The 68,799-nt window shown below is 50.5% G+C and overlaps 3 protein-coding genes and 1 non-coding gene across 6 annotated transcripts; all 4 read right to left on the bottom strand.

The window, feature by feature from the left end:
- Nucleotides 1-6,911: 6,911 nt before the first annotated feature.
- On the bottom strand, nucleotides 6,912-7,017 carry LOC143641466 (U6 spliceosomal RNA). Its single transcript, XR_013155350.1, has one exon. It is a non-coding gene; the product is annotated as a U6 spliceosomal RNA (small nuclear RNA).
- An 18,731-nt stretch (nucleotides 7,018-25,748) lies between these two features.
- On the bottom strand, nucleotides 25,749-33,716 carry Ssh3 (slingshot protein phosphatase 3). Its single transcript, XM_076844816.2, has 14 exons — nucleotides 33,546-33,716; nucleotides 33,044-33,081; nucleotides 32,235-32,457; nucleotides 30,962-31,080; nucleotides 30,811-30,882; nucleotides 30,528-30,593; nucleotides 30,243-30,431; nucleotides 30,038-30,131; nucleotides 29,696-29,824; nucleotides 29,551-29,597; nucleotides 28,679-28,825; nucleotides 28,268-28,468; nucleotides 27,906-28,179; nucleotides 25,749-26,846 (listed from the first exon to the last, which is right to left on the bottom strand). The coding sequence occupies exons 1-14, from the start codon at nucleotides 33,609-33,611 to the stop codon at nucleotides 26,565-26,567; spliced, it is 1,947 nt and encodes a 648-aa protein (XP_076700931.1). The 5' UTR covers nucleotides 33,612-33,716; the 3' UTR covers nucleotides 25,749-26,564.
- Nucleotides 33,717-34,725: 1,009 nt separating this feature from the next.
- Nucleotides 34,726-45,896, bottom strand: Ankrd13d (ankyrin repeat domain 13D). Of its 2 annotated transcripts, none has more exons than XM_076844814.2 (15): nucleotides 45,649-45,896; nucleotides 44,961-45,096; nucleotides 44,720-44,844; nucleotides 43,946-43,991; nucleotides 43,722-43,865; nucleotides 43,295-43,484; nucleotides 37,903-37,969; nucleotides 37,436-37,517; nucleotides 37,183-37,244; nucleotides 36,954-37,084; nucleotides 35,952-36,109; nucleotides 35,756-35,872; nucleotides 35,506-35,669; nucleotides 35,334-35,425; nucleotides 34,726-35,093 (listed from the first exon to the last, which is right to left on the bottom strand). In XM_076844814.2, the coding sequence occupies exons 1-15, from the start codon at nucleotides 45,736-45,738 to the stop codon at nucleotides 34,880-34,882; spliced, it is 1,818 nt and encodes a 605-aa protein (XP_076700929.2). In that variant the 5' UTR covers nucleotides 45,739-45,896; the 3' UTR covers nucleotides 34,726-34,879. The 2 variants fall into 2 exon arrangements, with proteins under 2 accessions (XP_076700929.2, XP_076964841.1); XM_077108726.1 differs by having other exon boundaries at nucleotides 36,954-37,069.
- Nucleotides 45,897-49,457: 3,561 nt separating this feature from the next.
- Grk2 (G protein-coupled receptor kinase 2) lies at nucleotides 49,458-66,701 on the bottom strand. 2 transcript variants are annotated; one of them, XM_076847671.2, is made up of 21 exons: nucleotides 66,491-66,701; nucleotides 57,263-57,339; nucleotides 55,378-55,451; nucleotides 55,186-55,287; nucleotides 54,994-55,068; nucleotides 54,781-54,842; nucleotides 54,077-54,128; nucleotides 53,793-53,884; nucleotides 53,380-53,479; nucleotides 53,219-53,297; nucleotides 53,008-53,138; nucleotides 52,714-52,808; nucleotides 52,538-52,645; nucleotides 52,274-52,340; nucleotides 51,890-51,990; nucleotides 50,793-50,859; nucleotides 50,620-50,715; nucleotides 50,205-50,367; nucleotides 49,934-50,070; nucleotides 49,740-49,853; nucleotides 49,458-49,672 (listed from the first exon to the last, which is right to left on the bottom strand). In XM_076847671.2, the coding sequence occupies exons 1-21, from the start codon at nucleotides 66,601-66,603 to the stop codon at nucleotides 49,508-49,510; spliced, it is 2,070 nt and encodes a 689-aa protein (XP_076703786.1). In that variant the 5' UTR covers nucleotides 66,604-66,701; the 3' UTR covers nucleotides 49,458-49,507. The 2 variants fall into 2 exon arrangements, with proteins under 2 accessions (XP_076703786.1, XP_076703787.1); XM_076847672.2 differs by having other exon boundaries at nucleotides 49,740-49,850.
- Nucleotides 66,702-68,799: the final 2,098 nt, after the last annotated feature.

Raw genomic sequence — 68,799 nt, 5'->3', positions numbered from 1 at the left:
AGGGAGGGGGAAGACAGGAGGGGGAGACAGGACAACTTTATACACAGTTAGCTTGAGATGATGGCAGGACACCCAAATGGAAACATCTGGTATGAGGTGTCAATGCAGAGCCCAGGTCCAACAGATGGTGGCATTCAGGGGCAGAGAAGAATCACCTGTACAGAGGTGACCTATGAACCCAGCAGTATGAGAATAAAGAGAGGCAGGAAGAGGTAGATGAGAAGACCAGGATGAAATATCAAAAACAATGGAAACAATTCCACTGGGGTAAAAGGCCATTGGCCACGTAACACGTAGTTTTATGGCTATCTTGGGTTCACAACACTGAACTCTTTGTACCCCCTTCATTGGGAGAGAAGGGTCTTCTACCTGCCTAGGGTGGGGTCCTGGAAGAGGAAGTTCCAGGACATACTCCTTTTAGAAGGCCTGTCTCCTCTTTTACCAGGCAGTGCCCCACCTTGGGACAAGGGACACCTTGTCAAGAGGATAAGTTTCACAACGGTCCAAACATGGTGAATCCAGTATAAATATAACCAGGGCACTCATTTGTGCATTTAACAAGTGCATACAGGCACCTGTTAGTGTGCACTCTGTGTGGAATAAAGGTTTTCAGTCCACCCTTCAATACATGAAAAGATGCTCAGCTTTTTTCTAATTTGACCAGCAAAATCTCATCTGTTATATCTGTTGGCAAGGCTTAGGGGAAACAGATGGGAGCCCAAAATAATACAACCTTTGGGGAGGAATTTGGTAGCACAAATACAATGACACCTAGCCTAGGCAATTAGTGAGACCCTGTCTCAAAATTAAAAAAAAAAAAAAAAAAAGGCTGGGGATGTCACTCAGAGGTAAAGTACCCTTTGCTTAAATCTCTAGTATAAATAGATAGATAGATAGATAAGTTGGAGGGGAATAGCAGGGGAAGGAGAGAAAAGAGACAGGGAGGAAAGAAAGGGACCAACGAGCACTTCTGCATCAACAGCCCAATAGAGTGAGACCAAAGTACATATAAGAGGGCCTGGGATATAGCTCAGTGGTAGAGTACTGCCTGCCAAACATAAAAGGCTCTGGGTTTGATTCCCACAAAAAAATATTTTTTGAAGTAGAAGAGTCAGGCATGGCAGTGCATGCCTGTAATACCAGGAACTTGGGAGGTTGAGGCAGGAGGATTACAAGTTTGAGGCCAATCTGGGCAACTAAGGAAGACCCTATCTCAAAATAAATATTAAGGACTGGGGTTGTGGCTCAGAGGAAGACCACTTGCCTAGCAGCGTGAGGCACTGGGTTCGATCCTCAGCACCACATAAAAACAAAATAAATGTCTCTTTTTTTTAATATTTATGGATGAACTCTTTTTTCTTTTAAATATTTATTTATTTTTTTAGTTGTAGTTGGACACCATATCTTTATTTTGTTTATTTATGTGGTGCTGAGGATTGAACCCAGGGCCTCGCATGTGCTAGGTGAGTGCTCTCCCGCTGAGCCACAATTCCAAATAAATATTAAAAGAGCTGAGGATGGAGCTTGGTGGTGTCCCTGGGTTCAATCCTCAGTACCAAAAAAAAAAAAGTTGATAGAAGGGGTTTGTGTCTCAGGCCCCAGTCTCAGATGAAGGAATATCTGACCTCCCTGCCACTACACCCATGGTCCAAAGGACTTGGGGAGAGGCGGGTCACAAATGAATCAAGTTGAATTCACTCATTTTTGTTGCTGAGTAATATTCCATGTGTAAGCAACCATTTATCAGTTGAAGGACATTTGGGTTGTTTCTAGTTTGGGACTCTGATGAATGAAGTCTTGGCAGGATTTCATTTTTCCTGGGTAAATGCCAAGGAATTGGACTGCTGTATTGTACAGCACACATACATTTAATTTTAAAAATATATGCCAATCTGTTTTCCAAAGTGATTCTACCATTTTACATTCTCATCTGCATAGGGTGAAAGTGTTAGTAGCCTTATATCCTCACCAACACTTGCTGTTTATTATCAGTCTTTTTTTTTTTAAAGAGAGAGAGAGAGAAAGAGAGAGAGAATTTTAACATTTATTTTTCAGTTCTCGGGGGACACAACATCTTTGTTTGTATGTGGTGCTGAGGATCAAACCCGGGCCGCACGCATGCCAGGCGATCGCGCTACCACTTGAGCCACATCCACAGCCCCTGCTTGTTATCAGTCTTATGTTTCAGTCATTCTTTGTGTGAAAAGTATCTCATTATGGCTTTAATTTGCATTTTCCCTACAATGATCATCTTTTTCATGGACTTATCTGCCATTCATGTATTTCCTCTGATGAAGAGCCTTACAAGTCTTTTTTTTTTTTTTTTTTTTTTTGCAGGGGATACCAGTAATTGTACACAGGGGCACTCTTTCTAATACAGAGAAACATTCAAAGTCATTTTTATTTTTTATTTTGAGACAAGGTCTCACTAGATTGTGCAGGGATCTTGCTGCCTCAGCCTTCCCGATTGCTGGGATTACACGTGTGTGCCATGGAGCCCTGCAACAAGTTATTTGGACATTCTTCTTTTTTCCTTTCCTTTCCCTTTTTCTTTTGGAGATAAGGTCTAAGTATGTTGCGCAGGCTAGTTTAGAAACCCTGGCATCAAGAGATTCTTCTTCCTCAGCCTCCCGAGTAACTAGAACACAGACTGTGCCACTATACCCAGCTTCTTTCTGGCCATTAAAAAATATATATATATTTATATACATTTTTTTTGGTTGTTGATGGGCCTTTTATTCATTTATTTACATGTGGTGCTGAGACTTGATCCCAGTGCCTCACACATGCTAGGCAAGCGCTCTACCACTGAGCCACACAACCCCAGTGCCTTTTGGGCCATATTTATGTCAAGTTATTTGGTTACTTATTGAGTGACAAGAGTTCTTTATACATTCTAGATATACAATTTTTGTTAAATATTTCTATTGTGAATATTTTCTTCTAATTTGTAGTTTGCATTTTATTTTCTTAACACTGTAACATCTTTTGAAGATCCAAAGTTTCAAATTTTTATGAAATCCGATTTATCAATTTTTTTCAAAAACCCAACTTTTGGCTTTGCTAACTTTCTTTATTCTTTGTATATTTTCTATTTCATGAACAGATACTGCTCAAGATTTGAGAATTTTTTTCATTTTTATTATGGATATGTGGTTCCAGTACCATCTGTTCAAAGACCTTTTTTACCCACTTAATTATCTGGGCACTTTCATAAAAAATCAACTGGACAGTTGAGCCTGGTGACACTCACCTGTAACCCCAGCAACTCAAGGGGCTGAGGCAGGAGGATTGCACATCTGAGGCCAGTCTCAGCAACTTGGTGAGACCCTTAGCAATCCAGCTGAACCCCGAGTCAAAATAAAATGGGGTAAAGCACACTTGAGTTCACCCAATATCCTGCCCCCAAAATCATTTGGCCATCCAAATGTGAAACTATTGCTAAACTCTGTCTGTATCATTGATAAGCTTGTCATCCTTATTTCAAAGTCACACTATTCTAATTAGGGGGGCTTCATAATAAAGCTTTAAATAAATCTTACAATTTTATATTTCAAAAATTGGTTTCTTGGGGCTGGGGCTGTAGCTCAGTGGTAAAGTGCTTGCCTCACATGTGTGAGGCACTGGGTTCAATCCTTAGCATCACATAAAAATAAATAAGGACACTGTATGTTCAATAACTAAATAAATATTTTAAAAATTTGGTTTCTTGCTCTTCTAGATCCTCTGTATTTTCCCATAAAATTTTGGAATCTGCTTGTAACTTCAATAGTTGCTTGGGTTTTTCTGCCTTGCGGTGCTGGGGATCAAACTCAAGGCACTGGGAATGCTAGGCAAGCACTCTACCAATGAGTTATATCATCAGTCCTAACTGCTTGGATTTTTATTGGAATTACATTTATTAATCAATAGATCAATTTAGACATAACTGACATTGATTCTTCCAACATTAATGACATTGATTCTTCCAACCCATAAACATGGTATAATCTGCATGCATTTGGTCTTCTTTATCTTCTTTAATTTTCTCAGGCAGTATTTTCAATTTTAAATATCGAGGTCTTGCCAGTTTGGGTTAAATCTGTTCCTAAGAGTCAGGCATGGTGGTCTGCGCCTGTAGTCCCAGCTGAGGCCAAGGGGGAAAAATCACTGGAGTCCAGGAGGTCAAGATCAGCCTAGGCAACAGTGAAACTCACATCTCAAATATATATTTTTTTTTCCTAAGTATTTTTTATGTTAAAAAATGGACTTTTAGAAATTTTATTTTTCCATTTTTCACCAGAAAATAAAAATACAAATGATTGTTATATGTTGACCTTGTATTCTGTTACTGTCCTAAATCCATTTATTTTAGTAGTTTTAAGATTCCTTGAATTTTCTATGTAAACAATCATGTTGTTAGTGAATAAAGAATTTTACTTCTTCCTTTCCAATCTGCATGTCTTTTATTTCTTTGTTATGCCTCAAATCTCTCTAGGACAATGTTAAATGGAAGCACTAAGAGCACATATCTTTTCTTTTTCCCATCTTAGGGGAAAACATTCAGCATATCATGATTTAGTATAATATTAGTTGCTTTTCCTGAATGTCCCTTATTAAATTACAAACATTCCTTTTATATCTAGTGTTCTTGAGAGTTTTTGTTAAAAATGGGTAACAATCATAATTCCAAAAGACACACTCTTAAATGACATATTCCTGAATGTTGAAATCTCCAAAGATTAAAATTCCTTAATCTAAATCCCCAAACCACAATCTTAAAAGATTAAAACCCCAAATGTAGAAATCCCGAAAGGTGGAATCCAGAAGATTGAAATTCTCATGAAAACAAAACAAAAGGCTCTAGAAAAGATGTGGAAAGCCCAGTTCTGGGGAATGGATTGGTCTTGTGATATGGCTATGATAAAAACTTAAGTTTAAAAATGTGTCATCTGCCAGGTGCAATGCCGCATGCCTATAATCCCAGTGGCTTGGGAGGCTGAGGCAGGAGGATCACAAATTCAAAACCAGCTTCAGCAAAAAGTGAGCCACTAAGTAACTCAGTGAGATCCTGTCTCTAAATAAAATACAAAACAGGGCTGGAGATGTAGCTCAGTGTTCCAGTGTCCCCGAGTTCAATACCCAGTACCAAAAAATAAACAAACAAACAAAAGAGACTCAGCAAATTGGCAAGGTCCTCAGCAACTTAGTGAGACCCTGTCACTGAATAAAATATAAAAAAGGCTAGGGATGTGGCTCAGTGGTTAAGCACTTCTAAGTTCAATACCCAGTACAAAAAAAAAAAAAAAAAAAAAAAATGTCATTTGCTAGGAGCAGTGGAGCATGCCTGTATCCCAGCTACTTGGAAAGCTGAGGCAGGAGGATCTTGAGTTTAAGACCAGGTTTGAAAAGACAGTGAGACTGTCTCATTAAAAAAAAGAAAAGAAAGAAAGAAAAAAGAATTACAGGAATTTTTTTAATGAGTTAAAGCTGGATTTACTTGAACAAGGCAATGAAGTTGGGGCTGGGATTGTGACTCAGAGGTAGAGTGCTCACCTGGCATGCATGAGGCACTGGGTTCGATCCTCAGCACTACATAAAAATAAATAAAAATAAAGGTATTATATTCAACTACAACTAAAAAATAAATATTTAAAAAAATATTGTGTCCACCTATAACTAAAAAATGAATATTTTTAAAAAGGCAGTGACGTTACTAACTTAAAAGTAATTATGTTATGGTAAGATAAGACACTTAGACAACAATGTTGCTGTTGCTGTTTGATCATCAGAACTGCTTCCAACAATATGTGGTCTGTATATAAATACATGTCAATGGGATGTCCACCTACATAGAAGCAGGGCACAGAAGGTGGCAAAATTTAATAGGGGATGCAGATCAAAATCACATAAAAATTTTTTTTCAGGAAGAGCAGGACCACGTAGAAAATGAATGTGAATATATTCTCCAAGGAAAGCTATGTCAAAAACCAAAACCAACTGGGCACGGTAGCACGTGCCTGTAATCCCAGCAGCTCAGGAGGCTGAGGCAGGAGGATCACTCAAAGCCAGCCTCAGCAAAAGTGAGGCACTAAGTGACTCAGTGAGATACAAAATAGGGCTGGAGATGTGGCTCAGTAGTTGAGTGCCCCTGAGTTCAATCCTGGGTACCAGAAAAAAAAGAAAAAAGAAAAACATCACCATGCAAAACTTCTAAAGAGTTAATTATGCAAGCTGGCCAACTCATATGGACTACCTCTGTGTAACTGCCCATAATCTATCCTGTAATATTTTTTTATGTGTCAAATTTTCTTTTCTATTTTTTTCTTTTAAAGTTTTGTCCCACTATTTAAAATTGTCAGCATTTTTTTACAGTTCTCTACTATGCATTTCATCTTTTAAATTTTTTTTATTTATTCTAATTTGTTATACATGACAGAAGAATGCATTTCAATTCACAGTACACATATAGAGCACAATTTTTCATGTCTCTAGTATGCAATTCATCTTTACATTATTTCTAATACTAAAGATGTGTAAAACATTTTATAAGAGTTCTAATTTGTTTAATGCATTTTTTGCAAATTTGACTCCTTAAAAGTGCACTATTTAGACAATGATTTTATGTGAAAGCAATGTGTATTTATATAAAAATGTTGAAACTTCCTCAATAAATGAAGAGATACCCTTTTTATACATCTGAATTGTGAAAGATGAAATTTCTTGAGACCTCCGTTCTTTGGGCTACTGTATATATATGTAGTGGTGACCCACTGCAGTTTTTGATTCCTCTTCAACAAAAGACTAAGGCTGTCTACATAATTTTTTGGTATTTCAGATGGTTGCAGTTATACAGCTGGGCACATTCGTTTACCAACCACAGTGGTATGTGTTCACACATTTCACTTTTGACATCTTTCTTTCATTTTTTAAAAAATATGGAACGCTTCAGAATATGCATGTCATCTTTGCATAAGGGCCGTGCTGATCTTCTCTGTATCATTCCAATTTTAGTATATGTGCTGCTGAAGTGAGCACGACATGTTTCTTTATGAATACAGTTTGTCCATATTGGTTATAACCATGTGACTGCTCAGTGTACCTGATGTTTATGCTTGCAAAAATGTATACTATCATTGCCTATTTTTATTGTGTAAAGCAGCCTATGAAGTGCTCTACTGGTTTCTATGTTTCTGAAATCCTATTTTTTAAAAAATATAGATAAATGTATTTTAAAGATTTAAAATTTTTTTTCCAGAATTATATTTTTGAGATTTTTATCTTTTGGGATTTCAGACTTAAGTGTTTGATCTTCTAGGATTCCAACATTTGGGATCATGGAGTTTGGGGTTGTAGCCCAAACTTTCCTTCACATATGAGACAGGTAATTTTCCCCTTTTATTCTGTTAATGTCCTATATTACATCCAATGATTTTAAACAGATATCCAACTTTATGTTACTGGGTTGATCATTATCTTTTGGATTGTTGGATTTTTTTTTTGCTGGGTCTGGAGTTTTCCATGTAGGAAGAGTTTTAAATTACAAATTCAGCTTCTTTAGCACTACAGGGATATTCAGAGTTTATATCTACTTGTGACATTGTTGACAAGTTGTTTTTGAATAATTTGTTCATTTTACCCAAGTTCTCTACTTTGTTGTCATAAAGTTGTTCATACTCCATTAATACTTTAGTATCTAAAAATCTATGGTGACATCACTCACTTCTGATAATTGGTAATTCATATTTTCTTTCTGTTTTTACTCAATCTTGCTAGAGATTTATCAATTTTAATTTTTTTTCCAAGAATGAACTTTTGTCTTTAACTTGCTCTTTTCCTAATTTATTCTTTTTTTTTTTTTTTGCAAGTGGTTTTAATTATTTTACTACAATTTCCCCTTGTTTTTTACTATAATTTATTCTTGAGATATCCACATAACATAAAATTCACCTTTTTAATTACATTATTATTACTTGGACTTCTTAGCCTCCAGAACTATGAAATAAACTTCTTTCCTTTATAGGTTACTCAGTTTCCTGTGTTCTATTATTATCATTATTATTACTTTATTTTGAAACAAATTCTCACTAAGTTGCTTAGGGCGTCACTAAATTGCTGAGGCTGGCCTTGAACTTGTGATCTTCCTGACTCAGACTCCCAAATCACTGTTATTACAGGTGTACACTACCACACCTGGCCCTCAGGTGTTCTATTATAGCAACAGAAAACAAACTAAAACATTTAGCTAATGTTCCATCTGTGCTTGAAACAAATATTCATCCTGCAATTATTAGGTGGAGATGTTTACTGTCAATTATATCACGATAGTTGAAAATACTGTTCAGATTTTCTATATCGTACTGCTTTTTGGTCTAGTTGTTGTCTCAGTTACTGATTAGAGAGGTTTTGAAATATCTGGCTACAATTGTGCATCTGTTTTTCCCTTTAGTTTGTCATTTTTTGTAGCTTTGTTATTAGGATTGTATCTTGGGCTGGGGATGTGGCTCAAGCGGTAGCACGCCCGCCTGGCGTGCGTGCAGCCCGGGTTCGATCCTCAGCACCACATACAGACAAAGATGTTGTGTCCGCCAAATACTAAAAAATAAATATTAAAAATTCTCTCTCTCCCTCTTTCTCACTCTCTCTCACTCTTTCTTAAAAAAAAAAAAAAAAGAAAAGAATTGTATCTTTCTGTTTAATTGACCCTTTTCTAAATGTCTCTTTATCTCTGCTAATTTTCTTTATCTTAAATTTTACTTGGTCTGATGTTCATATAGCCAACAAGAATTCTTATATATTCTATTTGCATAATACATTATTTTACTTCCTGTGTACATTAAAGTGTTTCTTTTAGATATATATGAGTTTTGATTTCTGTATGTGTGGGAGGGGTACTAGGGATTGAATCCAGGGTGTCATATGTTGTAGACAAGTATTCTACCAATGAACCAGTCCTCCAGCCTGGATCTTGACTTTTTAATACTGTCTAATAATCCCTTTTAATGGTAGTATTAAATTGTAGGCTTTATATTTAAAGGAAGTATTAACATGGTTGGGTTTAAGTCTACATTAGTTTGTTGGAGTTGAACTACAGATTCTTTGTGTCCCTCAAAATCTTTTTGTTTTTTAATTTATATGCAGTGCTGAGAATCAAACTTAATGCCTCACCCATATAAGGCAAGCACTCTACCACTGAGCCACACAACCCCAGCCCTGTATCCCTCAAAATTCACATGAAAGAAGCTTAATCTTCAATGCAACAGTGTTGGCAGGAGGGGCCTTTTGGAGGTTTCAGGTCAAGAGACTGCACTCACAGATGGATTAATGTCACTGTAGGAGTGGATGTGAGAGAGGATTCAACATTCTTGTCCTTCTCATCCTTTGCCACATGACAGCATGGAGTTCATTCTCTCTTGTACTTCTTTCTACCTTCTACCATTTGCAGACACAGTAATGTCCTCACAAGCTGTGATGGCTTGATCTTGGACTTCTTAGCCTCCAGAACTATGAAATAAATTTCTGTTCTCTGTAAATTACTATGTCTTACAGGGCACAGTGGTGTACACCTATAATTCCAGTGACTCATGAGGCTGAGGCAGGCAGATTGCACATTAAAAGCCAGTCTTAGCAACTCTGTGAGACCCTCAGCAACTTAACAAGACCCTGTCTCAAAATAAAAATTAAAAAGGGCTTGGGATGTAGCTCAGTGGTAATGCACCACTAGATTCAACCTCTAGTACCACACCACAAAATTAGTTTCAGGTAAGCACAAAACAAACAAAAACAGGTTGCATAACAAAGAACCACAGATAAGTGTCTTAAACAACAGAGATTAATATTCTTACAATTCTGGAGGCTAGAAATATGAGATCTGTTTGCAGGATTAATTCCTTTTAAGGGTCCATAAGAAAAGGATCTAGGGGCTGGGGATGTGGCTCAAGTGGTAGCGCGCTCGCCTGGCATGCGTGCTGCCCGGGTTCGATCCTCAGCACCACATACAAACAAAGATGTTGTGTCCGCCGAAAATTAAAAAATAAATATTAAAATTCTCTCTATCTCTCTCTCTCTTTAAAAAAAAAGAAAGAAAGAAAAAAAGAAAAGGATCTAATTGAAAGTTCCTTTTTTGACCTATAAATTGCCATCTTTATATCCTCTTTCCTCTGTACATGTCTGTGTTTAAATTTTCTCTTTTCTTGAGAGCATCAGTCATTTGGATTTAGGGCTCACCTTAATGAGCTAATTTTAACTTAATACCTCTATAAAGACTCCACCTCCAAACACAGTCACATTACAAAGTACTGAAGGTTAGTTCTTTAACATACTTTTCTGTGTGTACAGGCTGAGGACTGAACCCAGGGATTTGTGCAGGCTAAGCAAGCACTCCACTTCTGCACTACACTCCTAAACCCTAACACACATTCTGAGGAGAGACAAATTTAGCCCATAACAAAGTCTATCAGCTTGAGCTTTTTCTTTGTCTCATATGCTTTTTTCCTCAGTTGTTTCCTGACTTTGAGAAACTGAACTATAAACAATTTGTTTACATATAATTTGTTAGTTAACATATTATAAAATTACATATTGAATATATAAAATATAGAGTATAATTAGTATTACAGTTGATATCCTCTATTTGCTTTTCAGCTATACCACTTTCTATTATAGTTGCTCTAGAAATTATGATACACATCATTAATTTGCCAGTCTAATTGTAACTTGTTGGTGTTTCACAAATATAAAAATAACATATAATTTTATTTACTCCCCATTCTGTGCTAGTATTATATATTTTACTCCTCCATATATCATGAACTGTATCTTACAATAGTAGTGGTTTTGCTGTAAACAGTCATTTGCCTCCTGTGAGAAAAGAGTAGAAAATAAAACTATTCTTTTGGGGCTGGAATTGTGGCTCAGTGGTAGAGCTCTTGTCTAGCATATGAGAGGCACTGGGTTCAGTTCTCAGCACTGCATACAAATAAGTGAATAAAATAAAGGCCCATCAACATCTAAAAATTAAAAAAAAAACTATAATTTTTATCCAGATAGTATCATTTCTGTGGCTCTTCATTACTTCCAATAGATCCACTTTTCAAATTTCTTTCCAGCCTAAATAACTTCCTTTGTATATCTCATAGGGTGGGTCTGCTAAAAACAGATTTTCTTTTTAAGTTTTCTGAAAATGTATTTTTCTTTATTTTAAAAAATATTTTCACTGGACATATAATTGTAGATTGAAATTCTTTTTCTGTCAATACTTTGAAGGTGAGATTCCACTGTTCATGGCCCTTTCTTCTGCCAAGTCTTCTCCAATCTCCTTTCAAGTCCTTCCAATGGATTTTCATTTCAGATATTGCCCTTTTCAATACTGGAATTTTTCAGTTACTGTTCACAGTTTCAATTTCTCTTCTGAGATTCCCTATTAAGACCACCCTATTTTCCTTTAAGCCCTTAAACATATTTATAGTAGCTACTTTAAACAACCTTGTCCACTAATTTCAATATCTGGGACATCTCAGGATATATTTCCATTGATTGCTTTTTTTTTTTTTTCTTGATTAAGGGTCACATTTTCCTCTTTCCTTGAATAACTAGTAATTTTATTATTATAGCTAGAGTTGTCTAGATAATACTTTCTTTTAAAGAACATTGAGTTTTGCTCTGGTAGGCAATTCATGTCTAGTAATTCTCCTTGATTTTATTTTTAAGACTTTGTCTTAAGGCTATTTAAAATAACTCTCACACTATGGAAGGGGTTAGTGACCTCTGTAAAGAGCCAATTAGTAAATGATTTTCAGTTTCTCAGGCCATATGGTCTGCCACTATAATGTATAAGCAGTCAGACAAAATGTAAGCAAATACACAGGCCTGAATTTGGCCCATGATGAGCCATATTTGGGCCAGCTCTAGTTTGACTGCCCCTGCTCTAGTCATGGTTTGTTTGATTCATTCATTCATGCATGCATTCATTCATTCATTCTCATACTACTGCAGAGATGGAGATCAAACTCAGGGCCTTGCATTTGCTAAGCAATTGCTCTGAAACTGAGCTATACCCCCAGATCTTTTTATTTTTTATTTTAAGACAGGGTCTTGCTTAATCTGCCTGGTGCCCTCAAACTTGTGATCCTCTTCCTTAGCCTCTCAAGTAACTGGGATTGCAGGTGTGTGCCACAGGGTTGAGCTATGGTGCCTGTTCCTATGATATGGACTTTCTGGTGTCCCAGCTCAATGTCAGGATTTAAATGAGGCATTTCCACTCTGGCTAAGACAGAACATAAATTCTCCCAGCACTGTGTGACCTTTAGTGTCTCTATCCTACTCTCAAATCCACAGCAGCAGCAATTCCCTGCCAGTCTCACAAAGCCTCTGCTTAGGACTCATCTCTCCAGGCCTTTGATTTGCAATTCCCACCTACTTCAGTAGCCCTCATTACTGAGCTCTGTCTTACCAACTCAACAGAACTGTTGTATTCTTTGTGATCTCACCTCTGGACTATGGTCAGCAAATTGTCCCCAGGCAGAAGTTCAGGGCCACAATTAATGTGGGACTCCAATTCTTTTCTTCTTTCAGTAATTAGTCCTGCCTGTTGTCAAAAATTAATAATAATTCCCCTGTATATTTCACCCAGTTTTATAGTGTTTACAATGCAAGGGCTGTGACATGGTCAGGAACAGATGTCCTAAAAGTCAACAATTAAAAAAACTTGTTTTTCAGCTGGGCGTGGTGGCACACACCTGTAATCCCAGCAACTCAGGAAGCTGAAATAGGACTGCAAGTTCAAGTTATCAGCAACTTAGGAAGTAAAACCCTAAATAAATAAATACATAAAAAGGGCTACAGATGTGGTTCAGTAGTTAAGCCCCTGGGTTCAATCCCTGGTACCAAAAATGAAAAAAGTAAAACAAAAACAAAGAGTTTTTCTTTTTTTTTCATTTTCTGCCCATCATAAAGGAAGCAATAAAACTCTAGCTGCAAATGAACATACACAGCAGTCTGCATCTTAGTTTCTAAATATCTTTTCCCACTTAAAGAAACTAGGGATCTTTGGATGAAAGACTGATATGGGTCAAGAAAAATACAAGGTATATTATGCTGTGATAGAAAGCAACAAAGTGCTCAAAGATTAACAGGAACATGACAAAAAGACCTAAGGCCAGCTTAAAGGAGCCCTTATTGGCCAGGTATAAGAAAATCTGACCATCAAAAAGAATAATGAGGGCTAGGGTTGTGACTCAGCAGTAGAGCGTTCACCTAGCACGTGCAAGGTCCTGAGTTAGATCCTCAGCACCACACAAAAATAAATAAATAAAGGTATTGTGTTCAACTACAACTAAAAAATAAATATTAAAAAGAAAAAGAGGGGCTGGAGTTGTGGCTCAGCAGTAGAGCACTTGCTTAGCATGTGCAAGGCCCTGGGTTCGATCCTCAGCACCACATAAAAATAAATAAAGAGAATAAAGGTATTGGGTCCAACTACAACTAAAAAATAAATGTTTTTTAATAAAAAGAAGGACTGGGGTTGTGGCTCAGCGGTAGAGCACTCGCCTAGCATGTGCAAGGCCCTGGGTTGGATCCTTAGCACCACATAAAAATAAGTAAACAAAATAAAGGTATTGTGTACAACTAAAAAATAAATATTAAAAAAAAAAAGAAAAGAAAAAGAATGAGCTGGGTAACCACGTGTGTAATCCCAGCAATCTGAGAAGCTGAGGAAGAAGGATCTCAAGTTAGAGGCCAAACTCAACTATTTAGCAAGATGCAGACTCAAAACAGAATAAAAAGAGCTGGAGATGTAGCTCAGTGGCAGTGCACCCCTGGTTCAGTTCCCAGCAAAACACACACACACACACACACACACACACCCACACACATAATGATTGCAATGATATAGCACACTGAACAAAAACAGAACAGATGACTCTTATAGTAATACTGAAAAAGAGGGCAAGGGAAAATTCCTTTCTACTGAATAATAACATCTTATTATATTAAATGCATAATAAATGAAGAATATGACTTATTTCCTCTCCCCACCTCTTTCTTTCTTTTCTTTTCTTTCTTTCTTTCTTTCTTTCTTTCTTTCTTTCTTTCTTTCTTTCTTTCTTTCTTTCTCTCTCTCTCTCTCTCTCTCTCTTCTCTCTCTCTCTTGCTTGCTTGCTTTACCACTGAGCCACATCCACAGCCCTTTTTAAAATTCTTTTGAGACAGGTTCTCACTAAATTGCTGAGGGGAAAGAATGACATAATTTTTTTTAAATATTTTTTAGTTGTCAATGGACCTTTCTTTTATTTATTTTTATGTGGTGCTGAGAATTGAACCCAGTGCCTCACATATGCTAGGCAAGTGATCTACCACTGAGCCATAATCCCAGCCCCAAGAATGAAAAAAATTAAACAATACAACGAAGTAAATAATTTATGTAAATACTATCATTTGATGCTAAAATCAGTGGTTAAAGGGCTGGAGTTATAGCTCAGTGGTAGAAGACTTGCCTAGCATGCATGAAATCCTGGGTTCCATTCCTAACACTGGAAAAATAAATAAATAAATAGAAATAAAGTCGATGGTTGATAGATTGTTGGGGAACAGGATATTCACATGGTCTCAAACTACCATCCAACAAATTACTAAATATTACAAGGGAACAAGGGTCCCTTGAAAATGAAGAGTTCTCACAGACACAATCCTTTTTGTTTTTAAACATAATGCCATCTTTTCTTAGTTTTTACCTTTATTTTATTTATTTTTATTTATTTGTGGTGCCGAGAATCAAACCCAGTCCCTCACACATGCTAGGCAAGTGCTCTACCACTGAGCTACAACCCCAATCCCCACAAACACAACCTTTTTTTTTTTTTTTTAAGAGAGAGAGAGAATTTTTAATATTTATTATTTTTTAGTTTTCGGCGGACACAACATCTTTGTTTGTATGTGGTGCTGAGGATCGAACCCAGGCCGGCCCCACGCATGCCAGGTGAGCGAGCTACCGCTTGAGCCACATCCCCAGCCCCACAAACACAATCTTAACTCAGTAGTTTTAATATCATTAACAATAGCATAAAGCAACATTCTCTGACTAAAATAATGCAACAAAAGGAAGAACCTATTATATTATATTCCTATGTGGTATTGTAGGCAAAAAGGCTCAACCATATTTACCATTAGGAAACATTCAGACGAACACAAATTGAGGGATAATCTATAAAACAACTAGTTGGAGTCTTAAAAATGTCAACATCATGGAAAACAAAGACGCAGGGAGGCCAGGGGTTTTGTTGTTGTTTGTTTGTTTTGTGGTGCTAGTGATCAAACCCAGGGACAGGACAATCAAAATAATCTGAGATCTCTGATTGGATTCTGAATCAAAGTTTTAAAAAAAGCTGCAATGTAAAATTAAGGGACATTTAGAGAAACACAATTTTGTTCTGTAGTCTGGATAATAAAATTGTATCACACATGTCATCACAGTGACTCGGAGGCTGGAGCTGAACGATTGAAAATTCGGGGACAGCCTCAGCAACTTAGGGAGACCCTGTCTTAAAATAAAAAATAAGCAGGGCTGGGGATGTAGCTCAGTGGAACAGCACTTGCCTACTATGTGTGAAGCCCTGAGTTCTATCCCCAGCATTTTTAAAAAATTAAATAAATAAATAAGCAAACAAATAAATAGGACTGGTCATGTAGCTCAGTGGTAGAGTGCCTCTAGGTTCAATTACCACTATTGCAAAAAATTAAATTAATGAAATAACTTTAAAAATGCATCATTATGTATTGGTGGGGTGAGCCAGTGAGGACTGTGGGCAGACTGTGCTCATAACCTAAGAAAATAGTTTGTCAGTTCCTCAGAAAATTCAACAGAATTACCATATAGTCTAGCAATTCCACTCTTAGGGAAGCACCCAGATGAACTGAAAGCAGGCACCCAAAAAGATGTAAATCTGTGTTTAAAGCAGCATTATTCATAACAGCCAAAGGTTAAAACAATCCAAATGTCTATCAACATATGAATGCATTAAGTGTGTTATGTCCACAAAGAGAATATTACTGAGTCTTAAAAAGGAATGAAATTCTGATACATGACACAACCTGGGTGCACCTTGAAAATACTATACTAAGTGAAATAAGCCACACACAAAAAGCACAAGTAAGGTCTGCTTTCAATTACATTAAGCAGATGAAGAGGCAAATTCACAGACAGGAAGTAGAATAAAGGCTGCTGGGAAAAAAAGGGCAGCTATTATTTAATTTGTAGTTTCTCTTTGTGATGATGAAAAAATTCTAGAAACAAATATGCAAACTGTTATGCAAATTGGTTGCATAATATTGTGAATGTACTTCATGCACAATTGGTAAAAAAAAAAAATGGCAAAACTGTAGATTTTGTATTATGTTTATTTTACCAGAATTCTCTTTATTTTAAAAGGATATTCTGGGTAGGTAGGACAATGTTCTTATTACTAGGAGATATGGGTCAAAATATTTAGGAAGAAAGTGTCTTAATGCTTGTAACTCACTTTCAGTGGATCCAGAAAAAGAGAAAAGAAAGAAATGTGCAATAACAACAACATGTAGGGTATGAGTTTCACAGGACTAGTCTTTGAACTTCTCTGTAGATCAGAAATTCCTCAAAAAAAAAAAAAAAGTGTCCCATAAATACTTTTTGGATGGAGAGCTCAATGCTGGAGGGGACATTCCCAGCTATAGAGAGCAGCATAAGCAAAAGTGAAGAGGTGGGAAAAGTGTTTTCAAGGAGTGATAGGTGGTCTAGTTTGATCAAAGCAGGAGACAGATATGAACTGAGTCGTCCTAGGAGTTAAAGACAAGAAAGGCAGGGCAGGCTAGGCCCAGATTGGGAAAGGCCCTCATCGAAAGCAGCCTGTATTTTGAATAACCAATAAAAAAAAATAAAATAAAATAATAAAATAAAAAAATAAAAATTAAAAAAAAAAAAGAAAGAAAGCAGCCTGTAGTACACCTGAAGGCATAGGAGCAATTGGTGAGTCAAGTAATACTGCCGAAAGATTAATCCAGCATGACACTATTACAGCAGGGCAGCCCTGGAGCAGGGACTGGGGTAAGGTGAGAAGTGGGGACAAAGGCCTTGGAGAATCTGATGACTGATTAAGGTGGAAAGTGAGTTATCACCTGGAGGTTCACTCCTGGTTGTAAGGGACAGAGGAACAGGAGAGTCAGCAGAAGGGCCTGTTAGGAGCTCCAGAGTAGAGGAAAGAGAATGAGTTTGGTCCTCTCCTAGCCTTCTTGTCAAATGAATCCTTCATAGTCCCTCAGACTCCAAAAGCGCTCCAACCAGCAACAGAATTCTCCTTCCGAGGACAGCTTCTCCTTCAGACCAGCCTCACTGGGCCCCACAAGCCACTCCCAGACCATGAAGCCCACAGATAATCAGCCTCCTGATGCCTTCAGGACTAGTGTCCTTTCAACCTAGTTCCTTCCTACTTCACCTTCACTGATTCCTACTCTTCCTTCCTCACCCTCCTCTCTTACTGAGTCCTTTCTCCTTTGTAAGAGGAGAGGAATCAGAGAATCTGCCCAGGCACACAAGTCCTGTAGTGTGCAAGCCCACCTGGACACTCCTAGGAGGCAGAGGTGCAGAAGCCAGGCAAGGGCCTATGCCCCTGTAGTCAGCAGAGGTAGCTGGCCCTGCCAAGAGGGAAGGAGGGAAGGAGAAAGGGAAGAAATGACTGAACAGGGCTGAGGTGAAATGTGAGGCTGGAACAGGATGGTGGGGTGAGCCAGTGAGGACTGTGGGCAGACTGTGCTCATAACCTAAGAACTCGGATCTCATATAGAAAAGCCTTGTTCTGGGCCAGCTCCACCCACCACACAGTAGGCTCAGCAGTACCTGGGTGGAAGAATCTCCGCTTAACAGCTCAGGCATCCCACGAACCCCAAAATAAATCCATCTGTTGCAATCAAACTTCTTATTTGCCCACAAGGCACTCAGCCTCACTTCCAATGTCCCATTTTTGTGCTGAAGACAGCTTCAGGTCAGCAGCAATGTGGACCTTCTGAGGAGGCAGAGTTCAGTTCAGCATTGGGATGATGAGATCATCAGACTGTGGACAGAGCTATAGGAGGCATCTAGCTGAGCCACCAATGAAGGGAAGGGTGTAGAGATGGTCTCCTGAGGACCAATGCTGGCAGGAGTCAGTCCATCCAACTGAGATATGCTGCCTGGGGAGATGGTCAGCTTCTGTCCCAGGGCAAAACTGCCTAGCAAGCCTCTGCAGGCCAAACAAAGATTAACCACATGGGATGTATATAACCAGATCCCTCTTCACTCCAGCCTCCTTCACCCAAACCTACCTCCACAGCTATCTCTGGCTTGAGTTAGGACAGCAGACAGAACCTACTTTAGCCTCAGCTTGCACCTCCTTGTGCCCTTCCTGCCACCTCCCCACCTAAACCTCGTGACTCAGTGAGATCTGCCAGGAGTGCCAGTGGTGAGGGGTGTGGCATTATCACCCAGGCCAATCTCGAACCACGCAGGTTCTTGATAACTTTCTTCCCCATGTAGTAGGGGAAGAGCTTTCCTACTCTGGGTCCTTTAGGCCAGACTCAGAATCCCCTCAAGCATCCCAGCTATCCAGGGTGCCTATATGGGAAAAAACAAACCTTGCAAAGCCAAGAGAAGGAGCACCAGCTCACAGATGAGATCTACCACCATGAGAACAAGTGCCTTCTAGCAAGGGCTTAATAAGGCTCCTCCTTGCCAGGCATGGTGCAACATACCTGTAATCCTAACAACTGGGATGCTGAGGCAGGAGGATTATAAGTTTGAGGCCAACCTCAGTAATTTAGTGAGGCCCTAAGAACTTAGAGAGATGCTGTCATAAAATACAAAATAGAAAGGGCTGGAGATGTAGCTCAATGGTAAAATGCCTCTGGGTTCAATCCCCAAGACCAAAAAAAAAAGAGAGAATGAGACCTCTTAATCTGTCTCATGACAAAGAGATGCTGAGCTGGGCTACAAAGCTGAGAAAAATAGACTTGATACTTTTGGTTGAAATAAGGAAGAAGGAAGGTGTTGGTCCAGTTTCAGGGAGACAAGGACCATGGCCTCCCCAGTGGGAAGAGGGCATCCCCTTAGCAATAACAGAGGCTATAAAGATCACTGGTCCCAATGCCATCATTTAGCACTTTGGCTTATAACCGAAGAACTCGGATCTCATATAGAAAAGTAAGTCATATAATCAAGTGTGGTGGCACACATCTATAATCCTAGCTACTCAGGAGGCTGAGGCAAGAGAATGATAAGTTGAAGGCCAGTCTGGGCAACTTAGTGAGGTTCTTTCTCAAAATAAAAAATAAAAAGGATTGGCTCAGTGGTGAAGCACCTCTGGGTTCAACCCCCAATACTACACCAAAAAGTAAAAGTCATATTACGAGACTGTCTGATATTGCTGAGATCAAATGAGATCCTATATAAGTGACAGTGCTTTGTAAATGTAAAGGACCATCATGTCCCTATAGCCAGCTAACAAGGCATCTGTGGTGGACACAGCTGTCATGACTTCCTCTCAAGCACCAGGCCTGGAGTTACTACGCTTTCCATGACTTTTATCTGCAAAGAAATCATAACATGCCCTGCAGGAACTCACCTACAGCCAGTGGAGTGGGAGCAAACTGCAGAGGCAGGATAAATAGCAGAGCAGGGCTCTGGGTATGAGCAAAGGCTGTCACAAGGAGGATACAAATTCACCTTGGCTCCTGTCTCCAGAAAAAGGAGCGCTTTTGGCCCCTTAGAGTCCTGCGCCATCCCATATCTAGAGCAAAAAAAAAAAAAAAAAAGTGGTCAGTTGTGCTTTAACCCCTATCTGGTTGTACCTACTTACTCTCCCCTATCTGCTGAGCCACACAGGATTCCTGGGTAATTAAGGCCTTTAATGAGTTAAATAGGCCCTGTCCTTGAATCAATTCCCTGTCAATCTTCTCAACTTGTGCCCTCAAGAGACACCTCCATCCAAGTCCTGAGGTAGGCCTCGTCCCTGCGGGTCACTGGGTTCCTGTCTCTGAGGGATTTACTGTAGTGGTAGCTTCTGGGAAGGACTGAAGACAAGGCCCCAGAAATCAGCCTGAAGATGGAGTTGCTAAAGCCAACTTTGTTCCTTTGCAGCACCTGCAGGCCTTGGTAATTTGCTGGCATGGTGGTCCTAGTTTCCCACTGGCAGGTGGGTCACCGATAGGAGAGAAAGTGAGCCATAGAAAAACAGAGCCAAAGATGGGCACAAGAACCAAAGGAATATCTGAACTGGTCCTCAAGACCGCTGCATGATCCTAGGCTCTGCTTCCTCTCCTTCCAACTCCTCACCTCAGTTCCAGGAAAAGAGGCTCACAGACCTTCCTGTCTCTTTGAAACCTTGTCCACTGGGTTCTCAATTGGCTGGTATTATACTAAACATGACAAAAATCAGGCCCTTGCTCTATAATCATTAGCCAATTTGCATTCTTCCCTTACTGGAGTGGCTGTAAGAGGAACGTAAGTCTCTTTAGAGGCCCAGGGTAATACCAACACTCCAGTCTGGTCCTCTCTGTAGGAAACTCACGGCCTCTATAAATTCATTGTTACGTGCTATGTGCCAACCACATGTCAAGCAGTGGTAAAACACTGACCAAAACCTAACCCCTACCTTCTAGTCAGGGCTACAGACATTTCTCCTCTGTGTGCCTCAAAGCTCTGGGAAGGGTGTGCAGAATACCTCTTCCCTACTTCTTGGTTTATGCACACTTTACACATGCTTTAGGAGGCTCACACGCAGCAGAAGTCTCTGGTCTCTAAGTCTCCATAGCATGGTTACCTGTATCCCATCCCACCTCCCTTATTTATTTATTTATTTATTTATTCAATTTTGTACCAGGGATTGAACCCAGGGGTTTTTAACCATTGAGCCAATTCTCAGCCCTTTTTATGTTTTATTTTGCGACAAGTTCTTGGTAAATTGCTTAGGGCCTCGCTAAGTTGCTGAGGCTGGCTTTGAACTTGCAATCCTCCTGCTTCAGCCTCCCAAGTCACTGAGATTACAGGCGCACACTATTGCGCCCGGCTACCTGTACCTCTCTTATGATACATCACTTTCAACTTCAATTATGTGTGTCTGTACACATAACTGATTCCCCCCACAAGAACTTAAGTTTCTTGAGGGCAAAGATTTTCTTATACATCACTGTATCCCTCAGAGTACCCCCTGAATAGTGCCAGGTACTAATAAGTGCTCAAAAAGTGCCCAGGAAATAGTTTGCTTCATAACATGTAAGTGCTCACATGCTCTACAAATCTTAAGGAAGGAATCTTCCCCACCATGTGTTGTTGGGCCTTGTGTCCTCCCTAGATACTGTGTGGTGTGGTAATGATAAAAACTAGATTACCACTGAAGGAGCAGATACACTGGTCTTGAACATCCAAACGTGGGTAAAGAAGACTCTAGCTTCCCCCACCAGAATCAGCCCATAAAAGCATCCTGCCTAGAAGAATGGATTTGCCCAGAAATAAAGAAAACGACTTCAGAAATTAGGAAAAGAGCTAGTGGATGCTTTGAGAATATTAAAGAGACTTGGGATAATGCTTACTATCTGCAAATGCTAGGCTAAAAAAGGCATGTGCATTATCTAGTTTAATCCTTCAAAACCAGAGGTGCTACTGTCATGATCCCCTGTTACACACATGTCCTCATGAGTCTCAAGAGGTGTAACAGCAACCAAGCACAAGTTTCTCTGACTCCGCGTCCCAAGGTGAGATTCTTTCTCAAACCAACCTAGTTCCCTTTCTTCTTGCACGTGGTGCTCAGTGAGGAGCAATGAACCCACCACCATGGGGTAAAGTATCGCCCACTAGAAGCGCTTATTTTACAGAGAGGTGAACCTGGGCTCGGCAAGATAAAGGAGTTTTCTTTCCCCGGGGCCACACAGCGCCAGGGGCTGCTCTGCGAGAGCAGAGCAATGGATTGAGGATTTTACCTGCCGGGAGGCGGGGAACGCGGGAGTGGCACTGAAACCCAGAGGGGCTGGGAGTCCCGCGACCACCCACCACAGAGAGGGTTCCAGCCCCAGGCGCCTTGGACGCCTGCCGGACGCCACCTCCACGTGCGCATGCGACGCGAGCCACCCCCGCCGGCCGCCCGCGCCCGGGCCCGCCCTTCAGGAGTACCTGCCGTCGGCGCGCAGGCCCTCGGAAGGAGGTGGCCAGCCCTGGCGCTGGGGGAGTTGCGCTGCGCCGGCGCGAGCCAAGCCCGACGCGGACCGACCCGGGCCCTGGCACCTCAGAACGCCGAGCCCCAGGAGCCCGCGGACGCCGGGACGCCCGGACGAATACGGGAGGGATGGTTCCGAAAAGCAGGGCAGGACTGGCCTCGCTCCCTCAAGCGTCCCACTATGCCCACTCAATGGTCTGCAGACCGGTCCTAGCTCCAGTGCACCTTCGCAGGAGCAACACCCTACCCCAACTCAGACTCGCGCGGCCCGGACTCCAGGGACGAGGTTCCCATGGAAACTAGAAGACGCTCTTTGCGCCTGCGCGGGAGCGCTAGGCACGCTGGGAAATGTGGTTTCCACGGCCGCGCCGGGGTCGGAGGAATGGACGCAAGGTGGCGCCCGAGTCTTGCGGTTCTGTTGAGCCTGACTGACCTCCCGGGACTGACCCCGGCCGCGGCCGCCGCGGGACAGGCCTTGAAGGTAGTTTCTCGCGCAGTCGGGCTCTGAGGAGTCTAGGGTGCGGAGTAAAGGGGAGGACGCACGGTCTCCTGAACGCCTTTGATTTTGCAGTTTGAAGATGGGGCTCCCCTGGTGCTGGGTGGAGGAGTGGCCGCGTCGAACGTCCGGCCCCAGCCCCGGGCCTGCTGGCAGGGCTGGACTGACTTGGAGAAGGTTTTTTTTTTTTTTTTTTTTGAGAGAGAGAGAGAGAGAGAGAGAGAGAGAATTTCAATATTTATTTTTCAGTTTCCGGCAGAAACAACATCTTTGTATGTGGTGCTAAGGATCGAACCCGGGCCGCACGCATGCCAGGCGTGCGCGCTACCGCTTGAGCCACATCCCCAGCCCTTGGAGAAGGTTTTGAAGGTGGAGCTGGCCCAGGATGGACCGGCTGCCCAGGCACCCCAGCTCCTCGTTGCCGCGGGGCTCTTGGGGCTGGGCTCTTGGGGTAGTACCCCAGCACTGGCCGCCCTAGGGTGGTCCTTGGGCAGAGCTGTGAGTCGGTGAGTTGACTGTCCAGACTCCACTTCAGAGTTAGGTCCTGGGATGGGAATCTAGAAACCTGCATCTGATTCAGGCTCCGTTTTTTGATTCAGTGTTTAACTCCTCTAAGTCCAGAAACGGTGTTATAAGGCCCTCCGTTTTTTCCTCTGGGATTGTTGCGTGGTAATGACATGGCTGTGTAGGCTGCACGGCTCTCTAAGGACATAAACAGACTTTGCCATTCACTGTAAATTGGTGCAACTTCTTGGAAAGATATTAAATGATGACTCACAAAATTTAAAATGTGCATAACCTTTGCTTTAGCAATTCTAGAAATCTACAGATTTAGTGGCTAAGTATGTGGAAAGATGTATATACAGGAGTGATTAATGAGACATTGCTTGAAATGGGATTAAAAAAGTGTTCATCCATAAATAACCGCCTAAATAAATGATGAATTCCATAAAATGGAATATTTGTGGTGATTTTTTAAATGAGGCAAATCTTTATGTGCCAGCGTGGAACTTGTAATACAAAAAAAAAAAAAAATTCTAAGTGCAAAATAGTATGTTAGTATGCTGTCGTGTTTTAAAAGAATATACATACTCATGTATTTGATGGCATAAGCATGGATTGTCTTCGAAGGGCCTCAGAAGGTTTATCAGCTGTTGCCTGTAGAGATAGAAGTGAGGGACCAGAGGACATGGTCAGAGCCTTTTCATTTTATATCCTTCTTAACTATTTTTTTCTTCTTCTTTTTCTTAGCAATTTGTGTGAGCTTTATATATGCATATTGTTCTTAATTATTTGTATTTTAGTGCAAATAGTTTCCTCTCCAGTCTGTTTCCCAAATGCCAAATTTTACTTAAGAGTTATGGATTCTAGTATGTGTTGGGGGTGCTGTGCAGTTCATTGAACCCCACTTTTTGATGTGCCCAGGTTGCAGAAGGCGGAGCTTGGCATTGGCTTTTGTCCTGACACTGTAGCGCTACCCATCTGCAACCCCAGGCTAAGACTACTGAAAGAGCAATCTGGTGATACTACTGGATGAGTGCAGGAAGGTGGGCAGCCCCAGTGTTTGCTAGCCAGATGGATCATGAATGGAAACTAGCTTATCCACCTTGAGACCCGAGGCATGCCACCCAGACAGGTGCAAATGATTCCTCTTCTATAGAGCACACAGAGACTGAATTCTAGCTATGGGTAAATGGCATTCATTGTTAACAAAAATCTAGTGGGGAGGGGTTCTTAGAGCTAAAAGTCTAATCCCTTTGTTTTACAGAAAGAATCAGAGACTTAAGGTGAAATAACTTGGAATTGTAAAGCCAGAGCTGGAGTCCAAGTCTCCTGCCCCACAGTGCTTTAGGGTTAGAGTAGTCTGGGCATCCCCCAGGGGCTGGAAGATTAGTTTGTAAAGCTTGGTACATGGTCTCAATGAGTGTGAAGAGGTTCATTGCCAGCTCCTATCTCTGAGCCCTGGTTTGAACAAAGGAATTGAGTACTACCTCCTTCCCCCAACAGTGTAGTATATCATGGGGCACCTGAGAGAATGATCTTGGGAAGAGACAAAAATGACAAAGATGGAAGCATTGACTCTTCTTAAACACTAAAAGAACCTCTAGGCAGAAGGAGTAGGGTCACCAAACATCCTTCTCTGGCATTTATTAGTTGGCTTGGAAAATCAGGCTCTTTTTCATTGTAGGGGAAAGGTGATTCTTTTGTTTGTTTGTTTGTTTATTTATTTATTTATTTTTGGTACCAGGGATTAACTCAGGGACACTTGACCACTGAGCCACATCCCCAGCCCTACAGTCTCACTGAGTTGCTTAGCACCTCGCTTTTGCTGAGGCTGGCTTTGAACTTGAGATCCTCCTGCCTTAGCCTCCTGAGATGCTGGGATTACAGGCATGCATCACTGTGCCTGGCTTATTTATTTTTATGTGGTGCTGAGGATGGAACCCGGTGCCTCACATGTGCTAGACAAGCGCTCTGCCACTGAGCTACAACCCCAGTTCCATAAAGGTGATTCTTGGAACCATAAATATGCTCAAGAACTGGCATCAAGTGTCCAAAGGAGTTTTAGCTTTTGGAATAGGTTGGTCTTGCCCAAATAGGCAGTAGCATCTTCCATTTTTTCATATATAATTCCCTTCAGCTGTCCCAACAGAGCCAAATGCCTGCTCCCTGTGTAGACTTGTTCTCCCGTGAGGGAGCCTGCACGGCCAACATTTACCCAGGCCCTGCCCTAGAGAGGAGGGAAATAGCACTTGTCACCCCTCCTCTCCACTTTAACTCCCACTCCACCCCCAAATATGCCACTTGCCCAAACTGAGCTGTCACAGGACACCTGGGAACAGTGACAAAACTGGAAGGAGTAGGAGAGGTGGCCTCTCCTACTCATAATTGGGCCCTGTGACTGCTAAAGCACTCTCCACCCCATCCTCCATCGCAGGACTCCTTTTAGAAATAGAGAAGGATCTGAGTGAAAGACAGATGGCTTTTTCATCAAATGTAAAATCACAATGTGAAATTTATTTTTTTTTATTTCTCAGTACAAAGTCAGATACTATAAGACTGAAAAACTGGCCAGAGGCCACAAAGGACAGAAGGCGGCTCTTTGGCCTGATCCCCCAAGACCCACTGAGGGCCATGGGAGGACTGGGGGCAGCAGCAGGCCAGTTGTGAAGTGTGTGAAGGAGGTGACCTGCCAGCTCCCTCAGAGCCTCTGGGGCTGGGGATTGAGGGTCATTTCTGCCTTTGGGGACCACTGGTTCCATGGCAGTGGGTGAGGGTAGAAGGACCAGGATGGGATGTATAGGAGTTGAGGTGGGGCCTGAGTCAGAAAATTTGCCCTTAAAAGCTCTATTTTTGATTCTGTGACTGCAAGTGAATATTTTAGGGAGCGTTGAGAATGAAACTAGGGTGTCGTCACTCCCCAAGGCACCTTCAGTCGCTCTACCCACACCCCAGTAGAAAGTTTTGAGTTCTTGCCAGGAGCGGTGGTGCACACCTGTAATCCCAGCGGCTCGGGAGGCTGAGGCAGGAGGATCACAAGTTCAAAGCCAACCTCAGCAATGGCGAAGTGCTAGGCAACTCAGGAAGACCCTGTCTCTAAATAAAATTCAAAATAGGGCTGGGGATGTGGCTCAGTGGTAGAGTGCCCCTGAGTTCAATCCTGATACCAAAAAGAAAAAGAAAAAAGAAAGCTTTGAGCCCTTGACAGGTGGTTTGAGATTTAAGGCTGAAGGTGGTGCTGTAGTGACAGGATCTGGGTAGTCCTGCCAGGAGGAACTCAAGGGAGTATGTGCGGGCGCAGGTGTGAGGGGTGCTTGTCTGAGGGCAGTGGATCAGTTTCTCTGTTTAAAGCCTAAGGGGAGAAGGCGTGTGTGAGGTCAGGCCTCGCCCTCCGCTCTGCTTTCGTCCACACTGGCCTGCCTCACTACCTTCCGAAGCCTAGGTGTGGAGGATATTCCAGCCTTCGGCCCCTGCTCCTGCTCCTGGAAGGCCCGTGTCCGGCTGGCTACGAGGGCAGCACTCTGGAGGGCAACCACAGACTGGCGAGACTTCAGGGCAGGCCAAGACCCCTTTTGGGCCTGGCGGCCTCCCTTAGCCCTTGAGAGCTGAGGGGAGCGCCTCAGAGGCTCTTCATCTGAAGACTCATGGGAGGAAAAAACCTAGAAGGGTGAAGGATAGGAAGAAGAGCCATTGGGAGGCCAGAACCAGGAAAAAGGTAGGTGCAGGATATTTGTCAAGTGAATACAGAAAAATCGAGCTGTTCTCAGGTCCTTGACCTCACCTAATTGCAGCTTTCTTCTGGCTCCTAGAAGCTCTCTCCTCACTGCCCTGCACCCACCACCGGGGTTCACCAGCCTCTCCTCCCACCTGTCTTTGTACAGTCGCCCTAGTGGGCCACAGAAGGAACTCGGTGCCAGGCCCCGAACTAAGCTGTGTAGGACTCATGGGTCTGGGTTCCTGGTGAGAATGCCAGCCTTCGGCAATGCCCACACTCATCCATCAACCTCAGTGCTTCCCTATTGGTCCATGCAAATGCTCCTGCATTCAACAGACTCTTTCCTCTGGGTCAACCATTTGACCTTGAATCACTGTTGGGCCTGATTTCCTCAGGCAAGGATCAGCTTCCAGTCCTAGCTTAGTGCCCTAAAGCACTTAGCACACAGGGTTCTTCCTCACTCAGTCATAATTGGGCCCTGTGACTGCTAAAGCACTCTCCACCCCATCCTCCATCGCAGGGCTCCTCGGATTTGGGAGACCATATTACCCATCCCACCTAGGGCAAGCAAGATATGTCCCCAGGACCAAAAGCTGGCTGTGACACTCAGGGCCTGAGGAAGATGCTCATTGCACAGCTGGAAGCCAAGCCCCTTAGAAAGCAGGTCCATTTGTCAGGCTGCGTGACCTGGAATGGGCTGGCTTGGCCCTGCTTCTTGATTGTTCTGCAGCTCCCAAGACCTCATCTGCCCTCACTAAGTCTCCCCAACTGCTCAGAAGGGGAAGGGAGATGCCCCGGATGTGGTGCCCATCTTTGGGGAGTTGGGGGATAGATTTCTCTGCTGGTAAGAGGTACTAGGTGGACAAACTAGAGTAAGCAAGGACCAGGCACCCGAGATCCGCCTGCTCAGGGCCTATAGCCAAGAACTAGTGCTGGTCTTCCCCCATCCTTCCTCCTCCTCACGGCCCCCACCACTACAGATGGAACCCCAACCCAGCCTCACCTCTGGGAGGTCACGGGCCTCGGAGGCACCCTCCAACTCTGTGGAGGGCTCCAGAAGACTGATGGACCGCATGACCCCACGGAGGTTGATGCGCGGCCGCAGCCCTGGCTCTTCTTTTGGGGCTGCCTGGCTTTCCTCCAAGCCCGTAGCTTTAACTACCCCACTGCCCCCTGGTTCTGGTGGAAGAGGTGGGAATGGTGTAGAGACTTCGGGGGCCGAGGGCTCCTCTGGGGAGCCCCCACCCACTTTCTGTTCCCAGACGTGGCTCTGCCGGCTGTGAGGAGGTGGCCTTGAGTCAGCTTTGAGTGGCCCAGAAGCCATTCCCAGCATACACACCATCCCTCCTTGTCCCCTGTCTATACCTGGCAGTCAGGATACCCTGGTAGGTCTGTAGTTGGCGCAGAAAGCCAGGGTTGGGCCGGACAATGGGCCGGAGCTCCTGCACGTGGAGCAGAGCCTGCTCCAGGCTCCAGCCGTACTGCTTCATGGCATAGGCCAGCACCGTGGCGGCCGAGCGGCTGACACCCATCTTGCAGTGGACCAGCACCCTGGTGCCCTGTGATCTGAAGAGGGGGGATATGGTTAGTCCCCAGCCCTTCCTCACCTGAGGGGCCCTGCAGCATGGGGAGAGGGGCAGGTAGGGGCTTCTGACCCAGCAGAAATGGGACACAGAGCTGAGGGCAGAATGGGCAGGAGGAAGACACTGGGTCTGCCAGAAGCCGGGGCCAGCTAGTGAGACTGGGACTGGGCCGCTGGAGCCAGGAAGAACTGACCTCGCAGCCTCAATGAAGCGGTGTGTCTCTTTCCAGTGGGGCAGCAGCTGCGCTGACTCCTCATCCCAGAGGCGCACATTGTGGTAGGTGAAGCGCTCAGGGTAGAAGTTGTCAATCTCCCGGGCCATGTTCAAGATGTGGCTGACCCTGTACCAAAGGGCCCAAGGCCAGGCTGACATGGACACCAGGCACCAGGCCCACTGGCCACCAGACCCAGCAGACCTTGGGTGTTTCTGTTTAGTTCTGGGCTCTGAAAGTCAGGTAGTGCAGCGCTCCTAGTGGGAAGAGAGCTGAACCAGCTGGCAGATGACTGACCACGAGCACATCGTTCTACCTTGTGGGCCTCGAGTTTCCCCAGCTGGTCCAGGTGGCTGAGGTCACTACAGCAGTCACCCTTCCATTACTCTTGGAATTTAGAGCCCATCTTTTGAACTAAGTTGAGATTGGGTAGCTCTGCAGCAGCAAGTGACAGGGACTTTAGCAGGTCTCCCAGAAACCCGTGCCCAGAGCAGGCAATCAGGTCCCCACTGGAAAGGAGGGGTTTCCTTCTCTCTCAAGACATGGGCAGGTGTGCAGAAGCCATTTCCTGCTTGGAAAAGGTGGTCCATGGCAGTGCAGGCCGCTGCCCTCCTCTTGGCATGGTTAAAGGCCCTCTGTTCTACAGATAGGGGCCAGTAGCTGGCCAGTGGGGCAGTAAGATTGCCATCCATCCCGAGAGCCCATGCAAGGGCAACAGCGTCGGGTGGGGTTGGAAGCAGAGCCAGTAGCTGCGAAGAGTGGTCACGGGCTTCTACAGCTGGCTAGGCCATTTCTTAAGCGGATGCTGAGAGAAGGGGAGAGCGGTGGCAGTCCTGAGAGGACCAGAGCCCCACCTGTTTCTTTGTAGCTCCTCCAGGTTGGCCGCGTTCCACTCAGAGCCCTGTGGAGTGGAGAGAAGCACCAGGCTCCCTTGCCTGTCTATGCCTCTGAGCAGCAGCCACTGGGGTCTTGTAGCCCACCCCTGCAGCCTTTGCTCACCAGGTAGAGGTGGGGGAAGATGCGGGAAGCCCTGTCTTGCTGGGCCATGAGCAGCAGCATCTGATTATCAATGAAGTCCCGGTACTGCTGGAGAGGGCATCCCAGGCGCAGCTCCAGGGCCTGGCGGATCTGTGGGCAGCACCCAGAGGAGGAGAACTTCCTGACACACGCCCCCTCCCCCCATCTAAGGCCTCTGAGGACAGTACCCTTCCCATCTAGACGGCTGAGACCATGACTGGGTTGAGGCCAGGTATGGGGGAGGGGACGGTTCAGAACTGGAGGGCAGCAGGTGGGAAGGGCTCCAGGGAGAGGCAAGCCCCGGGCCCCACCCACCCTGCCCACCTCTTTGGAAGTGATGCTCTCCAGGTCACTGGTGTCCAGCACCTCCCACAGCTCAGCCCGGATCGCCTGCTCCATCTGCTCCTGCTCTGAGGGCCTGGGAGCAGAACCCCTCAGTTAGAGGGCCCTGCCCTCTCTGCCATAGCGCCCTCCAGCCCTCCACCTTTTCCTTCCTGCCCTTCCCCCTGGCCCTCCTCCCTGCACTGACTGGCCAGGCTCTACGCTGGGAGGTCGCAGGGACTCCAGGTCAGCCATAGCCATCCACTCGTTGAGGCAGCTCTGGTCAGAGTTCAGTCTCTCCTGGTAGTGGGCAGCCCAGGCGAGGGCACTGCCGCCGGGTATGAGGCCACTGCCCAGAGCCACCTCACATGCCTGGTGCAACACCTGGAGCGTGGCCCTGGGACAGGAGAAGAGTCTGGGTCACACTGCCTTCCCTGCAGCCATCTCCCAAGGATAAGAGGCTGCCCTGGGGCTCAGCCACTGCAACACTTACCACATGGTCTGGATAGAGATGGGCTTGAAGATTCGGCTCTGCCCACCGGATGTCACACTGAAGCCCCTGAGGAGATGAGGTGGGGGTGGAGCCAAACTCCAACTCAGACAGAGAACCTACCCATTTGTCAGATGTGGGAATCTGAGGCCCAGAGAAATTAGGTGACTTGCCCAGGATCACACAGTGAATTTGAGGTAGAGGTAAGAGCAGGCCCCAGACCTCAACCCAGGTCTGCTATTGCCCTAGTCTCTCCCCACCCACCTCTCCAGTTGCCATGGCTTACCCATCTCCATCTAGGTACACCTGGGTGTCACTCCAAAGGGGCAAGACCAGACCTAGGGTGCAGCAGGGGGAGCTGGCAGGGACAGAGAGAGAGATCCATAGTCCCTAGCACCTCACTTCTTTGCCCCATCCCTTCTTCTCCCTGCTCCCACCTGCTGTCAGGGAAGTCCACCCCCAGGAGGACTGTCTCCTCCTGGCTCAGGCATTCTCTTGTGGAAACCACCAGCAGATAGCGGAGTCGCAGAGGCCGGGCTGCCTCGAGCTGGGCTGCCTGGGAAGATGGGAGAAGTCCCAAATCACAGTGTCCTTGGGGACCCTACTCTGCCACCCCATTTGGATATACCCCAATCCAGAACAGCCCTGCTGGCCCCTGTGTCTCCCACTCCCACCCCCAGTTCCCAGGTTTAAGACCAGTGCCTGGGATCCAGTGGTTCCCAACTTGTGGATTTCACAGTCCACTGAAATGTTTAAAAGGTTCTTTTTTTTTTTTTTAACATTTATTTTTTAGTTGTAGGTGGACACAAGACCTTTATTTTTTAATTTTTTTTTAATGTGATGCTGAGGATCGAACTCAGTGCTACATGCATGCTAGGTGAGCACTCTTCCTCTGAGCCACAACCCCAGCCCCAAAAGGTTTTTTCTTGAAAGGAGACTATGTGGGGATAAAAAGGGGGAAAGGGCCAGGTATGGTGTAATCCCAGCAATTTGGAAGGCTGAGGCATGAGGATCACAAGTTTGAGGCCAGCATCAATAATTTAATGAGGCTGTAAGCAACTTAGTGAGACCCTATTTCAAAATTTTAAAACAAGGGGCTGGGGATGTGGCTCAGTTGTAAAGTGCCCCCAGGTTCAATCCCCCCTCCAAAAAAAAAAAAAAAAAGAATGGGGGAGAAATGAGACTGACAGGTGGCCCAGTTTTTGGTTTTGCCTAGAAAGGCGATTTTATAAAAACCCTACATGAGGCCATAGGTTCAATTCCCAGCACCACATACAAAAACGTTTATCACCAAAGAACTCTTAAGGGCCTAATCTCACGGCCTGTACTCCTGTTTGAAATCCAGCTTTACAAAAGACTGCATCTTGTTTTTCACATTTTGCTACTGATGTGTCTGCAGTCTTTGAGGGCTGGCCCTCAGCCTCCCTGGACATGGAGTACGCCCTGAGCACTTCTGGGTTACTCATGTCATCAGGAAGTCTCCCTCCCCTGACTCCCACCTCAAGGACCTAATTTGGCATTCATGCAGGACAAGCCTCCCAGTCTTTCACAGCCCTCCAGAGACCGGCAGCCATGACCTCGGCCTGTTAAAACGTCAATAGCTGAAATAGTAGGGTCCTCAGGACTTGAGTAACTCCTCCACTGCTCAGGGTGCCCCCATCAGACACATGGGCTTCACCCTCCCCGTGTGGGCTATGGATGGCCCCTCACCAGGCGGATGTCATCCTGTGGCCTCAACAACTCCACCATGAGGTGCAAGTGCTGCCTCTGCTCCTGTTTCTGGGGCCCTTGCCCGTTGTCTGTCTGGTCCCCAAGAGGCTGCTCTTCATCCTGAGGTTCCTCTGCTGGCTCAGAGCCGGCCTCGGCTGCATTACCACTGTCCTTCCCGTCCTGCAGTCCCAGGAGAGTCCCACGCAGCACGGCAAAGCTCTGCCTGACAGGGTGGTGGGGATCATTATGGCCCCAGGGTTCTCAAACTTCAGGGGTGTCCGAATTCCTGTCCTGGAGAGCTTCTTGAAGTGGATTGTGGGCCCCCTCCCCAGAGAGTCCTTAGGACTGGAGTGGAGGTGGGAGAGCTTTCTGACTGGCCCTGGTGCCGGCCGCCAGCCTGGAGAACCAGTCTCAGCCCTTGAGCCCCTCTTCACCTGGAGTAGGGAGGGGCTGCTCCTTTCTCTTCCCACCTGCCCGGTGGAGAGAGGTGTAAACTTGGTGGGGGACTCAGGAATCAGGTCCTGCCACCCCAACCTGCCCTTTGGCTAGTGAGCACTAGCCCAAGCCAAAGACTCGGGCAGTGGGTGAAGGATGGCAAAGGAGTGCCAGATGACACTCCTGGAAGGAGGGAGAAGGAAGCCAAGGTAGCCCTATGCGTCTGTCCCAAGCCGATCAGGCCCTGGAGCCAAGGCACACAAGCACTAGAGTTTGGCTGCAAATTCTCCAGGGAGAGTTCTGTCCCTGACACCTGGAGTCCAGGATGGCCCCAGGCTGGATGGAGGCGTCTGTGTCCAGGGAAAGATGCTCACCTGCGCTGGAGCTGGCTTCTGTGCCTCGCAGCCCGGTCCTGCCGAGAAAAGAGCCCCAGGAGAGCCCCAGGAGAGCGTGAGGGTCAGGGCGACTCTCCTTCCCTCCCTTCTCAGAGTGGGGGTGTGTGTGGGGGTTACCCTGCGTTCCTTGGGGGTGCGAAGAGAAAAGGTGTCAGATGTCAGTTCTCTTCCCAGGCCCCTCCCTGCGGGGAGGTACTATGGAAGTCCAAGTTCAAGTACAGCGGGGCGGGTGGGCTGGGGCATGCCGAGGTGTGCGAAGGGATAGCCCGGCTCTGGGCCTCAGCAACTGGGCTGGGGCTCGGGACTCGGGATCTTGCTTGGTGGGGTTCCTGGGAGCCTCAGGACCCCCAGCCCCTTCGAGTCTGAGGCTCGAGGTTTCCCCCGCCCACCCCCTGGAGTAGGAGGAGGCTGCTGCGGGCAGGATGCACGCCCCCAGGCCAGCTGGCAGCCAACTGCGTGGGCAGCACCAAACCAGACTCACCGTGGGCCCCACAGGCGTGGAGTGGCCGCTGGCCGGGGGCGAGCGGCTCACTGTCACCAGGGCCATGGACTCAGGCCCGGGACACCTGGGCGAGCCCCAGGCACGACCCCCTCTCACAGCCTCACGGATAGTCCCTGCCCCGCAGGACCAGGAAGGAGAGACTGGAGCCACCAGGGCCTGGCACCTCCTCAGGGGCGGCCCTTAAAGGGCCAGACTCTAGTCCAGCTGGCTTGCAGAGCCGGTACTGAGCCACCGCGGTTCCCTCCCCTCCGGTCTCCTCAGTGCGGCCCGCCTCGCCCCGCCCCATCCACAGTAGGGGTGGGGCCGGAGGTGGGGCGCAGGTAGCATTGCCCCTACCTTAACTCACTCCTGCGTTGGGTGGTTCCTGCCAGGAAGCGCTCCTGCCCCTGCCTGGGCCTGCCCCTACCCCAGCCTGGGTCCGCCCTTGCCTGGGCCCGCCCCTGTCAGGGACCTCGGTGCTCCGCCCAGTTAGATCACCTGAGCCCTTTTAGGCCAAGTCCTAGGGAGGCAGGGGATGGGGATCAAGCACGGTGAGCCTTAAGTCGAGGAATTCCACCCCAATATCCCTTTTTTCTGCTTGGCCTTCATGCCATGGATTTTGGGAGGCGCAGGTTTGCAGAGAAATGCGGTTGGACTGTAGAAATCTCCCACGAAGCTCTAGGCAATTTGTCAGTTCCGACTTGGGGTCCGGTCGAGTGGGGCAGAGCTAAGCCTGGTTTACAGCTGCAGAGGAAAGTGACTTGCTCAAAGTCACTCTGATGGCACTCGCTAGAGTCAGGGTAGGGAGTGAGGGCAGAGTAGGGTCTGGAGGCCCAGCCTTTCCTCTTTCCACCCCCCCACCCCACCCCCAGAGTAGGGCCAGGTTTCAGGAAGACCAGGGCTGGATGAGAGGAGGAACCTGGTCTCCAGGTGGGGTAGGGCTCGGGGGAATTGTTCATGCAGCACCTGCTGGGTAAGGGCACTTGGCAGGTGTGTTAGCCCCTTGCAACTTCTCAGGAGATGGTCTACTCAATTGACAGATGAAGAGATGGAGACTCAAAGAGAAGCTAAGGGGGCCATGGTCCCCTTAATCAGGTCTAAGATCATCATCCGTGGTTGCTCTCAGAGCCCTCTGCACAGTGACCCCTTCCCCAGCTCCAGCCATTGAGTGCAGCAAACCTGTTGCTGACGGTTTATTTCCATCTTGGTTCCCACTGCCAGCCCACTCCTAGGGCTCCAGGCCCCCAGCTCAGCAGCAGTTTATAAATAAATAAACAAATTACAAAAGCAGGCGAGAGAGTCTTGGGACAGACACCCTCCCAGGGCCAGAAGGCTCAGTGCTCAGTGAGCGACAGCCGCAGGATCCGCTGTAAATCCTCCTCCTCCTGCTGCCCCCGCCGCTCCAGCTCCTCTTGCTCTCGCGAAGACAACTCCAGGGCCAGTTGAAGCTGCTCCTCAAAGCTTGGAGGGACAGGGGATGGGGGCGTCCTCTGAGGAGATCCAGGACCCCTAGACTCTGTGGACAGCCGCAGGCTTTCCTGGAGGGCCCTGCCAGGCCACATGAGAGGGAGAGCAAACCAGTGAATGGGAAGGCTGGAGGGGGAGCCAAGGAGCTGGGTACATGGCTTCTGGAGACCAAGACCGTGTCAGGGAGAGAGCCACCTTTTGTTGCAGGCATCATTGCTGCTGGAGATGGCCTTAAAGAGGGAATGGGATCCCGAGACCGCATCTCCCTGCTACCCACCCCTGCCAGGGACTACCAGAGGCTCGGGCCAGGCAGGGTCTCACCGCTCCAGCTGAAGCTGCTCCTCATACACTGTGTTTTGGGGAGGAGGGTGAGTGCCAGGACGTGTGTTGGTCAGGGCTTCCCAAACAGTCACCTGCAATGGCCGGGAGCCTAGAGTTGTCACCTCAGCCCTGTGGCTGCAGATCCAGTGCCCACCCCCTGCCCAAGTCCCACCTGCTCGGCCTCTGTGCCTGCCTCAAGCAGGCTCTGCTGGATGGCAAACTGCAGGAGGTCATCATCTTCGTCTCGAAGGGGCTCGCTGCGCTCTGCGCCCAGCACACTGTATCCCTCGGGCACCTCAAACACGGTGGGGTCTACCTCACATGGGAAAGGGCTCCCTGGGCAGGTGGCAGAGGAGCCAACTCAGATGCTGGGGCTCAACAGCCAGAAAGCTGCAGCCTCCCTCTGCCCCCGCTGGTGCTACCTGAAGCGGCCACGGCAGAGCTGGGGGCGGGCACCCACACGGAGCCCAGGGGCTCATCACAGCCACATAGGTTGCTAAAGGTGATGCGGGCATTCAGCACGTGGAAGAGGGGAATCTCTGTAAGGAGACAGCCAGGCCTGAGCTGTCTGATCCCACATCCAGGGAGGTCCCCCTGCTGCCCTGGGCCACCCCTCACCAATCTTGACGGGGAAGCCAGGTGGGAGGCGCAGGGTGATGAAATCACGCAGCTTGGCAAAGTGAGCATTGCTGATGGCCATCAGGTCAATGATGGGCGTCACCTGGTCACCCAGGGAAAGGGGATGCTCCTCACTCAGCCACAATGTGGCCTTGAACCTGCCCAGCCAAACAAAGGACTTGGGTCAGGGACTCTCTGATGGCCCTTCCATGAGCCGAGGCCTCTTCCCTTCTCAGCTGTCCTGATGGCCTCCCCTGGAGCTGGTGTCCCCAGGTGCCTCCAGCAGGGCACTTGTGATGATTTTGTGCCCACTCATCTGGTCTAAGGCAAGCAGGGGCTTCTCCTGGGACCTCATCCACAGCCCCATCCTCCTCCTCCACCCAGAACTGGTCAGCACCATATAATTGGCTGTACTTTCGAGTCCAGCACAGCCCAGGGGTCAGGACTGCTGGGGTTCAAATCCCAGCTCCACCACTGGGTGGCTGAGAGGATCCACCTGAAGTGGCCAGAAGAGTGCTAGACCTGCTGTAAGGGTATGTCCACTGTGACCATTTTCACCTGACCATCAGATCCTTGTGGGAAGCAGGCAAGTGTGACTTCTGATGTCACTGAGAGAGACACTGAGGGAGCAGAAGACACATCCCAGGGACACAGCCTGAGGCTGCAGAGCTGTGGGTCCTTCCTACATGGGCTGTTTCCACCTGCCATGCCCTGGCCCCAGCACGCTCAGTAAGTGGAATAAAATGCATACGTGGGCCGTGCCACACATTCATTCATTCATCAAAGAAGTGTGACTACTTCTCTAGGCCAAAGCACCTGCCGAGTGCTCAGGACCACGGATAAGAAAGACATAGCTTCTGCCCTCGGGAGCAGAATCCAGGGAGAGCCCACCAAGTGAGAATATAATGGGCCCCAGGGGTTACAAGACTCTGCAAGGGCTCAGGCGGTCCAAGCAGCATCCTGGTCCCTAAAGGAAGCCCCCAGCCAGTCCCCAGACCTCACCTCTGTACTTTGCTGGACATCTCGATGGGGCGGCCGATGTTTCTGGACTCCAGGCTGAAGCTGGGGTCAAAGTATTCGTCGGGGGAAATGGCTGTAGGGTTGGTAGGGCTGGCTGCCTGCTGCACAGGAGCCTGGGGAGCCCCAGGACCGGACCTTAGGCCTCAGGATGAAGAGATGTGCCCTGCCCACCCGGGCTCAGGCAGGCCCCACGCCCCCCAGCCCTGCTCACCCCGCTGTGGGAGGAGTGCTGCTGGGCCATCCCCAGGAAGGACTGGAACGGAGTCTTCCCCCCTGAGGAGAAGGGGGGCAGCCCATGAGGGGACTCTGGGCCACCTGTACTGCCCCACCCTCCCTCCACCTGAGAGTTCCTGCTGGGTAGGAGAGGGAGCAGTTGAGAATGGGTTGGCTTGTCCCTGGGCACTCTTGGCCCTGACCCCAGACCAGCATATGACTGGGCAGTGGGCAGGCGCACCTGGGTTTACCTTTGCTCCTCGACTTGTCCTGATCAGATAGGTGCTCCGTGCGTGTGCGTGTCACCAGCTCCACATTGGTGGCACTGTACACCTGGGGGGCAGGGGGGACATGGGCAGCTGGGGATCAGGCCCTGTTCCCTACACTCAGCCTTACCAGCACAGGACCAGAGGGGACAAGAGATGAGATCTTGCTCCCCACAATGGAGATGGCAGGGTCTGAACCCCAGGAGTCACCAATGAGAAGAGGTAGCCCAAGGGCCAAGAAGAAAATTCTCCCCATTTGATCTCAGAGCTCTGGGTGGGCTCAGCGCAGGCCAGGTCCTCAGGACCCTGGGCCCCAGCGACTGCCCTTGGCCTCATGGGCTTCCAGAGCCAGGGCTACTCCAGCTCTCCTTCCACACTGGGGTTGGGTGTGGAGAAGCTGAGCCTCTGGGCTTCATCTCTGACCCCCAGTCCCCACCACTGGCCTCTCCTGCCTTGGCCTCGTAGCCGCTGACAGTTTCCATCTTCTCAGACCGCCATCCCCAGATACCACATTTGTTCCTGCAACAGACCAGACAAAAGTTTTTGAGAACCTGCACCCCACTGCACCTGGCCAGAGCCCCACCTGGCTGTCCAACACCCAGGGTCCCTCCCTCTGTGCAATATGAAGGGCCCTTGAAGAGGGTGCCTGTACAGCTGGGGACATTTGAACAAGAATTGGGGACTAGAAGATAACTGAGGGATTATCAACTTCATTAGATTTGATAATGGTGTGTCAGGACCATGTTAAAAAACATATCCTAATCTGTTAAAAGTCATGTGCAGAAGCATTTACTGTTAAGAAGATATGATACCAAATTAAAAATAAGTAAAATAACAACAACAAAGGAGATATGATACCTGGGATGTGCTTTAAAATGTTCCAGGAAAAAGCAAAGAAAAAAGTAAGGAAGGATAGATTCAGTAAGACTGGTGAAATGTTGCTGGGTGCAGCGACACATGCCTATAATCCCAGCAATTTAGGAGGCTGAGGCAGGAGGATCACAAGTTCAAGGCCAAACTGGGAAACTTAGCAATGACCCTGTCTCAGAATAAAAAGTTTTAAAAAGCTGATGATGTAACACTGTGATAGAAAGCCTCTGGGTTCAATTCCAAGTACCAGAAGAGAAAAAAAAAAAAAAGGTAAAATGTTGAAGCCGGGTATGATGAGTAAGAACATCATCTCTTTTTTTGTTGTTTGACATTTTTGTTCTTTTCTCTTTTTTTGTTTTTTGTTGGTACTGGTCATTGCTGAACCCAGGGCCCGGCACAGGCCAGGCAAGTGCTCAACCTCTGTGTTGCACCCCCAGCCCACATCTTGAAATTTTCTGAAAAATCAAAAATAAAAGTATGTCTGATTCAACAATAATAGTTGGAGACTTTGGTACCCCATTTTCAATAATGAACAGAACAAGTAGGCAAAAGATCAACAAAGAAACAGAAAATATGAATACTATATAGGTATTCTAAAAACACTCCACCCAACCCTGCCTGGGGGCTTGCCTCTCATCAGGCCACCAGATTGCTCCTCACCTCCTTCAGGTCATTATGCAAAGTCCCCTCTGCTGTGAAGCCTTCCTGGGCAGTGGCAGTTAAGATCCTCCTGTGCTTATGCTCCTTCCCAATTAATTTTTTTCTCCTCACTAGCTATACTATCAGCACACTATCACACTGTATGCTTTATTTATCTTGTTCACTTGTCTATCTCCCTAGGGAAGGGCTTTTTGTCTGTTGTATCATTTTATCTCCAGCATTTCAAAAGGTCCCTGGAATGGAATAGGTGCTCAATGGTCAGTTGTTGAATGAATGAACAGTTTCCAAATGTGTTAAAAAAAGGAAGAAAGGGCTGGGGATGTGGCTCAAGCCGTAGCACGCTCGCCTGGCATGTGTGTGGCCCGGGTTTGATCCTCAGCACCACATACAGACAAAGATGTTGTGTCCGCCAAAAACTAAGAAATAAATATTAAAATTCTCTCTCTCTTTAAAAAAAAAATTTAAAAAAAAGGAAGAAAGAAACCTTGATAAAACTGAAATGATAGGAGATGTACAAAGTATGTTTTTCCAACCATAATGGAATTAAATTAGAAATACTGATTTCTAATTTGAAATATTTATTTCAAACAGAAAGAAAAATAGAAACTCGCAAATCTGTGGAAAGTAAACAACACACTCCTAAAACACCAATGTCTCAAAGAATAAATTAAAAACATTAAAAAATACTTTAAGATTAATGGGAATGAAGACACAACATATCAAAACTTATGAAATACAGCTAAAATTATGTTTAGAGGGAAATTTATGGCTATAAATTTATATTAGGAAAGGAGGGGGGCTGGGATTGTGGCTCAGCCCATAGAGCGCTCGCCTAGCACGGGAGGGACCTGGGTTTGATTCTCAGCACCCCATAAAAAAGAAAATAAAGGCATTGTGTTGTGTCCATCTACACCTAAAAAATAAATATTAAAGTAAAAATAAAAATAAATAAAAAAGAAAGGAGAGGGGCTGGCTTTTGGGGGTGGGGTTGTGGCTCAGCACTTGCCTAGCATGTGTGAGGCACTGGGTTCGATTCTCAGCACCACATATAAATAAATAAATGTCCATCAACAACTAATACAATATTTAAATAAAAAAGAAAATTATTTTTTTAAAAAAGAATATGATGGAATAACTTTACTCCAACAAATTTGATAATTTAGATGAAATGAAAAAATTCCAGTGAGGCCCAAATGACCGAAGCTAATTTAAGAAGAAATAGATAATTTGAATAGACCTATAACAAGTGAAGAGATTGATTGACAATAATAATAATTTTAAAAACTACCCACAGGGCTGTGGTTGTGGCTCAGTGGTGGAGCGCTTGCCTAGCACGTGTGAGCGTTCTCAGCACCACATAAAAATAAAATAAAGATATTGTATCCACCTAAAACTAAAAAATAAATATTTGAAAAAAACACAACAACAACAAAAACTACCCACAAAGAAAAGCCCAGGCTCAGGTGGCTTCACCACTGAATTCTAACAATAATAGGAAGAATTAAGGACAGTTATTCACAAACTTGTCCAAAAAAATGGATGAAGAGGTGATACTTCTCAACTCATTCTATGAGGCATCACCCAGATGCCAAAGCCAGACAGATATCATAAGAAAACTACAGGCTGGGTGTAGCTCAGTAGTAGAGCATTTACCTAGAAGAAGGGAAAGAAAGAAAACTACAGACCAATATTGTTTATGGATATGGGTGTGAAATCCTCAACAAAATACCAGGCAACAAAGTTCTACAAGAAATGTAAAAAATTATGAGCCAGGTGCAATGGCACATACGGGTAATCACAGCAACTCGGGAGACTGAGGCAGGAGGATTGCAAGTTTGAGGCCAGGCTCTACCTTTTAGGGAGAACTTGTCTCAAAATAAAATAAAAAATAAAAAGGGCTGGAGATATAGCTCAACAGTAAAGTGACCTGAATTCAGTCTCTAGCATGGTGTGCACACACACACACACACACACACACACAAAAATAATTGACTCAAAAAATGGTTCAAAGATCTAGTTGTGCTGGGCTCATTGATGTACGCCTGTACCCAATGGCTCTGGAGGCTGAGACAGGAGGATTGCTAGTTCAAAAAGCAAGGTGCTAAGCAACTCAGTGAGACCCTGCCTCTAAATAAAATACAAAACAGGGCAACAGGGCTGGGGATAAAACCAGGAGAAATTAAAACATACATCGCCAAAGAACTTGTATTTAAACATTTATGGCAGCCTCATTCATAATGGCCAATCCCTGGTACCCACTCAAAAAAAAAAAAAAAGGTATTTGGAAGAAAACGGGAAAATTTCCATGACCTTACATTTAAAATGATATATTTATTATTAGATAAGACACCAAAAGAATGACCAATGGAAGAAAATAAACTGTCCATCATCAAAATGAAAAACTTTGTGCTGCAAAGGACACTCAAGCTAGTGGAAAGTCAGTCCACAGAAATGAAGAGAATTTTTTGTAAAACATATATCTGATCAGGGACATATATCTAGACTATACAAAGAATTCTTACCACTAAATGTGAAAAAGAAAACCAACTTAAAAAAATGCTGTAAAGGATCTGAATAGCCATTTCTCCAGAGAAGACACAAAAACAACCAAAAATCACAGTAGAGGCTGGGTTGTGGCTCAGTGGCAGAGCGTTTGCCTGGCATGTGTGAGGCACTGGGTTCGATTCTCAGCACCACATATAAATAAATAAAGTAAAGGAATTGTGTCCATCTATAACTAATAAAAATATTTAACAAAGATGTTGTGTCCGCCGAAAACTAAAAAATAAATATTAAAATTCTCTCTCTCTCTCTCTCTCTCTCTCTCTCTCTCTTTAAAAAAAAATATTTAAAAAAAATAAAGGTTCATCAGCACCTAAAAAAAAATTATTTTCAAAAAGCACAGTAAAAGCTGCTCCATGACATTAGTCATTAGGGAAACGCAAATCCCAACCACATGAGACACTATTTCACATCCAGTAAGATGGCTGTGATCCAACAAACAAACAAACAAACAAGCCGAAGGCATGGACAATCCTGAGTGTTGGTGAGAGTGTGGAGAGATCGGAACCCTGGGCACTGCCAGGAGAAATGCCAAATGGTACAGCCCTTCAGCAACCAGTTCCTTCAACAGTTAAATATGGAGATACCACACAACCCAGCAGTTCTACCCCAAAAACATAAAACCAGGAGAAATTAAAACATAGGTCTCCAAAGAACTTATATAAAAACATTTATGGCAGCCTCATTCATAATGGCCAAGAGGTGGAAACAAAGTGTCTATCAATGGACTAACAAATGTGACACCACCTCACAGTGGGAATGAAGCAGCGGCCAGCTGGGAGCTGAAAACAGTGCACCCGTGAAAGAAGCCTAGGCACAAAAGACCACGCGTCTTTAAATCCCACCTTATCAAGATCCAAAATAGGGAAATCTCCAGGTCAGAAATTAAATTAGTAGATGCTTAGGGTTGGGGGAGGAGCGGGGGAATGGGGAGGGCAATGATAGCTAAAGGGTTTCTTCTTGAGGGGAAAAAAGTTCTAAAATTGACTGTAGTGATGGTACACATCCAGGAATATACCAAATCCACAGACTTGTGCACATTAAATGGGTGAGCTCTATGCTATATGAAAATTATCTCAATAAAGCTACTTGAATGAAAACAGTGTTTCCAAAGTCTGTTACTAGAACTGGAGGCATGTGTTTTCAGAAAAATAACTTTTTATTTGTTTCTTTGTTTAGGCACTGGGGATTGAACCCAGGGGTGCTCTACCACTGAGCTGCACCCCCAGCCCCGTTTTAGATTTTGAAACAGGGCTTTGCTGGGTTGCCCTGGTTGGCCTCAAACTTGCCATCCTCCTGCATCAGCCTCCCAAGTTACTGGGATTACAGGCCTGTGCCACCATGCCCAGTGGGAAATAACACTCTTGCCCACGTATAGGTTCCTTGGCTACCTGGAGGACTCTGCCCCAGACATGGCAGCACCAATGAAAAGCCATGAGGAGCCCCCGCTGGCGCAAATGGCTGTCTCCACTGCCTAAATCCTTGTTTTTTTGGAAAATATGTAAGGTCAGAAGTCGAGGAACTGAGGACATCGTGATCTAGTCCCTCTCTGAGCCCACCATGGGAGGCCACCACCACAGGCTGAATGACATACTGGGCCGTGGCAACCCCTTCACCTGAGCAGCCTCTGGAGGTGGCTCAGCCTCCCAGAGTCCTCAGCAGGAGGGAACCTCCAGATAGCCCTGCCCTCACTAATGGTGGCTCTTGTTAGCTCTCCCCATCCCACCCACGGTGTGCCAGGCCCCAACGGACCTCTCAAAGGCCACATTGCGAGTGTCCAGGTGGGTGGAGACGATAGGGGAGGTGAGGCGACTGGCCACATGTTCCTCGCTGGGCCGCATGGCGGCCAGCAGTGCTTCGGGCTCATGCAGAGCAAGCCCTAGTGTCTCTGTGTGCACCACCTGCCGGTCATGGTCCACTTCCATCACCAGGGCTCCTGCCTCTGCCAGCCACAGGGTGTAGGGAGGAGGACAGATTAGTTCCAGGCCCCACTAGCAGGCTGCCCTCAGCCACCTGCTGCTAAGTGGGTATAGCCCCAACCCTGGATCCACTCCAACCCCCAACCTCGGTTTCCACATCTGGAGAGTGCAGAGAAAGATGAGTATTGTCCTCAGAAGCCACGGGAGAATCCAAGAGTGCCAGTGTGCCTCGTGCCTGCAACGAGTGTCCCAGAGCTCACCCTGGCCCTTGAAGATGAAGCTTCTCCGGCCACGCTGCCAGGTCATGTGCTCAAACCCCAGGAGACTGGTGTCCACCCGGAGGCTCTCACCCCGCTTCCACACTCGGTACACATCACTCGGGCACATCTTGGACACAAGGGGCACTGCAGGGAAAGCCAAAGTCACTAGGGATCTCCCCCAGAGTCCACTCCAGGTCTCTGGCCACCAAGTGATCCTCACTCACCCCAACTGGTAAACTCCCACTTCATCTCCACGTAGAAATCGGGGGCCTGAGAAAGACCAGAGATGCCCATGAGGCTCATGCACCTGCCTGGTGCTGGGGGTCGCAGGTCTGGGGAATCCTTGTCCACCACCACTCTGTGGGACCCCAGCAAGTCTTGATGCACTGCCATGGCCCAGCTATGCCCCATCCCAACCCCACCCAGGAGGGGCTGGGCCAAGTGGGGTCTGGTCTAGGCCTAAGAAAGCTATAAGAATCTGGAGGCCTTGTCTGGTCTTGAGCTGCTCACAAGCCCACTGAGGTCCTGAGAAAAAAAGCCTTTGCTGCCTCTGTGTCTCAGAGTCCCCGCCTGTCAAGGGAGCCTACTGACTCTTCCATGACTGTTCCTGGAGCAGCGGGGGAGGGAGGCATGAGGTAGTTGGACTTCCGCTTACAGAAGGGCAGACAGAACCAGGCATTCCAGGCACAGGCATCTCTGGGAAGTCAACCTCCTTTTAGGAAATCTGCACTCTCCAGGATGTCCAAAGTCTAAAGCTCCACAGAGATTTCTGGCACCAGAGTCCCCTTCATGCCAATGAAGGCTCCTTTCAAAGGGTCCAGTCTCACCCCTGGGGCCTGGGATTCTCTCCTTTGTACATGACCCTGGGCTGGGGTCAAGACAGTGGTGGGGAAGCAGGATGCATGGGCTGAGTGCTCTTCCAAGGTCAGTCCCGGCCGGGGGGTGGGGGAGCCGGGGTGGCAACCCCCTTGCTGGTTATATCCTGTGCCCTGCCATACCTGGCGGAGTTTGTTGAGCAACTCTGGAATGCCAGCTAGCCTCTGCGTGGCCCTCTGGAAGTCGCGGTACTGGAGCACCAGCTGCACCATCTCTGGGTCTCCAGTGCTGACCGCCTCCTGCAGGACTAGGGACATGTGGCTGCTGAGGGAAGCCTCCCCAGTGGTCCCCGGCCTGGCCACTCACTCCACCTACAAACCATTCTGCCAGTCTCAAGGGGAGCCCCTCTGCCCTCTGCAGTACCTGCCCAGCCCTGACGGCTCTCTTTGCCCACATTGGCATTGTGTCGAAGGAGGACTCTCACAGACTCCAGGTTCCCCAGGGAGACAGCCAGTTCCAGGGGGGTCCGACCTCGGGGGTCCTCCTGTTCAATGTCGTGCTGAGGGAGATGGGACACTCAGCACAGGCAAGAGAGGAGAGGCCAAGGCAAGGAGGTTATGGGGTTGAACCCGGAATACAGTCACTGTGGGAAACCAGGAGGAAGCCAGGCCAGGGACATGGCAGAGAGTGGCCTGTGAATCCTGGCAGGGGACGGGAGGGGACAGCTGGGAAGGAATTGGCCACCTCCCCTGCCCGATGCCAACAGGCAGAGCTTGGGGGCCTGGTGGTGGGGTCTGGTTAGGCAAAGGTGAGCGTGAGGAATGTGGAGTGTTGTCCAGCCAGGGCACCAGGAATGGGATCTTGTTTTCAGCCTGGTTCAAGGGTGACGCGGGTGAGTTCGGGGAATTGATGCAGTGTGAGGGGGTTGAGCGTGGATCAGAGGCCCGGTGCGGGGAGACTGGGCCAGAGTGCTCCAGCGCGAGGGCAGGTGACTGGGCTTCGGATCAGGTTGGGGCTTAGGGAGCCGGGATGCAGACGCGGAGCTGAGCAGGGGCGGACGGCACCCAGGATGGAGACTGCTGCCCTGGGAAGGGGCCCGGCGTGTCCTCACCTGGCGACTGTGCAGCGCGGCCTCCAGTTCGCGGTGTCGGTTTGCCCAGACGAGCCGGTGCAAGGGGAAGGTGGGGCCCGGGCCAGCCATGCTGGGCCTCAGCGCCGCATCCCGGGCGGGCAAGCAGGTGCGGCGGGGGCGGCCCAGCCCCGCTCGGCTTCGGGCCTGGCGCGGCGCCCTAGCCTTCCCTCGGAGCCGCGCCCCAGCTGCGCCCACCGCAGCCCCGCCAGCCCCTCGGCCGCAGCAGCTGCAGCGGCGCCGGCGGCAGGGAGGGCGGGGTAGGGGTCCGGGTAGGCGGGGCTTCTTAGGATGGGGCGGGGCGTCGGGCCGCCTGCCCCCTAACCTCCCGCAGCAGCGGTCACTGCAACCCGGCCCTTGTGCTGCGGGTGGGCTGGGGGTGCTGCCAGGAATACCTGGCTCCGAGAAAAGCCAGGACAGGGTCTCTGTCCCGGAGTTAGTCCCGCAGGGGTCTGCGGGGGGCGTTCCAGAGGGCGGGGCCTTACTGCAACTCCGCCCACGACCTGCAGGGGGCGCCCCAGACCCTGCGTAGATACCCTCCTTGCCGGGTCCGGAATGGGAGGAAGGAGGCCCGGGGGCGGGGAGGCTCGGCGCTGGGCGGGGACTGGGCACCCTTGATGAGTATCGCGCGTGTGCGAGTGCGTGCGCAGCTGGACCGCGTCCTACTGTCAATGGGTCATCCGCATTTCCCTGGCCAATCCCCTTCCATGCCCCTGTCTCCTTAACCCCGGTGGGGTCCTGAGGGCACCGACTGTGCCTGTCTGCTGCTGAAGTGGGAGGTCCTGGCCCCATCACTGCTGGGCAGAGAACTGAGCGTTCTGGAGATGAGCACCCAGCAGTTGCCTCTACAAGGGCCAGCTGAGCCTAAATAAAGCCCCTTATAAAACCACCACACCTCGGACTGAACCCACCGACACGGGGAGGCGGGCCCTAGGGCATTGGAGTTAAGGATGGAAGTATGACACTACGCAGGAAGTAAGGGGACGCAGGCCCACCTGGCGTCAGAGCCTTCTTGATGGAGGACAGTCCTCAGTGAATGCTACCATCACAGCGAGCAGTTTTGCAAAGGATGCACTTTTGGAGGCCAGGAGAGGAAGGGTTTCGAAACAGCCATCACCTCCACCCACACTGAAACTGTGGTGCAGGTCTTAGCTCAGTAGTGCCCTTAGATCTGGGAGGCTGGGCCTGAGGTCTCTGGTCCTGGTTTTGTTGGGCGATGAGGCTGCAGCCTGGCCTTCCCAAGGCTAAACCTATGGTCTTGGTTTTCCTTTTTGTAAAAGGACTAGACAGTGTGATAGAGAAGGGCTAATGGCTATTTAGCTCTTGCTCAAAGGCGGCCTCACGTTGGAGTGTCTGGGCTTGGAGCCTGATGGCTGTTTAACCTATAGTCTTGAACACAGTTCCCCACCAGCCCTTACTTCTGCATTGCCCCTCCACTCTTCCAGGCCCCTTCTCACCCACCAACTCTCAAGTCAGGCTTCTCCCTGGGCAAGAACTTGTCTTTCCTCATCGTTACCCTGATACCACCTTTGGGATATCTCTGGCCATGTGTCCCATTAGAATGTGCAAAACCAAATCCAGTCACATTTCCTCTCTTCCTTTCAGGCCAGTTCTGCTGTGGTGTCCTGCCTTGGAATGGTGCGTCCCTGTGTTCCATCTCAGAGTCCCACCACTCTCATCCCCAAGCCCAGCAAATTCCTGCTGGGCCGCGTTCTCCCATCTGGCCTTTCTCATCTCTTCCTCTGCCCCTACCATCATGAGGACATCCTGGACAGAAGCAGTAACCTGCGCCTGCCTCCTGCCCTTGGCTTCTGTTGGTGTCTTGACGCAGTGGCCAGCCATTTGTTTTAGAGCCAGCCCGGTCAGAGCCTTCAGGGATTCCCCTCCCTGCACATCTTCCCTGAAGTCACCAGGCAGTGGGGCTCCCTGTTGGGTTGAGCAGGCCTCTCAGGCCTACTTCCTTCCTTCATGCACTGTCAACCAGAGCCACTTTTGAGTGCCTGGCCCCTCCCAGAAACATCCCACTCTCATCTGGAGGACCAGTTCAAAGGACACTTCCTCCAAGACTCCTCAGTACCTCACCCAGCCTGTGCTGCCCTAGCAGGCTTCCCTGCTCTGCAGCCATACTGTGCACGGCTTCAGCCTTTTCCAGCAGAACCCCGCGTGGACCAGGCAACACATACCTGCCTCATCACCCCAGGGCCAAGAGGCAGGGACACAGAGAAGAGGAAGCCCACTCTGAGGAGATGAGAGGCCTGCTGCTGGGGTGCCCTTGGACCCAGGGACCCCTACTGGGGGCTACACAGTGAGGCCAGAAGGGAGTCCAAAGCCAGAGAGGGCCAAGGACCCAGAGGCCACGGCATGGCCTAGAGAGTAGAGGTGCCCCAACTGTCCTAGAGGAGCGGAAACTAGCACAGTGCCTGATGTGCAGGGGCTCGTAAGGCTGAGGTGGCTCCAGTCTGTCCAAGTGTAACCCCAAAAGTGGGCTTGCCTACTTACCCGGGAAGTGGGCAGGAGGTCCCCTACTCCCAGGAGGTGGGTGAGGGCACTACATGCTGGGCCAGGTGGGAGAGGGAGTGAAGTATCCCAGTCTAGCCCGGAAGAAGGCCTAGGCCTGCCCAGAGGTTGCCACAGCAGTGGAGGGGACCTGGTGCCACCAAGACCCCCCCTTCAGGTCCTAGCCTGGTAGAGGTAGAAAAGTGGTCACCAGACACGAAAAGTCTGAAACAGCGAGGAGTCAGGCACCATTTTTTATAAAAACGCATAGTATCATTTTCCACTCTAAAATCACATTCAAAAATCGGCAAAGAAACGCCCCGGGAGTGAGTAGACAAGAGGGGAGGGCGCCGACCCAGCCCCGGGGAGAAGGCGCGACACCACACATGGCAGCGCGACTGGCACAGGGGGCATGCGGTGGGTGAGGTGGTGCCCGTGGGCAGTGGCACTGACAGGACGTGGGCTGTGGGGCTGGACAGCCAGGGCTGGGGGCACACTGACTGGCCTGGGTGGGGAGGGCTGGCCCCGACCACAGACCTTCGCTGTGCCACCCAGCCACCCTGCTGGCCAGCTGTGGTCCCAGGATGGTGAGGTCTCACCCAGCCTGGGGTGGGGGGCACCTGGGGCCAGGGTTGGCAGGTGTGGCCCAGCCCACAGGTGCCTTTCCGTGGTCCTGAGCCCAGGGTTGGCGGGAAGAGGAGGGCTGCAGGGAGCATGCTGCCAATGCCGCCCTCCACACGGAGCCCCACAGTATCCAGGGCAGGGGGATGGGGTCATCCAGTGACATGGGGGCTTTTCCTGAACAACAGCCCAAGAGACCCAGTCACCTCAGGAGGCCTTGGGGGCCAGGGAGACAAGGGGCCTCTCCTCACCAATGGCCAGAGGGCAGGACAGCACAGGGCCCTGGCCCTCTGTTGCAGGGGGGGCCCGTGGTGGGAAAGTTCAAGTAGTATCCCTGTGCTGTGCCCTCCCCTGGGGTGGGGGACGCTGGACCTCCCAGCTGTGCCGTGGCAGAGCACGGCCCACAGGGCCTGAGGTGGCGCAGCTCAGTGAGGCTTCATCCCTGGGGAGGGGTGGAAGGGCTGCTGGGGGCTGCTGCTCTCCCCACAGGAAGACACTGGGAGTGGGTGGCCCCAGGGGTCAGGCGGGGCTCTGGACAGTGGCTGGGTCGGTGGCAGCAGGAGCTGAGGCAAGCGGGCCCCTCCCTGGGGGCTGGGCCAGGCTGGGGCCACAGGAGATCACAATAATTACAAAATAAAACTTTTTCCGCTTTGCGGGAAAACAAATAATAAAAATTCGACAAAATAAATTAGAGGTTTATAAAAGGCGGGCGGGTGGCGTCGGGTCAGAGGCCATTGGCACTGCCGCGCTGCACCAGCGGCACCTTGCTCAGCTCCACCACGGGCGAGCGCGGCTTGTTCTTCATCTTGGGCACCCGCTGCACCAGCTGCTGGGCTTCACGGTAGGCGTCTCGCAGCTCCTTCTTCCATTGCACCAGCTCAGGGTCGCTCTGCACACACTGGCCGTCAGCCCCAGCCAGCAGCCCTGCCACCCACCCGCACCGGACCCCTACTCACATCGCACTGCAGGACGAACTGTTTGCCACCACGGATCTTGAGGAGGAGGCACTTGCGCTCCTTGATCTGTGTCTCCTCCACCGACTGGATCTCCTCCATGGTCAGCAAGCTCTGCTGCGGGGCGGCCAGGCGGTGAGGGGCAGGCCTGCAGCCACCCCCACACCTGGCACCCCAACCTCAGACCCGCTCCTTACCGGGGCCTCGCCCTCGCCCCGCCACTCCAGCCGGTTCGGGAACAGGTAGAAGTACCGCCGCTGCCACTGGGTCAGGAAGGGGTTGCCCATCTTGGACATGTAGCCATGCATGATGCAGTCCTTGCCCAGGGCGTAGTCTGACGCAAGAGACCAAAGAGGCAGGCTCAAGCCCAGATTCAGATCTCAGTGTGGCCACTTGCTGGCTGTGGCCTTGGGCGAGGTCCACAACCCCAAGCCTGGTTCTCATTTCTATAGCAGCCACGAGCCTCACCTTCCTCGTGGCCCAGCTGCTTGTTCTTGGCCTTCTTGCGGGCTTCCAGCCGGTCTGTCTCAGCATTGATGGTGTCAAAGACAGTTTCTGCCACCTCCTGTTGCCACCGCTCCGAGATGGTGAGGGGGAAATTGCGGTAGAGCTCCTGGTCGCTGTCCAGTAACTTCATAAAGTGCACAGTGCAGAGCCACACAGATGGACAGAAGGTGCCAGGACATCATTAGCCACAGGCCTGCCTAGGGCCTTGGCACAGGGATGGTCTGGTCCAGCCGCCACCCCCCAGGGAGGTCTAGGGAGGAGAAGTGTGGCCCACAGCTGACAGGGCCAGCCCAGGGCCTCACAGGGACACAGAAGGGGCAAGAAGCCCACAAGGCGAGGCTGGGCCTCAAGTGTGAGGCCAGGCAAGGCCCAGTACCTTTATTCCTTTTGTGTCTTCTTCATCAAAGGAGCCAATGTCAAAGGCGTCGGCTGCATTCACCTCCCCACGTGGGGGGATCAGTGGGGGCGGGTACTGCAGCAGAATAGGGGATGGGCTGTCAGCATGGGAGGGGGCTGCAGGGACCCAGGCCGGCCCACACAGGCTGTTACCTTCTGTAGGAAGACCATCTGCCAATCCAGTGAGCGGAAGAAGGGACTCTCCTTCACTTCCTGAGCCCTGTGGCGACACAGAAGCCTGTCACAGGGCTTGGCACCACCTAAGACTAGGCCAAGCAGTCAGGCTGGACTCGGGCTTAACTCTTGATTCAGCCACTTTCTGGCTCTGTGACCGTGGACAACTTCCTTAACCCTGAGCCTGTTTCCTCATCTCTAAGATGGGAGAACAGCAGTTCCCACATCACAGGGTTGTTGAGTTTTATGTATTTTGGGGACCAGGGACTGAACCCAGGGGTGCTCTACCTCTGAGTTACATCCCCAGCCCTTTTATTTATTTACTTATTTATTTATATTTTGAGACAGGGTCTTGCTAAGTTGCTGAGGCTAGCCTCAAAATTGTGAGGTTCTGGACAGGGGCTATGGCTCAGCGGTAGAGCGCTCACCTAGCACGTTCGAGGCGCTGGATTCAATCCTTAGCACCACGTAAAAATAAATAAATAAAATAAAGGTATTATGTCCAGCTATAACTAAAAATATTTTTTTTAAAAATGAGGTTCCTACCTTAGCCTTCAAAGTAGCTGCACACATGCTATTATGCCTAGCTTATTTTTTTTTTATATATTTTAATACCTTTATTTCACTTATTTATTTTTATGTGGTGCTGAGGTTCAACGCAGGGTCTCGCACATGCGAGGCGAGCGCTGTACCACTGAGCCACAGACCCAGCCCTAGCTTATTGTTTTAATATGGGTAATTTAATAACACACTGCCCAGCACTTAGTAAAAAGCTGCTTTTACCCTCCTCATCATCTTGGGTACAAGGGCCCCTCTGGAAGCTGGGCCCTGGTTGGCTCCTGGTTGGCACCAGCAGCTCCAGCCCGGGCAGCCCTTCCACCCTGAGGATACTGGATAGTGATGGCTCTGAACCTACTTGTGAGCTCCTCAAAGGAGGCTGGGACCATGGAGGGGGCTCTGCCCATTGTGGGACACAGTCCTCAATCTTAGGGGGCCAGTCAGAGGCCTGGGCAGACTGGTGAGCAGCCCATAACAGACCCAACACAGCTGCATGCCCGCATAGCCAGGGCACTCACCCACGGCCCAGGCAGCCCAGCCTCCGGTTGACATCCCTCTGCAGCAGACCCTCCAGCAGGGAGCGGAGTTCAGGTGAGAAGGAGTCAGGAAGCTCCACGGCCTTTAGGGAGAAGCAGGACACTGAGAGGCTGAGGAAGTGCCCTAGGCCCATCACAACTCTTGGTGGGGAGGGTTAGAGTTTCCTAACTGCCCCCTGCAAGTGTGAGCTGTGACAATATGGAGAGGGTGAGACCCTCCAGATAAGAGATCTGCCTCCCAGCAGCAGTGAGGGAACCAGAGGCCTGAGTTCTCTACTGGTCAGTGGGAACCACCATCGTGAAACCTAGCACCCACCCGAGACCCCAGCGCCCCTGCTGTCCCACATTGGTACCCCTCATGCTCACCATTGTCAATGTCATACGGTCAATCTCGTGCTTGTCTTTGGTCTTGTGCTGCCGAAAAGGGCTGTGCCTAAGGAAGAGAGGTCAAAGACCAAAGTTAAAGGATAAGAACAGAGAAAATGACACGGGCCACGTGAATGAGCCTCATCCAAAGTCAGAGGTGGTGCCACCCTAACAACCAGGCAGTGGTGGGCCACTCCCCTGCTTCCTGCCTGGACAGGGGAAGTCTCCAGGCCCGTCCCACTGCCCGCCCTGGGGCCCACTCACCCCCTCAGCAGCTTGAAGAGCATGCAGCCCAGGGAGAACCAGTCGGCACTGCTGTCGTAGGCCACGCCCTTCTGCAGGACCTCGGGGGCCATGTACCCGTGGGTGCCCCTGTGGGAGAAGGAGGCCATGAGTGGGCGGGTGGGGTGCGGGGAGGCAGGGGCTGGCCGGGCACTCACACGCTGGCATGGGGCTTCTTCTTGGAGAAGTCGCAGGCCAGGCCCAGGTCTGAGATGCGCACGTGGCCATGCTCGTCCAGAAGGATGTTGGCCGGCTGTGGAGGAAGCCCAGTGAGCGGCTGCCCGCCTGTCTCCACTTGAGAGAATGTGGGTGCTGGAGACAAGGCCGGGGTGGGGTCTTCCCCTCCCTTCCCTAGTCCCAAGCTGACCAGGAAGTACCGCATGGGACGAGAGGTGGGGGTCTGAGGGGAGGAAATGGGCCAGAAACCAGGGTGCTGGGGGCGGGCACCTCACCTTCAGGTCCCGGTAGACGACGAAGCGGTTGTGCATGTGCTCCAGGCCCAGGATGATCTCGGCCGCATAGAAGCGCATGTCGGCCTCAGAGAAGACCCCGTGCTGGGACAGGTGGTAGTGCAGATCCCCGCCTAAGGGAGGCAACCGTGGAGTGGCACTCAGCTGGCTGCCCCAGCAGGACCGGGGCCCCTGGTGCTGGCCCTACACTCACCATTCATGAGATCCAGGATGAAGCTGAGCTTGTCCGGCGTGTGGAACGCATACGACATGCAGACAATGAAGGGGCAGTCCTATAAGGGAGGGGGCGGTCAGCAGAGGCTGCGTGTGGCTGCTGGCCCGCTGCTCCGGGGCCCACCGGGCGCCCATGCTCACCCCAGTGCTGACGAGAGAAAGCATGATGCGCTCGTTCAGGGCCAGGGTCTCCCCCTGCTTCATCTTGATGCGCTTCTTGTCCAGACACTTCATGGCGTACCTGGGCAGGGTTGAGAGGGAGGGACGGCTGTGGCCTCGGGGGACTTATGGGAAAGACTAGACACAGGACAAGCATGTGACAAAATCAGAACTTCAGAGAGCACAGAAGGTGCTGGAAGGTCAGAAGCTCTGAGGAGCCTGTAGGAGGTGACAGCCAAAGCAAGACAGGGAGGAGGGGACAGCATGTGGCCAGCTGAGACTGCCCATGTAGGGGCACTGGTCCCCCTCACAGCTCTTCCCCAGGATGCCCAGGCCGCCCAGGTGTCCCTGCCCTCTCAGGGATTTGCCAAATGCCAACTGAGCAGGGTGCTCACATCTTGCCCGTGTCTGCTTTCCGGCACCCGTAGACCTCACCGAAGCCCCCGCGCCCGATGATGCGATGCACACTGAAGTCGTTCATGGTCAGCTGCAGGGTGGCAACAGCTGGGTCACTGCAGGCTGCTTGGGCTACATGCTCTCTTGTCCCCAGCTTCCCCCACTGGGATGCCAGCTCTGAGCCCCAGAGCCACCACTCTAGGGGCAGAGGGGAAAACCCCCCTGGCTTCCCGCCCAGTCCGTGGCCCGGCTCTGGCCCTCCACGCCCACCAGCTCCACTCACGTGGATGTTCAGCTCCACGTTCTTCCACTGGCAGAATCGTGTGAACTTATCGCTGTAAAGAGAAGTGTCCAGGCTCAGGTAAGCCTCAGAGAGTGGGCAGGATGAGGCTGGCATGAGCCAGTCCACCCCACTGATGCTCCCTGGGTCCGGGCATGGGCCTCTGCCACCCAGCTGTGGGTTCCTGCTGGAATCCCAGAAGCTCAGAGAGGAGGGCACTCAGTCTAACCCAGACTTCCTGCCACCACATTAACCACTAGGCTCATCGTATTGCTGCTTACATACCTCCAGTGACACAGAGCTCATTCCCTGTGAAGCCACCCACCCCCTGCTGAACAGCTGTGACCCTAACAACGCTGTTACTTATATCCACCTGCAATGTCTATGACACCCTGCCAACCACCGAGCGGTCATGAAGGGCAGGGTGCGTTCTGTGTTCAGGACCCTGAGGCTCCTCAGGCCAGGTGGGCCTGGCAGGGTGCTGTGCTGACAGGGAGGCAAGGTACACGGGGGTGGAGGTGGCGGGTGGGGGGTGAGGTGTCAGGGACAGACTTTAAGGAGCCTAGTGCTGAGAGGGCAGGGGGAAGGAGATGACTGGGAGCCCGCCTGACCTCCAGGAGTCTCTGCAGTGGGACAGTGACAGGCCCAGCACCTGCCCCCTTGGGGCCTTCTGTTCCTTCCTCCCCCATATCGGGCCCTGCACTCACCTCTCGATAAATTTCTGGAACACGTCTCCTCGGAGGTTGTGACAAATCTCCTCGATGTAAGGCTGCAGAGGGAGCTGGAAGTGGGTGACTGGGCCCTAAGGCAGTGGCTGCCCAGGCCCCGCCCCTAGTTGCCCAGGCTTCTGGACCTGGGGCTGTCCCAGAAGACCCTGGCGGGGTCGGATGGGGCCAGCAGGACATGAGCCCAGCACGCACCTGAAAGAGATCCGGAGGCACCTGCTTCTTCACCAGGTAGCCCTGGACATGCTCAGTGGCACTCTTCGAGAAGGGCTGGGGAAGACAGAGGTGGCCGTGAGTCCTCCCCAGGGCCTTTCCTTCCCTTTCGCTCCCCAACGGCTCAGGCAGCACAGGGCCAGCTGGGGAGACAGGAGCTGGGGGGCCACTCACGTGCGAGCAAGCCAGCAACTCCTTCATGATGTAGGCGTCGAAGATCTCCCGGCTCCGGGCCACGCGTTCCTCCTCCGTCTCCAGCTTCTCATATTTCTTGATCTGGAGGGCACAGGGCACAGATGCCAGGTGGCGCACAGATGTGGAGCAGGGCCTAGCCGACCGCCTGCCCTGGGCCAGGCCCCACCTCACCTCCTCGTAGAACTCCACCAGGGGCTTGGCCTCCTCCAGGTGGTTTAGGCAGAAGTCTCGGAAGAGCAGGTACCCTGAAAGAGACCAAGCTGGGTCACCCTGAGCCACGTCTCCTCCCAGGGTCTTCCTGTCACTGTGGAAGAAGTGGATTTGGGGCTCCCTGGGCAGAACCAGCCAAGGTATCAGCAGAGGTCACCTCTCCCAGGCAGGGGCTGGGCAACGTGGCCGCTAAGGATGCGGCCAACCTGAAGTTTCTTGGCTTCTAGGCTGGGCCCTGTGCTCTGTCCTTCCCAGAACCTGCCTCTTCAGGAGCTGGCGGGAAGTGGCAGCACATGGTACCGCAGAGGAGGGTGCCAGGAACCCCAGGTACCCAGGCCTTGTGCCCCCTCTGAGAGGCTACACCACCCACCGGTGGGCCAGGCAGGTGCAGTGGGATTCTATCCAGGCCTCCAGCACCTGGGCCACCTGGGCCACCTGGGCCAAGTCAGGCTGCAGCAGGTGGCTCTGAGGGAGGCCCCTTTCCCTTCCCCTGCCCGCTCCACACGTGGCTGACTTTCACAGCAGCCCTGGCAGGGAGGGCATGTCCAGATGAGGAAACTGAGGCTCATATGGCATTTGGCAGAGGCATGAGCAGGGAACTCTGGGCTCCTCAACCCAGTGACTGGTTCCCAGGAAGGTGGGTTGGAGGGCGAGGCTTCAGGGCAGGGGCATGGAAGTGTAAGTGAGCTTTAAGAAGGGCCCCCAGCAGGCCCTGGACGGGGCACCTTCACCCCTCCCTGGGAGTAAGGTTGAGGCCTGGCCCCAGAGCAGCTGTGGGAGGACAAGGCAGAGCTCAGGGCACTCCTGTTCCTTCCTTGGCCTCCAGCTGATAGGTGACAACACTTGAGCTGGTGGCTTCCCACACCTCTCTGGGGGCACCGCCCTGGTAATGTCAATGCCTCAATTGCCTGGACACCTCTGCCTGAGCTTGCAGCTGTCCTTTTTTAATGTAGTGCCTTTGAGTAACTTGTAAGGCATGGTACTCCCATGGACACCATCTCCATCCATCCCTGTCAGTCCTGGGCAGTGGGGCTCATGAGTCCCATTACCCAGATGAGGAGAGGTTCAGAGAGGTAAAGCAAATTTCCCAAGGTTACTCAGCATAGGCCTGGGACCCAAACTGTGTGCTTCCTGGCATACACTGACTCTTCAAGACTGACCTCTACTGCCTGATCCTGCCAGGCCACTCCCAGATCCTGTTCACGGGAAGGCTGGAAGGCCAAGAAGGCAAGGCCGAAGCTCAGCCCAGTGGGGTTACAGCTGCTCCCCTGAGGACCGCCCCAAGCCTGCCCTCTGGGCCACTGGGGCAGACTCAAGAAACTTCCAAGACAAGAGGCACCAGGCACCAGGAAGAAGGATGGGGCCCCCAACACCCCCGCTCGCCACAGAGGCAGGTTGCTAGAGGGCCCTTGGGGGCGGGGCAGGGCCAACCACAGCTGGGCAGGCGCCACAGGAAGGGCCCTGCCTCTTCCTGTCAGTTCTACCAACGGCCCAGAGCAGCTGTGGCTGGGCCAAGGGGAAGCTGCAACTCTCAAAAACAAAAACCCCAAAGGAGGAACTAGCCTGGCAGCCCTGGAAGACCACTGGGCACTGTCCCCTCCCCATCACGGGGCTCCCTGGGCTGACAGCCAGGGGCTGCATGCACAAGGGTGGCAGCTCCACGGGGAGTAGCCCCTGTGGCCACCTTGCCCTGAGTGGATGGGTGGCCAACCCTCCAGGTAGAGGGGAGCACAGCCCAGTCAGCTGCGGGGGTGGCAGGAAATCAACATCAGGGTCCTCCCTGGGGGCCTGGGCAGCTGGACAGGGTGGGAAGCCCCCGAGTTGGCACAGCCACGGTTGCACTCACCCAGCTTCTGGGAGAAGATCTTCTCGAAGGTCACCTCTCCCCGGTCCTCCAGGTACTTCTGCATAACGCTGCGGATGCTGTGGGGCAGAGGGGCGCAAAACAGGGGGCACAGCTCAGCGGGGCTGCAGGCCCTTCCCTATCCTGCCCAGAGTCTGAGTAGAGCCACTGATGGTGGGAGGTGGCTGCCCCGATGGCCTACTCACTTATCCTGACCACAGGCCACAGGAGATGGACCCGAGCCTCCCCTGCTTGGAAGCCCACCACCTGCAGAAGCAGCACTGGCTTTGAGAATCTGGCCACACTTCAGCAGCCAGGGTTTGTCCACTGGCTGATGAACAGATACACAAAATGTGCCCATCCATCACCCACATGATGGCCTGTTACTCAGCTATGAAGGGAAGTGAAGCACTCTCACGCCTGGCATGGCTGAACCCTGCGGGTTATGTCTCAGGAAAGACAACGGTCCCAAAAGGCCAGGTTGCATGACTCCATGCATGTGACTCTCTAGAACAGGGCAAGTGACAGGGCGGGCCTGCTGATGGGCACAGGGTCTCCTTTCGAGGTGATGGAGGCAGTCTGGTCTTATAGGGGTGGGGGCTGCACAACGCAGTGGACCACCGCACCATACAGTCTAAAGGACAAACTTTGTACTGTATGGATTGTGTCTCGACTTAATAAATAATTCAGGGAAAAAAAAAAAAAAAAGAAAACACAAGCCTCAATAGCCCACAATAGTTGGTTAAATCGTGACACAGATGTGGGGTTTCCTGCTAAGGGCTGTAGGTAAGGGTCTAGCCACCGTGGGCCTGAAACCAACCCCCACCTTAACACTGAGCAAGGCCTGGGGAAGCCACACCAGGCTACACTCCAAGCTCCAGATGCCACCTTGCTGTCCCCTCTCCTCTTTTCTAGGCCATTTGCAGCTCAGCTCTGCCAGCCTGTCCCAACATGGGTGACTGGTGAGGAACTGCCAGTCAAAGGACAGACAAGCAAGACCCACAGGGCAGAGGGAGGCATAGCAAAGGACAGAGGGAGGTCAGGTCCTTGGGTGCTGGGAAGACTCAGCCAGGGCACAGACCCTACGGGACCACCATGGGAGGAAGCCCAGACAGATGACAGACAGGAAGGAGGGGACTGGGGCTGCTAGGTAGCAGGAGGAGAGTTTGCTAGCTTGTCCCATGAACGGGGCTTCCAGGCCTTGGGCCCAGGGCTCTGCAAGAATGTGGCTTCAGCCCGGGTGCCATGACGCATGCCTGTAATCCCAGCAATTCGGGAGGCTAAGGCAGGAAGATCTCAAGTTCAAGGCCAGCCTCAGCAACTTAGCAAGACCCTGTCTCAAAATAAAACATATAGGGCTGGGGACATAGCTCAGTTGGTAGAGTGCTTGCTTGCGGCGTGCACAAGGCCCTGGGTTCAATCCCCAGCACCACATAAACAAATAAGTAAATAAATAGACTAAAACACACAAAGGGCTGGGGATGTGGCTCAGTGGTTCAGCACCCCTGTATTCAATCCCTGGTACCAAAAAAACTTTAAAAAGAATGTGGGTCCAGTTATGGCAGTAGGACCCAAGGCCTGCTGCCTCCAGCCCTCCTTAGGAGGGAGGAGACACCCCTAATCACAAGCCCACAAAGATGTCGTAAGTATAACCCTCACCTACCCCCAATCTCACAGGCTAGGAGACTCCATGACCTCTCAAAGCTGCCTCTGACAGGAAGTAGGGCCTTGATGACAAGGATAGGCCTGACAACCCTGTGTTTCTGTTCTGAGACTCCTTTGGAACAGACCCTGTCTAGCAAGGAAGGAAGAGCTGTCAACCCAGGGCCAGGTACCCCAGCACCCCAACACTGCCTCCTTGAAGGACATTCTCTGAAAACCAGCAGAGTGTCTGGAGCCAGCATGCACCCCACATCCAGGAGGGCACACCCTCCCCTCCTGCAGGCCACCATCAGTTCATATCACCATATGATACGAACCACCCATGTGGGACATGCTCCCCCCATCTTGTGGAACTCACGTGGACCCAGGAGACCAGGACAGAAACCAAGTCTCACAGGGTCTCAAACACCGCAGGAGCTTGGTAAGTGTCAAACTGAGACTCAGCCCCCTGCTCTGGGGCTGCAGAGGACACCTAAGCTGGGAGGCCCTGGGTGCAGTTGGAATGTGTCAAGGCCCGAGACCTGACAGCAGGACACGGGCACGGAGCCCAGGAACCTGTGAGGCCATGCCTGGATCTCACCTGGAAAGTGATCCAGGAAGGCAGGACCCTTCCCAACCCCTGGCTCAGCTCAAGGCCTCTGCTTCTGCACCCGGTTCTTGCATTCTGGGACATTTTGGACTACAGGGAAGAAGATGAGGAAAAGCAATAAAGGAGGAAAAAAAAAATCACAAATTGTCAATCTCCCATGGCAGTGGAGGGTCAGGTGAGATGTACAGACAGGTAGGTGCAGATGACAGGCCAAGCAATTCCAGCTGCCAGGGGGACCCCACCAGGAGCTGGGCATGGCCCTGGGATGGGGAAATGGGGACTCCCTGGGAAGCCCTGAAGAAGCCCCAGAATGTCTTCCTGGGAACCAGCACAACTAATACCAGCTTGGCCCAGGGAATGCCCACCCAGGAACCAGGAAGTAGCCACCACCATTTCCTGCCATGTGGCTCAGAGAGGCCACAGTAGACACACAAAGGCCCCCCATGGAGAACGTGTGGGTAGAGCCCTGCCTGCAACAGCCAGGGGGGCCTGCGAGGCAGGGCCTTCTCTCTCCCAGGGGCTCTGCTGTCACCCAGGCCCAGAGCACAGCAAGAGCAGGACCCCAGGCTCAAAAGTGGCCCCCCTCAGAAGCCACGCCTGAGCATGGCCACAGCATTCCTCCCAGCCCACAGCACTTCATTTTCTTCCTTAAAAAGAAAAAAGTCTTTTTAAAATAAAATAAACAACCCCCCCAAACCAAACACAAGGTCAGGCCTGAGCAGAGTCCTTGAAGGCTGGGCCCCCAAAGTGGCAATTTTAGGGTTTCCTGTTCATCACTAGGGGGTTGGTGGCCAAGGAAACAGGCAGGTTAGAAACACATGTAACTGGGGTAAGCCCCTGCTAGTGTGGCAAGTACAGCTGCATGGAAGGCAGGGTGACCCTCAAGCTGCCAGGAGGACACAGCAGGGGGGACACTCCTGAGGTGCCTGGCCCTCTGCTCTGGTGTCAGCTCATGTCCCACCTCCTGGTCATGGGAGAGAGCTGCCCAGGCCCCACTCCCTGGCACCATAGCTCACTAGCAGGCTGCTGCTCCTTGTATTAAGACACCCGCTGGTCTTGTTCAGGTCTAAATTCCACATTTGCCATGTGCTCAGAGGAAGGGACCAGTGGCCAGGCAAGCTCCTAGTGCTGGCTCTGGCCAAGCTGGGCCCATGGATAGGACCTGATGTGAAAACAGGAGCCCTGAGCGCTCCCCTCGATGCAGCTGAGGGCCCAGTGGGCAAGTCTGATGCCTCCCTCTCAAAGAATCTAGGGCACCTTGGCATAAAGGTGCCCAGGAGGCAGTCCAGCCACGGCAGAGCTGCTCACTCCCCAATCCTGGCACCCCCTGAAGTTAGGGTGCTCACATGACTCTGAGGGGCAGACCTGGCCTGACACTGGGAGAACTTCCAGTACATTCTGACACCCCATGGTTCAGAAGAGCAAGTTCCATGCTTTGTGGTGCAGTGGCTTAGCATGTTGGTCTGAGCCCTTACAGGTGGCTCCTACTCAGGGTCAGTGACAGATATGTGGGCTGAAAGCACCTGCAGGAGTCGAAGGCAAACATGTCCATTTTTTTTTTTTTTTTAAGAGGAGAGGGAGAGAGAGGGGGTGGGGGGGAGAGAGAGAGAGAGAGAGAGAGAGAGAGAGAGAGAGAGAGAGAGAGAGAGAGAATTTTTAAAAAATATTTATTTATTTTTAGTTTTCAGCGGACACAACATCTTTGTTTGTATGTAGTGCTGAGGATCAAACCCGGGCCGCACGCATGCCAGGCGAGCGCGCTACCGCTTGAGCCACATCCCCAGCCCCACATGCCCATTTTTTTGAAGAGGCCACAGGGCCACTGACCTAGGAGCCCACAATGAGTGTGGCAAAGAAAATATCCAAGCCCTCCCAGGGAAACACCTCTCAGGCCTTCCCACAATCTCCACAGAACTGCTGGGTGCAGGGTCTCAGGGGACCCTTCCCTGTGTCCACCTTCTGCCCTGGCTGCCTCCCCCTTCACCCCTGCCAGGGTGTGTAGGGAGCAGCAATGTCCCTCCTGGGAGCACATCAGGTTGGAAGAGAGCCTTGGCAGGCAGGGGCTATGGTCTGGTGTTCTTCGTGTGATAGTGATGCTAACATTGGGACCTGCCATGATAGGGCAAGCTGGCAAGGAGGCCCTAGGCTGGCAAGTTTGGGGCAGCCATGCTGGGAACTGCCACACTCTGGAGATGTCAGTTAATGAGTCTGTGGCTACACTTGAGGTGCTCCCCTGTGGCATTTCCAGGAAACCTAGCACTGAGGTGGCAGCAGTAGGAGGAAGTCCCCTGGGACTTCTTATTAATATGTCTCAATGGCTCTCCCTGGGGCTGACAATGTCCTCAGAGTTCAAGAATGGGGCCACTACGAAATGGGAAAGACTGACCCTGATTACCAAGTCTTAACTAGTCCATGGCCAAGGAAAGAAAATGACAGCTGGGCCTGCACATACGAGCCTGCCGTGAATGTCTACAGAAGGCCAGACTCCCAGGCTCCCTTGCAGAGATGCACAGAAAGAGCACTTTGGTGGCCTCATCCAATGTCACCAATAAGACACAAGCAGCAGCACCCTGCACCTTACTGCTACGGGGAGACCAAAATCTGCCACCCTGTTAGTATGAGCCAAGAACAAACTTCCAGAGCTTCTTGCCCTGCATTGGGGGGTTGGGGGGGCAGCTGTCTCTACCACAAACCCAGGACAGCTTCCAGAACCGGAGAACTGCCCCCGCCCACATTACTGCCAGAACACCCACTTCTGCGGTATCGCCACTGCCCTTTGCTGTGAGCAGCAATGCAGAGACGAGATGCTGTTCCAGAAAAAAAGCTGCAGCCAAACCCCTCACTTTCAGGATTTCATTTGAAACAGACTAGAAATAACTGGGATGTAACTCCAACCAGAGGAGAAAATGGACCTTAGGAGCCAGGGGGGAGTGGGGAGGGGCCCAGGAAGCAAGGGCAGGTATGACGGGGGCTGTGTACTCCTCAAAGACAGTCACGTGCTCCTGGCTCCTGATGTTTATTCCATAATAACCTGGAAGCAACAGCCACGTGGGGACAGAAGAACCCACCAGGCCCAGGGCCTCAGGGCTCAGCCCTCTGCACAGGAACCTGCGCACAGGGAGGAAACGCAGCTGTGGAGAGGAGCCCGGAGCAGGCCTGCACCTGCCCTCCCAGGAATTTACTGCTAGGGATTGACTGTGCAGTGACAGGACACACCATTCCCAGGCTGATGAAGCCCAGATCCCATGCACAGATCCTGACCTATAATGCTTACGATCCCTTCAAATGCACTTACCGAGGGAACAAGCAGGTAAGCCAGCAACTTCGTGGCAAATCTGTGCAACCCCCTGCTCTGGAAAGGAGGACAGATGGGAAAAGACTTCCCAGAGACCCATTCCTGGGAAACAACAGCAGCTTCAAAGGCCCTGAGGGAGTGACTGCCGAAAAGATAATCGTGTTTTCAGGGGCAGGAGGGGGAAGAGCGCAGCTACTGGAGTGGAAAGTTCTAGGTAAAAGAGAAAGGCTGGCGGTGGCAGGGTTTCTGCTGGTGATGGAGAAGTGGAGGGAGGAAGGAGGGCGAAAGCCCTTCCTGCACCCCTTCCCCCACTGAGGGAGGCAGGAAGTCCTGGCTGCAAAGGGTTAACAGGAACAGGACCGAGGAGGCAGCAGAAGCAGTGGAGGAAGAGTGGCAGGGTCTGGGGACACAGGGAAGCCAGCAAGGGGTGGAGGGAGGAAGCTGAGGTGGGGGGAGGGACCAGGAAATAGCCAAGGCAACTAGGCTGCAAGAGGCACAGGCTCCCACGTGCTGCTGCTGGGACTGCCCCTGTCACCAGGGAGGGCAGGGGTACCTCCTGGGACCGCCCAGGCAGGGCTCCTCAGCCAGGAGCCCAGAGATTAATTACATGAGGCCTCAGTGGTCATATTAAGCAAATGACGATAATTACAAGACTGCTGTGGCTGCGGCGGCTGCTGCTGCGGAGAGACAGCAGCTCCTTTGGGGTGAAGTCAGACCACAGACCTGAAAGCTGGAGCGGGCGGGGAGGTCATCAGTGAAGGACAGCCCTCTCATTTTACTGAGGCAGAAACTGAGGCAGGCCTGACCAGGACGAGGGACCTGCCAGGACCACATGAGCTGGTGCTGCAGCAGGGTGAGGAGCCAGGTCTCCTGCCTTTCAGCTACACAACAAGGTCAGGAAGTGGGTCTGCTTCCTCAGATTCTGTGGGTGACAGAAGGGGAGGTCCCTGTGCCAAGTCAAAGTGGCACCATGCCCAACTGCTCCAGTTCCCCAGCCCTGGGAAATCAGGGCTGTGATGCCAACCCCAGCTCCCAACCAACCCACGAGCCCAGGCACCAGTCATAGAAGTTGCCAAGCTAAGACCACCCCCAAGGTGGGAACGACTACCGAAGTCACCCTGGCACGGGAACACGTGTGGCCTCTCCCTGACTCTGACCCGGCGGATGTTGGGAAGACAGGACCCTGCGTCCGATGGGACCCTTGGCATGGAGCTGCCATCTCTACATACTAGTTTTGCCAAAGCAGCCTGGTTCTCCATTTTAGCCAATGGGAAGGAGGCAGGGCCTCATGAACTGTGACAGCTGCCAGCACCAGCGGCTGCACTGCTGCTTCCAGATCATCACCCCAGACCCACAGCTCCCCAGACAAGGGGTACCATCAGCCCATCCCATGAACTATGGACAAGAGCAAAAGTGAACAGAGGTGGGTGGCAGGAGAAAGCCAATCCCAGGTCTACTTTGGGACCAGCACAAGTCTCTGCCTCGCTCTGGGCCACAAGGGCTTTCACTATTTAATGGGGAAAAAAACATCCACGGGGCTGCTTCCCACAGCTGCAGAAAGGATAAAACGCAGGGAGAAGCACTTTGGAAACACACAGAAGTACCGGGCAGATGTAAGACAGTCACAACGCCATAAGGGCAGGAGGTATGTGACCAAAGAGGGTGCAAAGCCATTGCCAAGAGTGGCCTGCTTTCCAGTGCAGAAGGCTTGGCCACTGCATGGCAGCGCTTGGCCCTTGCCTGGCCTTAGCACTAAGCATGTTCAGGATATAGCTGGAGACTCCAGGCTATTTGCTCAATGTCATGTAGCTGATGGTGACCAATATGAGATCCTGGATTCCTGCCTCTCCCTGAAAGCTCACAGCCTGCCTCATTTCTTCTGCTCAGCACTAAGAGACATCACTCGGTCTTGATATTTCTCAAGTAATTACTACAAGCAAGGCTTGGCCTTACAACTTTACAGGTTGCTTTTTGGATCAACTGAGATAGCAGATGTCAAAATAAATAATGAATTATTATAATTTCCATTCTTACTTATATCATCACCACCTTGGACAGAAAGCGCATATGGAAAGAGGAAGGGCTTGTTTCTCAGGGTTCTAGCACACCTGCAGAGCCAACCCAAGGCGGGGCAGTCAGGAGTGGTGCATTCTGGAGAGAGGTTACACAAATGCAGAGAGTTCCAGAAAAGGCCTCGCCTCACACTTTGCAGAACCCCGACCTGCAGGAGGGTCTGGAAGCTGTGGCCTCCAAGGAGAGCCATTCAGTGCCCTAGAGGTTAAGTGCGTTTCCTCCCTCCTGGCTTTGTCATTTCTGAACTCATTTTTGTCCTAACTGTCGCTGCTCCCTCGATGGCCCCAGCTGACAGGCTGGTTCCTGTTTTGAGAAATCTGATTGCGAACGTCTTAGAAAAAAAAAAAAAAAAAAAGGGCCCCAACGGCCTTTTCAAAACGCAGACTAATTTTCCTCTCCCAGGCTTGGTATTCAGTCAATCTGAAACCCAAAGACAGGCATGGAAGAAGGGGAGGGGGAGAGACCCAAGCAGGGTCCCCCCTGCAGCTGCCAGCCCTGCCTCAAAGGCTGAGGACACAGAGTCACTGCTCTTACTTCACACATACACATTTCACAGATGTGAAAACAGACCCAGAAGTGGGAAGGGTCTTGTTTGAAGTTCCATGATAAGACCACAGCCGCTGGGACAGAACAAAATCCCCAGCAGGCAACTCTCAGGCATGAGCAAGTAACTGCTGGGACTGTCCTCCACGCCTCACAGGGGATGGTGGGGGGTGGGCACATCTGCTCTCACAGAGGCAGGGCATCCAGGCCCCAGCTCAGACCGAGTAGTGGACAAAATGTAGAGCTAGAAGCTGGAAGCCCTGGTGTAGCCATGGCTACCTTGGGTTACCTGGGTGAAGCCAGGCAGATCACTTATTTCTGGGGCTTCAGTTTCCCCACCTGTTCCATAGCACAACACCACACCTGTCCAGCCCACCTCCTGGGCTGCTGTGTGGCTCAAACAATGGGAGAACACTCTATCCACTATAAAATGCGGGACAAGCCCCGGCTACGGCTCACATCCTGTAGGCTTCAGCAACGACATCCTTAACAGTTTAAAGTTTGATACCAGGTGCGATGAATCAGTTGTCCTATAGAGGTGGCAGCCACGGGCCAGTTGCCGCAGGTGTGCTGGGACATCACCTGGTCAGTGGTACCCATAGGGCACCATGTGCAGGGGAGAGGGTGAAGCGGGAGCTCCCCACCTGAACGCAGCCCCCCTGGGATGAGGCACCCGCACACCATGGTACCCACCACCTCGGCGCCCTGAAAGCACTCCCAAGCCCAGCCCAGGCGGGGACCCCAGCAGACTCGCTCCCCTGGCCGCAAATCTCCCACAAGCGTGAACCGGAGGGCAGCGGATGGGGCAGTGGAAACCTCGAGGGGCGCGGGTCAGCGGTGCGGTCAGACAGAGGGGTGAGTGGAGGCAGGCCGGGGGAGGGTGGAGGGCAGCGCCGGGGCCTGGGGGAGGCCGGGGCATTGCTGACAGCGACCAGGCGGCGGCGAGAAGCACAGGAAGCCGCGGGGCGGCCCTGAAGCGGGCGCCCGGCTCCGGCGCGCGGGGCCTGGGGCTGCGGGGGCCGAGGGGCGCGCGGGGCGCGGGGCTGCGGGGGTCGCGGCGCGGCCTCACCTGGGCTCGGGCAGCAGGATCTTCTTGCTGGCGCGCGCGGCCGGCGTGGCCTTGCTCTTCTCCATAGCCATCAGGTAGCTCACGTCGGCCAGCACCGCCTCCAGGTCGGCCATCTTGGCGGCGGCGGCGCTGCTCCTCCCGCCGCCGCCGCTCGCTCGGCTCCCGCTCGCTCGGCGCGCTCGGCCCGCCCGGCCCGGCCGCGTTCCTCGGCCCCGGCGCCGCCCGCCGCCCGCCGCCCGCGGCCCCGCTTGCCGCCGCTCACAGGCGGCGCCGCCCCATGGCGCCGGCTCGGGCCCGGCCGCGGCTCGCGCTCCGCTCCCGCCGGGACTGCAGTCGGGGCGCCGCCGCCCGCGCCCCGGAGCCGCCGCCGCCTCCGGCCCCGCCTGCCGCGCACAGCGCCAGCGAGCCGGCGAGGGGCCGGGCCGGGCGGGCGGCGGCGCGGGCGGGCGGCGCCCTCTGGAGGCCGCGCGCGCCGGCGGGCTGGCGGGCGGGGGCCGGACGCAGTCCCGCTGGCCACCTTGGGCCGCGACCCGGGCCCCAGACACCCGCCCAGACGCTGACCGTGACTACGACCTCGGACCGTATCTCCGGATCTCGGACTCCACAAGGGACCCAGCGTGGATGGCGACAAGGACCCTGGACACTGACCAAGACCCCAGACCCAGACTTCAGAACATGATCCGGAAACTTGGTTCCCAGACCCTGACTATAACACGCGATTCCCTGACCTCAGACACCACAGTCTATCCTGACACTACTTGGATAACAACCCTGACTTCTATGAACAAACAGGACCCCAGACTGAGACCGTGGGGCCCCACCTTAGACCTTAGGTCACAGCCGTGGGTCCACACCCAGACCTCAAGGCTGGCCCCAGGCCTGCAAAACACTCCTAACCCAAGATTTCCACTGAGACCCAGGATCCAGGCTTTAGACCATAACCTTGATTCTAGTCCTAGACCAAACCATGAACTCCAGACCAGAATCCTAGGCCCAGCATCTAGAACTTTTAATAGGTCACCACAGGTGTACACCAGACCCAACCCTTGTGGGCATGCTGCTCCAGACTTGATCCTGACCCTAGTAGTCCTCTCAGGATCAAGGTCCCTTGTGGACCCAGGTCTCTGGCCAGTACACTTGGCCCAGCTTCTTTCCCCTCACCACCCCATCCAGAGGCTCATTCATGATAATCTCACAGCATAGGGCTCAGACCTCCCCCAGCCTTTTCCAGGAGGGGTTATAAGGTCTCATTACTCCTGGGCAAGGGGAATCCCCCTGTTTGAGAGGTCACTCAGCAGGGGAATCTGTGTATCTCAGGGCAGCAAGTAGCTCCATCTCAACATGCTTCTCTATGGAGTCCCTCTCTGCTTAAGATGGCAGGACCCTTCCTCCCAGCCCAGGACACATAGAACTCCATTCTCATGTCAGTTCATGGGCCAGCTGCCAGGTACCTTTTGCAAAGCAGGGACGCCTTCCCCATGCACTTCTGGCTGCATTCTTTGATCAGCAGAGCAAATCTGAGATGGCAAGTTCCCCTTATCAGTGGGTGATGCCATCACCCATTCAAATACCCAAGCCAGAACCCTAGGCTTTTTTTCCTTGATTCTTCTCCCCACCTCTCCCTGCTTTACCACAGCCTCCTGTCTGGACTTTTGAGAATCTTCTTTTTTTTTTTTTTTTAATATTTATTTTATTTTAGTTATCGGCAGACACAAAATCTTTGCTTGTATGTGGTGCTGAGGATCGAACCCGGGCTGCACGCATGCCAGGCGAGCGTGCTACCGCTTGAGCCACATCCCCAGCCCCTTGAGAATCTTCTTGACCTTCCCACATGCCCATGCCCTGCCCTAATGCAGGTTCTGACCAGAGATGTGGTTCCCAAATCTAGACCTGATGGAGTCACCTCCTACTTAGCACCAAGCAGCAGCTCTTCAGGCCCTCTGGGACTACTGAAGTGGGGGATCTTCAAGTGGGGAGGTCAAGGTTTGGATGAATGAGCCCTGCTCCCCTCTCCAGCTCAATTTGCCACCATCCTCTGCACTTGAAATTCCCTCAGTAATCATCAGTTCTCACCTTTTTGCCTCTGCTATCCCTGAGCCTGGAAGACTATCTGGGTGCCTTCTTCCCTACCCAGCTCCTGCTCATCCTTTCAGATGTAACCCCTCCGGGTAGCACTTCCTGACCCCAACTATATACATCTCAATCACTACTCCTGTCACTCACTAGGCACTGTTTCCCTAATTTAAGTTGCAACTTGCAACATTGCAAGTTTTGACAGTGGGAGGTAAAGATTGATACACATGTATGTA

Source organism: Callospermophilus lateralis, chromosome 2 (genome assembly GCF_048772815.1).
Source record: "Callospermophilus lateralis isolate mCalLat2 chromosome 2, mCalLat2.hap1, whole genome shotgun sequence".
Taxonomy (NCBI): Eukaryota; Metazoa; Chordata; class Mammalia; order Rodentia; family Sciuridae; genus Callospermophilus; species Callospermophilus lateralis.
This window is presented reverse-complemented; position numbering and strand designations above follow the sequence as displayed.

Coding starts and splice junctions, on each gene's coding strand:
- Grk2 (XM_076847671.2), bottom strand. CDS start 66,603: ATGGCCGACCTGGAGGCGGTGCTGGCCGACGTGAGCTACCTGATGGCT. Junction 55,288..55,377: donor TGGTGGAGTTCTACGAGGAG/GTGAGGTGGGGC, acceptor TGTGCCCTCCAG/ATCAAGAAATATGAGAAGCT. Junction 49,673..49,739: donor AGTTCGTCCTGCAGTGCGAT/GTGAGTAGGGGT, acceptor CAGTGTGTGCAG/AGCGACCCTGAGCTGGTGCA.
- Ankrd13d (XM_076844814.2), bottom strand. CDS start 45,738: ATGGCTGGCCCGGGCCCCACCTTCCCCTTGCACCGGCTCGTCTGGGCA. Junction 44,845..44,960: donor GAGCCGTCAGGGCTGGGCAG/GTACTGCAGAGG, acceptor ACATGTCCCTAG/TCCTGCAGGAGGCGGTCAGC. Junction 35,426..35,505: donor CAGGCACAGAGGCCGAGCAG/GTGGGACTTGGG, acceptor CGGCCATTGCAG/GTGACTGTTTGGGAAGCCCT.
- Ssh3 (XM_076844816.2), bottom strand. CDS start 33,611: ATGGCCCTGGTGACAGTGAGCCGCTCGCCCCCGGCCAGCGGCCACTCC. Junction 32,458..33,043: donor AGAAGCCAGCTCCAGCGCAG/GTGAGCATCTTT, acceptor CCACCCTGTCAG/GCAGAGCTTTGCCGTGCTGC. Junction 31,081..32,234: donor CACAGGATGACATCCGCCTG/GTGAGGGGCCAT, acceptor CCATCTTCCCAG/GCAGCCCAGCTCGAGGCAGC.